A 72,089-nucleotide genomic window follows, 5' to 3' on the forward strand; every position below is an offset into this window, starting at 1 on the left:
TGTGTGTGGCAAAAAAAAAGAAAGAAAAAGAAAAAGAAAAAGCAAGCAGAAAAAGCCAGTAACCCTTTAAACTAAAAGGCAAGGGTAAAAAGGATCCAAGGCTTTGAGCATTAATGGATAGGAGGGCCCAAAAGAATAAAATTCTGGCCTAAGCGGCTAAATCAAGCTGTCTCTAACCATGTACTTATGGCGTGAAGGTGTCAAGTGAAAAGCTTGAGACTGAGCAGTTAAAGTCGTGGTCCAAAGTAAAAAAAGTGTGCTTAAGAATTCTGGGCACCTCTAACTGGGGACTCTAGCAAAGCTGAGTCACAATCTGAAAAGGTTCACCCAGTTATGTGTCTGTGGCATTTATGTATCCGGTGGTAATACTGGAAAACAAGATGCTTAGGGTCACGGCCAAGACTCATAAAGTAGCTGTGTTCAAGAATCAACATACTAAACTAGGAGAATCAATAACACAATCTGAATTCTGAGTTCCTATGGATGCCAATCATTCTGAACTTCAAAGGATAAAGTGAGATGTCAAAACTGTTCAGAAGCAAAAAGCTACTAGTCCCGCTCATCTAATTGGAACTAAGCTTCATTGATATTTTTGAAATTTATTGTATTTTATCTTCTTTTTATCCTATTTTATTTTTAGTTGATTGGGGACAAGCAACAATTTAAGTTTGGTGTTGTGATGAGCGGATAATTTATACCCTTTTTGGCATTGTTTTTACATAGTTTTTAGTATGTTTCACTTACTTTTTATTATATTTTTATTAGTTTTTATGCAAAAATAACATTTCTGGACTTTACTATGAGTTTGTGTGTTTTTCTGTAATTTCAGGTATTTTCTGGCTGAAATTGAGGGACCTGAGCAAAAGTCTGATTCAGAGGCTGAGAAAGGACTGCAGATGCTGTTGGATTCAGACCCTCCTGCACGTGAAGTGGATTTTCTGGAGCTACAGAAGCCCAATTGGCGTGCTCTCAATTGAGTTGAAAAGTAGACATCTTGGGCTTTCCAGCAATGTATAATAGTCTATACTTTGCTCGAGATTTGATGGCCCAAAATGGCGTCTAAACGCCAGCCAAAGACTATTTTCTGGTGTAAAACGCTAGAACTGGCACCAGAACTGGAGTTAAACGCCCAAACTGGCATCCAAGCTGGTGTTTAACTCTAGAAAAGACCTATGCACGTGTAAAGCTCAATGCTAAGCCCAAACACACACCAAATGGGCCCCGGAAGTGGATTTCTGCACTATCTGCACTTAGTTACTTATTTTCTATAATCCTTAGTAATTAGTTTAGTATAAATAGCACTTTTTACTATTTTATTCGTACTTTTGGACTTTTTTATAGATCTGGGAACACTTTGAATCACTTGAGGGAGGCTGGCCATTCGGCCATGCCTAGACCTTTTTCTCTTATGTATTTTCCAACGGTGGAGTTTCTACACCTCATAGATTAAGGCGCGGAGCTCTGCTGTTCTTCATGAATTAATGCAAGTACTATTGTTTCTCTTTCAATTCACGCTTACTTCTTCTCCAAGATATACTCTCGTACTTAATTCAGTTAAGTCAGAATGAAGGGGTGACCCGTGACAATTACCCACTATCTTCGTTACTCGCTTAGCCAAGATCCGCGTGTCTAACAACCACAAGCGGTCTACATGATGTTCAACGTAGTCATTGGACGACAGCTGGAGTATAATCTCTTCGGTCTCTAATTCACGGACCGAGTCCGTGAGATTAGAACCTTCATGGTATAAGCTAGAACCAATTGGCAGCATTCCTGAGATCTGGAAAGTCTAAACCTTGTCTATGGTATTCCGAGTAGGATCTGGAAATGGATGACTGTGACGAGCTTCAAACTCGCGAATGTTGGGAGCAGTGACAGTGTGCAAAAGGATAGAGAGATCCTATTCTGACACAAGTGAGAACTGACAGATGATTAGCCGTGCGGTAGCTGTACCTGATATTTTTCATCCGAGACGAGAAATTCGATAGTTGATTAGCTGTGCAGAAACCGTACTTGGACTATTTTAACTGAGAGGATCCTACAGCTTTCCATGGAAGGGAGCACGCATGATTGGATGAAGAAAATAGGAAAGCAGAGGTTCAGAAGCAACAAAGCATCTCCAAACGCTTATCTGAAATTCCCACCAATGAATTACATAAGTATCTTTATTTTAATTTATGTTTTATTTATCTTTCAATTATCAAAACTCATAACCAATTGAATCCGCCTGACTAATATTTACAGGATGATCATAGCTTGCTTCAAGCCGACAATCTCCATGGGATCGACCTTTACTCACGTAAGGTATTACTTGGACGACCCAGTGCACTTGCTGGTTAGTTGTACTGGAGTTGTGGAAAGTGTGATCACAATTCTGTGCACCAGGTCCTAATTGAAAACCACATGCCAAGTACTCCTGGTACTGAATATTCCGTCAAATATAAAAGGTTGAAACAGATGGGTAGATCAAACCATGGATGGATGGAGATGCTGTCCAAGACTAAAAGAAAGGCGAAAGATGAAGTGGAGATAGTTTCAGAATCATTAACCGTAAGAGTTATTGGAGATATGGATCAAGAGTCATAATGTGGAATTGTCGGGGTTTGGGAAGACCCCTGACAGTCCATAATCTTGAAGGAATATGTCAATCCCACTCTCCCGAGGTAGTTTTTCTCTGTGAAACTAAAAACCAATCTCGAATAGAGGAACGTAAAGTCAGATCATGCAGATATCAAAGTTTCACATTAGTAGACCCGAATGGAACATCAAGAGGATGAATGACTCTAACATGAAAAGATCATGTGGAGGTACACATTCTGTTTCAAAACTCTTTTTCCATAATTGCTTCGGTTAAAAATGAGGATAAGAATGTGAGTTGGGGGTTGGTTGGAGTTTACTTGAGTACTAATGAGTTGACTCAAATCAATCAATTCGAAGAGCTCTCTTCTCAACTTCAGTGATTTGAAGGTAGCTTTATCATCTTGGGTGACTTCAATGCAATTACAAATTATGGAAAAATGGAGGAAGGGAATATGAGGTTTGATGCCTCCATTAAAAATTTTATTGGTTTCATTGACGATAATCAATTGGTTGATATTGGGATGATAGGACAGTAGTTCACATGGTCAAACAGAAGGGCTGAAGAGGTATTAATTAGGGAAAGACTTGACCGTTTTATGGCTAAAATGGTTTGAAGGGAGACTTATGTAGATGCGGTGGTAAGAAAATTATCAGAAAATGGTTCAGACTACACTCCTCTCTTACTTGATTTGGATCCTCCAAGATAGTCTACGAAAAGAAGATTTAAATTTCACGAGCGGTGGTGTGAGGTGGAGGATATAAGGGAACTGATAGTGTAAGAACCGAGGTTTTTCACATAAAATTGTTTTTATAAAAATAATAATTTAAGTTTTCGAGATAGACTCAAAATTTAGAAGTTTTAATTTGAAAATAAAAAAGTGAAATTTGGTTTCAATGAATTTTTCTGAGTCAATAAATATGTTTTCTACAAAAGACCGAGAACCGACAGCCGAACCGGTCGAACTGGTTTAAGCCTGCCCGGTACTGTGTTTTAAGAAAAAAATAAGATTTAGAAAATTGGTTTATTATTTTGAAAGGACAAAAATAATTTTAGAATTGAAAACCGAACACCAATCTTAAAGATTTTGGCTCAAAGTGGGCCAAACGGGCTAAAAATGCTAACGGATTGGACCGAACCCAAACCGGGCCCAAGGTCCAACATATATAAGCTCACTTAATGAGCTTTTCAGCTCATTCTCCTCCCCAAATGAGAGAGAGCTCGGATTGAGAGAGAAGAGAGGTGAGGGTGGGGTTTTACTATTCACCTCCACCTTTCGGGAGCCATAACTTGAGCTACGGAGCTCCGATTGATGAGCCGTTTGTAGTCACGTGAAGCTCTCGACGAGCTCTTCCTTTCTATCTAAGAAAATCTAGTAAGGGCTTGCATCTCACTCCCCATTTTTGTGCCCTAAGGTTCTGCGCGTTTTTGGGTTTGGTTTCTTAGCAAGTTTTGTGGTTTTGCTTGTTTAGGTGATCTCTAGTAGCGAGTAATTGATGGATTTTATCCCTAATCTCGTTGGATAAGGTAAGGAACCTCTTTATCCTTGTGGTTTGGTATAGTATGAGCTTTATTTGTTGATGTATGGTTATGTTGTATGTATGAAGCTTGTTTTTGGAGTTGATCTTGGCTTTTGGTTTGGCTTGATGGTTTGGAGCTTGGTGGCTTCGTTGTGGTGTTTGGTGCGTTTGGGAATCGGCCAAGGTATGGTTTCAGTTTCCTTTATGTAATATGTAATGTTTATGGACACTTAGGCTAGTGGCCCATAGGATAGGATTGAATTGGATATGTGGTTGTTTGTGGTATATGTATGATGATGGTGATTGTTGAGGATTATTGGTGCTAATGATGTAATATGATGTTGGTTAATGTTAGTTATTGTTTGGTAATAAATTGTTGGAATTGATGAGGATTTGTAGTGGTTGTTGATGTTAGTTGGTTGATGATGCTTGACGAATTGATTTTGTAAATGTTATTAAATAATGATGTTGATATATGATTTATATTGAATTTGAATGAATGCATATTGTTGATTATTGGTATAAAGCATGAAGGAGGTTATTGATGAAGATTGATAGTGAAAGAATGATGATTGGTGAAGGTGTTGGTGGAGGATTAATTATAGTGTTTTATATTTGATGTTTGAATTGATGAGTGCTAAAGGAGTTGATAATTTTGAGATATTAAATGTTGGATGTGGTATAGTTGGATAATGATGGAAATGGTGGAAAGTTATATTGATGTTAATAAGGTTAATGGAAATTTGGAAACTGTAAGAAGGTAATTGAAGAACTAAATCTTAAGTTGGAATATTTGATTACATCGGGTTATTTTGGTGGGCCAATGGTGTTAGAGGTAGAAAAAAAATTAGAAGAGGAGCTATCAAAAGAAGAAAGTTTTTGGAAGGAAAATCAACAAGCAAGTGGCTGAAAGAAAGGGATAGCAATACAAAGTTCTTTCATCAGAAATTTCAAACTAGAAATTGAAAAAATAAAATTTGTGGACTACTTTGGAACGATGGTGAGATGGCTTCAGATCCACAGAATATTGCTCTAGTGGCTGAAAATTATTTCAAAAAAATATTTTCATCTGCTAACCCATTAGAACCTGGTGACATATTCAGCGATTTTAGTCCTCCGGTTATAGCTTTCGTGAATCGGAGACTAATAAGACCAATCTTTATAGAGAAAACCAAGAGATCCACTTTCAACATTTGTCAAAGTACTCCAGGTGAGGATGGCTTCACAGCACGATTTTTTCAATTTTATTGAGACATTGTAGGTGGTGATGTTTTTAAGGTGGTTCGTAGCTTCTTTGATGGAGGTAAAATACTTAAGGCGTTTAACCATACACAGATTTACTTAATCCCTAAGATTCCAAATGCTAGAGACATGTTACAGGTCAGACCTATTAGTTTACCCTAAGTCTTATAAGATTATTTCTAAAATTCTGGTACATAGATTTCAGGAGTTTATGAATAATTTAATAAGTTCAAACTAAAGTGTATTTTTAAAGGGTAGATTAATTTCTGACAATATTCTAATAGCTCATGAATGTATGCATTACCTCAAAACTAAGAGGTGCAGATTGGAATGTGAAATGATTATTAAATTGGATATGAGTAAAGCATATGATAGAGTTGAGTAGAATTTTTTATGGTTCATCATGGAGAGAATGAGTTTTGGAACCAAATAGATTTTTTGGATCAGAGAATTAGTCACTACTGTTTTTTACTCTGTTCTTGTAGAAGGTCAACCTTATGATTTTTTAAGCCAACAAAGGGTATCCGGCAAGGAGATCCCTTGTCGTCTTATCTATTTCTATTCTGTGCGAAAGAATTATCCTATCTCTTATACAAGGCAGAGCAAAACAGATCCATTTAGGGAATTCAGATTCATAGAAGGTCTCTAACAGCCAATCATCTTCTCTTTACTAATGACTCTATCTTATTTGGGAAGGCTAATGAGGAATCATGCAACAATATTCTATCTCTACTCAACGAATATGAGATGCTTGGTGGGCAAAAAGTTAACCTCCACAAACCAACAGTTTTTTTTAGTCAAAATACCCCCACTTGCCAGAAGACAACAACTAGCGGAGTTACTTAACATAGACCATGTGAGAGACCAATATAAATGTCTAGGCTTCCATCCATTATTCAGAGATCTAAAAGGGCAACATTCGGTGCAATAAAGGATAACGTTTAGAAAAGAGTTTAGGCTTGGAAGAGGAATCTGTTATCAGCAGGTGACAGATATGTTTTAATCAGAGTTGTCGGAAAAGCTCTTCCAATATATACGCTTTCATGTTTCAAGCTTCCAAATTCTCTAGTGGAAGAAATACACAGGATTCTAAGACAGTTTTAGTGTGGTTCGAAAGGAATGAAGAAAAAGATGACTTGGGTTAGTTGGGATTGTATGACCAGACCCAAAAAGAAAGGCGGATTAGGATTCAAAGATCTCAGAACCCAGAACCTAGCCTTGTTGGGTAAATAGTTTTGGCGAGTTACTACTAAGTCCAATCTACTAGCACGTATGCTTAAAGAAAAATACTATAGATACACCAACACCCTTTTGGCAGATAAAAGAAACCAACCTTCCTGAGGCTGGCAAAGTCTGTTGGAGGGAAAGAAAGTGGTTGAAAAGGATTTGAGATGGAGTATAGAATTTGACACAAATATTCGTATCTGGGAGGACCCATGGTTACCCCCACCCTACCACTTTAGATTTAGTAACAACAACAATCTAGTAACAAATATCAATTGGGTACATAATTTACTTACAGTGGATGAAAGATGGAATAAAGAGTTAGTTGAAGCAGTTTTTTTCCCTAAGCTCAGTTTGCGAATTCTCTCCCTGCTATTGAATGACGATGGTGAGGACAAGCTTGAATGGGCCTGGAACAAGAGGAAGCAGTACAATGTGGTCTCGAGGTACTGGGTGGCTTATAATTTTTTTCATGTGCTTGAGCACCTTCCAACGGTGATAACGAATTCAATGCTCTGGAAATCAATTTGGAGTTAAAATTACCATCCAAAGTAAAAAATTTTCTGTGGAGATCATCCCATGAAAAATTACCTATACTCAATTTGATTAACCAGAAATTTTCAGATACTTCTGCAATGTCCCCAAGATGCAGAAATAGCAACGAAGCAATCCTTCACGCCTTGGTGCAACGTGGTCCCGCTCCTAAGATGGATAAAAAGTGTTAAAACATTTACTAATATCACAAAAGGATGGATAAACGTTTTAAATTGAAAGAAATTTAAGTAGAGTGATATTCTAATCGAACACAAAGAAGATTAACTTTTTGAGATTTCTTTATTTTAAATGTTTTTAGCAAATGTGGTGAAAGAAGATAAATTAATCTCCATGCCTTAAAGTAACACTTCTAACATTGCTCGACTATTCTTTAGAAGAGTGTAAAAAAAAAAACAAATACTTATAACATGTAATATTAGTTGAAGAGAAATTTAATTTGCTTCATCTTTAATTTAGATGACTTTTTTTTTATATTTTTTTTAATAAAAAATAGAAAGATTTGAATTCTGAGTATGGAGAAATTATATCTTTTAAAAGATTTTTTTTTACACTTTAAATCTAATTAATCTATTTTTATCAATTTAGTTTTCATGTAAACAATACACTCAACTTTCTAAACCTAAAGTATACTTTTGGATTTTCATCTTTTAAACTTAATATCTTTACAAAAAAATTTATTCTTTCTTTTCCTATCATATTTTAAGTCACATATAATTATTATTTCCCACATAATAAAATTATATTATTAGAGTACAATCAACGTGAAACACAAATCACAAATCATATATGCAGTAATTAAATTGTTAAGTAATGTTATTAAATAAATAATATGTCTAATTAGTATAATACAGTTACATATAATAAGTTGAGGTAAACGAAAACACGATATATTCAATTCAATTAATCTTTTGGACCTCTGCGGTGCAAGTGAAAATTTATTCAGTTATTCTTAAAGAAGGGTTGCTGCAACTTGCAAGCATGCCTAAGCAAGGAATAAATGTTCTTTTATCCCCAAATATTACCACTTATATTCTCCTCTCACCAAAGAATAAGAATAAATATGTATAGAGTACTGGAGTATTAAAGTTTGATTGGCTAAAATAAAATAATATATATGGGAATTATGAAAAGACTTCAACTTGACGATAGAATCAATAATCAAACATAAATGAGCAATTATTCGAAAATATAATCTAACTCTTTATGAAAAAATATTCGAAAAAAGTTTGATCCACAAACATAAAAACAATTTTCGCAGTCACATATATAGACACGTAGTTCTGTTTTGTTCTCCTTGGTCCACTTTCAACCAATTGTAACGAATAATTTATCTCTTCTTCATAGATGCCATAAGCATCTATCTAGCAATACTTTATTACCACTAAATTAAAGTGAGAGATGGGAAAGTAGACTAACATATGGATCCATACAAAAATTACTCCATATTCGTACGTACATGAATCATACGATGTTACATCCGTTTGGATTTTCATCACTTAAGAACTCGAAGGAATTATATGACGGTAAGGATGTATAAGTATAATAATATGGTTCTAAATCGTATGGTGAAGGATCCATCTCTGTCACGTGACCGTTCGAATACGGTTGCGTGGAGGTATAATAAGCAGTAGCTGCACCGTGCCTCTTGGCATTAGGATATGCTGTATGATAGCTCACGTTATACATCGAAGGTGTGGGTGCATAGTAATGTGGTGGTGGATGCTGATAACAAGTGTGATGATGACGTGGTGGACTTTCGTTGGATGCCATGTGGTGATGGTTCGAATCATCAAGAACTGTTACACCTTTCATTCTCACCTTTCTGTCTCCACCGCCAAGCTCATTCTCGTCATTTCCATGGACGGCGATAGTAACCTTTTTCTCTGCCATTGGCGGCGGCGGGTAACCGGCTGGGAACATCACCGTCTGCCTTATCTCTGGCTTTGGTTCTGGGTAATGCACACCGATTTTACCGTTGGTGGCGCCACCTTCGAGGACGTTATTTTTTGCTGTGTCTTGAACAACGAGCTTAACAGTTTCTTTTTGATCATTTTCCTCGCCGCTCTGGTTGCTTTCGTCCCCACTTTCTTGGTCACTCTGTTTCTCTTTGTTCTGCTGTGAAGAACTATTAGGATCTTTCTTCTTTTTCTTCTTTTTCTTTTTCTTCTTCTTTTTTGGTTCTACAGTATCTGGCCACAACTCTGCATGTTTTCCTGTCTTGTTCAATTGTTTGATCATAATCTCGCTGTCCACTATCCCCTTTACTGTAACCTTTTGTTGCCTCAAATCGATGTCTATGTTATAAATACCTGAGGTATATACACCAATAAAGAACAAAACCATGGGCTATATTACAAGTAGCAGAGTGTACAAATTATGTGAAGAGGACCAGAAGAGGAGTAGAAATAGAATTTAAAAAAAGGTGGTCAATTATTACCATCTATGTTCTGTAGAACTTTCTTAACTTTCCTTGCACAACCTTGACAGTGAATTGAGACCTTCAATACAACAGTCTGATGATAAACACATAGAAACGTAACAAAGGATTATTGAACAGAATTGCTAATACAAAGGAATCCAAAGAAATTGTTTTGATATATATAAATGTTACCTTGCATATGAGAGATTCGAAACCTGGTTGTGGTTCTTCTGGTGGTGACGGTGGTGGTGGTTCTTTATTAGTTTCGGGTTTTACTATTTCTGTTGGAGGTGGTGCAGTCATTGTAGGGTTAGAGTTTTCCAGAGAGAAAACTATAAAAGTGTTGGGATGTCTATAAAGGCATAACAAAATGAGCTAGTCCAAATATGAACCACAACGCCTTCCTTAATTTTTTTTTCATGCAAACAAAACATTGACTTGCAAGATTCTACGTTTGATGGATTTTTTTTAAATAAATAAATAAAATAATTATTGTCACATATATATATTTTGCAAATTAATTATACTGTTCATTCTATTATTCACAATAAAAACTAGAAGTTATAAATTCATATTATATATCTTATTTATAATGTAAATAAGATATATAAACAAAACATGTATATATTCATTTGGTTCAGATGAAATACATAATAAAAAGAAAAAATATAATTAATTTTAAATAATATATATATAAAAATAATTAATTACGTAAAGAAAACGTAAGAGTACTTTACAAATTTTTATGGTACTCATAATCTTTTGTAACGAATTTTAAAATCTTATAAAAATATTTACAATAATTATAAAAAATATTTACAATAAAAATTGTAAACTTTTATAAAATATTTAATTATAATAGTTATAAAAATTTTAGTAATATATATTATTTTAGTTGTACTCATTATAAAATGAATAAATATAATAAATATTTTTAAAAATTATAAAATTACTTAAAATAGTGGTAAAAAAATACTTACAATCAAAATTTGAGTGTTTATTTTTCTAGTTTATATTATTTTTGTTGATTCTACTTATACAGTCAAGCCTTAAAATATAAACGTCTGCTAACTGATTTAATCAAATAAAGTATATCACAATAAAAATTTTAGTATTTATTTTTTTAGTTTATTATAATATATTTTATCCTATTAAATCAGTTAGCAGTGATATTTAGTAATTTATTTTTATAAAATTATTTTTGTAAAAAAATAATTTAAACATGGTGAAAAATTTTAGATAATTATAAACGGTTTTCTTTAACATATAAATATTCTCGCATTCTAACAAAACAAATTTATCATTTGATGCCTCTCTACCCTTTTATCTCTTGCCCATCACAATCAGTGCCGGATTCCTTTAGAACACCGAATTTTTTTGGTGTAACCATTTTTTTTTATTTAATGTAACCATTTATATATTTAATTATTGAAAAAGATGAAGAAACAATTTTTAAAGTATATAATCTTTCTTTAAATAAATGATATACACTTCAAAAATTGTTTTTGATCAGTTGATTTTGCACCCATGCTTACTTATCTCTATTTTCTTTGTCTTTAATTTGAAGAGCTATATATGTGAAGTATCAAATTTAATATACAGATATCTCTTTGTACATAATTTTTTGGAGTCAAATATTTCTGATGAGGCACATATTAAAGTATTATGGGTAACAAAAATGTTAAGTGAATATTAAAATTAATTATTATATATTTATATACATATATATAATTTAATTATTTTAATATATAATTTTTATTTTAATATATATTTTATATTAATAACTGATTTTAGCTATTAGTTTTAATCTATGTTTAGCATAATTATGTTTGTCATATTACATCATGATAATAAAATGAGAACAAAGGCAAAGTGGGCGGGAATAGAATATATTGCATAATAAGATTTTTCTCTCCCCTTTTCCTATCATCACCTTTGTGCTATGTTTAGCAGGGATGAAAATAGATTCCCGAGATTAGCTTTATCAATACAAATAGTAAATAGACATGGTAACACAAAATGTTCTACTGTTTTGTTGTTTTCATGTACCAAAGAAATACACCATATATGCAGTTGAGGCTTAGCTCAACTGGTTAAATCATGTGTCTCTTAATATGCTACATCCGGGTTCAAATCTTGGTGAGTGCACCAAGTGTTGAATATAAACCCTTAAATATTATGTGAGTGAGTGTGTAGTGTGGGTGTGTTGTGATAGCTAAGATTGGGGGTTGTCCAATCCACTTGACTAAAAAAAAAAAAAAAAAGAAATACACCATATATATATTAGATAAAATGCGCCGCACTACCATAACTCTTAAGTGTCTTCATAATCATTTTACTTTTGTGTGAATTATGTGTTGTTAATCTTAAGTACGGTAAGTTAAGACGTTCATTACACGTATGTTGAATAAATAAAATTTGATAAATTTTTATTTAATTTGATTATATGAAAAAGTGAAAACAACAATGTCATAATTTAATTCCCATCAAGGAGAATACAATTTTTTTATACATGTATATACGAATCACAAATTAATGCACTGCTAGCTTAGCCGCTCATCTATTTCTGCAACAAAAAGTTCATGCAGCAACCTTTTATATATACTACTAATTAGTCTCCCCCGGCCCTGACTATTTATATATATTACAGTTGAGAAAAATATAAAATAAATTAAAAATGAAGAGCTAAGAGATAAAAGAATCTAAAAATTCTCCTTATGAAAATCGAACTTAGTGTTGGTTTTCCTAGAAAAGTCCAGAGAAAGCCTCTTTAATTCTCCAACCAAAGCATGAGCTCCACAGTAAAATACACCTAAAAAAAAAGGAGTAAATAGAGAATGTAAACATAATAATCATATTGACTCATATATTCAATAATATTAAGTGTATATTAAAAATTAATTATAAAAAAAATATTAAAAAATATCAAACTTTAATAATTTTAATTATTATTTAGTTATAAATTTAAATTTTTTAATCAAATTTTTTAGTTTAATAATTTAACAACATATTTTATTTTATATTTTTAAATATTAATGTTTAATTTATAATTAAAAACAATATATTCTAATAATCCTCTAACATCTTTTATATATATAAAATAAATTAAATAAACATGACAATTAATTAATAACTATTTTTTATGTATATATAGTATTTTTTTTCAAAAATACTATTATTTATACGCTAAAATTAACTACTAAAATTAGCTAATGTATTTGTGTATAAATATATGTGTGATTTAATTTATTTTTAATGTATATTTATATTTCATTATATATTTTATATTAGTGACTGAATTTAGTGGCTGATTTTGGTATTTATATAACTCATTTTTTTTATATTTCCTAACAAAGTATAATTTAAATTCCATATAAGGAGAGATATTAAGAAAATGAACTTACCAACTGTTTTGTTAGGGTGTTTGAGAGCAGCTTGCTTAAAGACCTTACGCCAATTAGGCCTAGCAAAGTGGGTCTTGACCCTTGTCCCTGAAACAATATCCACACCACTCTTAGCATGTTGGAGGGACTGAAGCATTGTGATCAAAGCCGATCTGGCATCTCCTTCTTCATACACACTTGTACAATAGTTATGAAGCTCAATCACTCCGTCCTTGTCATTCTCTGCAACCTCATCCATCACACCCCTGAACCACTCGAACGACCCCTGCTCACGTGTCACCCAGTAGAAATAAGCCCTGTTTGTGGCGAATGGTTTTCTCTTGTTGTTCTTAACACCACTTTCCACCATCCCTTCTTCTATGTCTTTCTGTTGCTTTATGTTGTTTAACACATCTTTCAGTATACTAATCAATGGTGTTGCACCAATTCCTAGCCCCACGAGAAGGATCACTTCGTAGTTCTTGTAGTCTTGTGCTGGAGCTCCATATGCCCCATCAATCAAGAGCTTCGGCATCCTTGGTATGTTGTTGCCCTGTAACATATCTGCTCTTAGAAGACCACTTTGGTCCCCACTTGCCGGTTGACACGCCTTCGCGAAAACCGCCTTAAGCTGTGAAGTCCAGTCACCCAAAGTCCGAATATGGACGCTTACGTAATCATCTCCCGGAGCTGATGTAATAGAGAAAGGATGCCTATACATATACATAGATGTCAGTTAGTTATAACTAACTAATACCAATTAATTTAGAGAAACATTTCTCGTTAGATGAATTTTACCATTGAAATGGGGAGACATCTGAACAGTTAACGAAAATATACTGTCCGCTATAGTACTTAAACCCTTGTGGTTTTGACATATGCAAGGCCAAGACATTTCCTGGGTATACTGCAACCTGGAACATTGACAAGTTTATATAGTTTAGTCTTTAGTGCATTATTTATCTTAAACAAAAGCAGTAGTAGACAAGGCAATGTACCTTCAAAATCTTGACGCTTTTGTAGCCAGATCTAAAAGCACGAAGTAGGCGCTCACATGCGTATATGAGCATGGGAATAGCAAGATACATCCAAGTCTGTGCCAATAGTTCAATAAGTTTAGAAAAGAAGAAAAGAATGAATGAATAAGGAAAATAATGTGAATGCATGTAATAAATTGATGCATACCGTTTTCTTATACCAATGCTTGCTGAGGTAAAGGAAGTATCCATGAACGATTAAAAGAGCATAGACAATGACGAAGAGGTGATGAGAGTACCAAAAGGCGTTGAAGCCAGTGAGTTTCTTGAGAGGTTTAGGAAGATTCAACCTGCTTCTTCGGAACCAAGGTTGTGCCAATGTGTATGCTATTGCCATAAGCACCACAATCACTATCCCTGTCCAACCCTCTGTCCCCTTCACAAACCACCAATAATTGTTTGGCCTATGCTCCCCAAAAAATGGCTTCATTGGCTCATATTCCGCGTCCGTCGCGTGTAACAGCCTTGGGAAATCGCACGTTAGATGCGAAATTGCATGCAACCCAACCCCAATCGCAACCCCAAAAGCAATCACCTGAACAAAGACACCACAGTTATAGTTATGTTATGGAAAAGATATTAAGGCTGTTTTTGTTTATAGAATATTGGGATATAAAAATATAAAATTGTATTTAGCAAACAAAACATGTATAAAGACATTGTATTTAGAGATATTAAATTAGTATATTTTGTATTTATGAGACACTAACAACAAAACATAATTTATGTTTTATTTTTTTTATTATTTTTAGTAATTTTTTATATTTTTTATTGTTATATTTTTTTTAAATTTTTTAATTAAAAAATAAATTAAATTTTTATAATTTATTTTAATTTATTATCAAATAAAATATAAAAATACTAATTTTTATATTTATATTTTATCTTCAATGTCTTATTTTATCTTATTATCTAAACCAAACTCTAACTTAAGATATAAAATAAGGACATACATACCTTGTGAAAGTTGATGTTGTCATCAAAGGGAACGGCCATGCCTAGCTTGGTCCTGCTCCTGAGCCAGGTGATGGTGTTTCTGCATACAGGTAAGAGGATTAAGGCCATGTTGAACTTGAGAGTCTCGGCGGCTCCCTTGGCCGTGGTGACACAGTAGCCCATGACGTGGAAGACTGCGCGGTTCTTGTACTGGATGAACTTCCAAGTAAAGAGGCCTGCGCAAATGCAGAGCCAGAGAGCTACAATCCAGAGACGCTTCCAATTGTCCTCGATGAAGTAGGACAGTGACCGCAACCCACGCTTGATTGGGTTGTGCTCTTTTGTTGGGACTAGTTTCTGGCTCAGCATTTGGCTCAGCACCCTGCTATCTGTGTTCATGTGTGTTGATTGCGCTGGTGCTTGCAGAAGCAGCATTTCCAAATTGTAAACCTCAACGAATCCAAGGTTGTCTGGATCCAACTCTTCCATGATAAGAGCTGCATATTCTTCCGCACGCTCTTGTAATTTTGAAAGCTTATTAGCGGAAGCGCTCAAAGCGATAATCTGTAAAAACAATAATCATACAGCAGTTTAGCAACCTTCCTATCTCCACATGTGCTAACAAATTTTATGATTTATAGTCGTTAATTAGTCATTATTAATATATTTAATGATATAAAATTTTATTTTAATATAAAATTATTAATTTTTATTTACTAATTAAGTGGTGACGAAATTTAATAAAAATACTCACTCCTATATTTTTTAAAAAATAATTTCAGCAAGTATAGTCGTATATTATTGCATACCTCTCTGACTTCTTCTTCGGTAATTCGTCCGTCAGCATTCTTGTCCACCCTGGCATGAGTTCAATTTTATCAATAGTCAGTAAAAATGTCGGTGTAAACCCAATTTAAGATATAGCATTGACATTTGGTTCTCCATAATATATGTTTTCATATTTTGACTATGACATTGTCATCATATAGGACTCATTTTCAACGGTACTCTTTTGAATTTTTGAATTTTTGTTTTTTTATATATTTTTTATTTATCTTATATTATTATTTTTTTAATTTTAAAATTTATTAAAAGTTGAATTTAAGATTTTTGAATATAAAACTTTAAAATTATATTAAAATATTATTTATTCTAATAATGTAAACTGATAAGAAGAGAGCTTATAAATAATTATATCTTTATGTGACATTCATGCGTACATATGTTGTTTTCCAAATGATACTCAATAGTCAATAGAGAGACAAATTCCGTGTATGTATATTTTTTTGGTTCAGTTATCAACCCAACACAGCGTTGACTGGTTCTTGTTCCTAAAGCCCTTTGGGTTTGGTGCAGCAAACGCTGATTCATTCTTTTTCTTTTTCTTCTCTTCAATGGGACCAACCATTGATTTCCTATTTAAGTTCAATTTATCTTTTTGGTTCACTTTCCAGCTTAACCCCTAGACCGTTCCACTATCTTAATAATAATAACAATAATAATCTTGTAACAAATTTTCTAAGGTTTGAATGATGGATTAAAATCCCGCGTCATGTATAGTTGTACACAGGAGATCGAAAAATAATTCTTCAAAATGTTTTTAAGTAATTTTTTATAAAAACATAATTCGTATAGAGCAATTCAACCAAAAAATAGTGATCTGATCTTTTAACTACTAATTGGGTGCCATTTGACAGGTTACAATATGTAGGTTTTAAAAATTATTAAATTATAAGCTTATTATGATTGCGTGATTTAGTTAAGTTTTTAGGTTTCAAAAATGATAAGCACCCTTCGGTTAGTTCTACTACATAAACCTAGAAACATTGAGAATACTTTCATACTTATACTTGGAATAATAACTATTTCAAAATTGATAATACTATATTGGTATACTAAAACACTCATAACACCAGAATAAAAATATAATTATTATTAATTAATTATATAATTAAATTATTTTTAATTAATAAAATAAGAAAATATATATAAATTATTAAAAAATACTGATGTCATAAAATGATATCCACTATAAGAAAATATATATGTAACAAGATTATTTTAGAATTATCATTTATTAATTGATGGTTGTTAATACTCTAATTTGCCTAATGACAACTTTCATAACTCCACAAATTTGTGAACAATAATTCTTTAGTATCTTATTGGTGGGTGACAATAATATATAATATATATAATATTATATAAACTCAATCATCATTTCTTCACATGAAAGTTGCATCAAGTGCGGCGTTAGTTTTTCCACGACTGATAGGGGAATACAAATAATTAGAAAGCAAAGTCAAACGATCTCTGACGTGTTGGGTTTTTCTCTCCTTTGTGAGGCCCAAGCCCAACATTTTGAGGGTGTCTCTTGCACCCATTGTGCCACAACCCTAGTTCAGATTTTTGGGGTCATTGAGAGTGAGTGAGAGTAGCCACCAAGTGAGAGAGAAGGGGAAAAACAAAATTCCCGTTTTTGCCCAAAGCAGTAAATTTCAAATATCAGTTTCTCAGTTGTTCACCGTTGGATCGGCTTGAAATTTAAACTGCATGTTCTTATCATCTTGTTCTTCATTCTGGTCGGTGGAGATGTTGATTGGAGATTTGCAGTGAGAGAAATTGGCTTCGCAAGAGAGAAATTAGGTTTCCCGTTTTTACACAGAGCAGCAATTTTGGAACGGCAGTTTCTCATTCTTTCACCGTTGGATCGACGTGAAATTTGAACTGTAGATTCTTCACATCTTGTTCTTCATTCTGGACGGTGGAGATTTTAATTGGAGGTCTACAGAGGGAGAAATTGGCTTCGACAGCAGCTCTGTTTTTTGGGTATATTTCATCTTCTTGCTTTTCATTTGTGAGCTTTGGTGCTTTGATGTTTTGGCTGGTTATATGCACATTTTTGTGCTTTGTTTGAGACTCTCTTGTACCTCATTTGATTATAGTGGAGCTATTTCATTGGTCTGGACGACTCGTGGTTTTTACCTCTCACATTGAGGGGGTTTTCCACGTTAAAATCTCGGTGTGTTCTTATTACTGCTTTACTTGCTATATTTGCTTGTTATAGTTGCTGCCATATTGTGTTGTGAGTGCTTCCATATTGTTCTTGTGTTGGACATTTGTGTCGTTTCCGCTGCTAGGCTCTTTCATACTGGCATCAGAGCTTGTTGGTATTTTTCTGGGCTTGTGAGTTTGTGAACAATGGAAGCTAATACTAATACTAGTAGGATGATCACTCTTAATGGTCCTAATTATGATTTGTGGAAGTCAAAAATGGAAGATTTGCTTTATGTCAAGAATTTTCATCAACCAGTTTTTGGTACAGAGAAGCCTAATGATAAATCTGATGATGATTGGACTTTGTTGCATAGACAAGTCTGTGGATATATTAGGCAGTGGGTTGACGATAATGTGTTGAACCATATTATTGGAGAGACACATGCTCGGACTCTTTGGATTAAGCTTGAACAGTTGTATGCTCGAAAAACTGGGAATAACAAGATGTTTTTGATCAAGCAGTTGTTGGCTTTGAAGTATACAGATGGGACATCAATGACAGATCACTTGAATAATTTCCAAGGAATTATGAATCAGTTATCTTCCATGGGTATCAAGTTTGATGAAGAGGTTCAAGGATTGTTACTTCTTGGCTCCTTACCAGACTCGTGGGAAATTCTCAGAATGTCATTGTCCAATTCTGCTCCTGATGGTGTAATCTCTATGGATCTTGCCAAGAGCAGTGTTTTGAATGAAGAGATGAGAAGAAAGTCACAAGGTACATCGACTACACATTCAGATGTTCTTGTTTCTGAGTCTAGGGGGAGAAGCAAAAGTCGAGGTCCTAAAGGTAGAGATCAAAGCAGAAGCAAGTCTCGAGGAAAGTATAAGAATATTGAGTGTCATCATTGTGGTCAAAAGGGACATGTGAAGAAATTTTGTTGGCAGCTAAAGAAGGAGAAAGCCAAGGCAAGTAAAGACAAGAGCACAAATAAAGATGATGGTAGCAAGGAAGACAAGGTTAATGTAACTCATGATGATTTTCTTGTTGTTGAGGAGTTTGAATCTGTTAACCTTGTTGATAATAGCACTAGTTGGGTGATTGATAGCGGTGCTTCTATTCATGTTACATCTAGGAGGGATTTGTTTACGTCCTATACTCCTGGTGATTTTGGTGATGTAAAAATGGCTCATCAAGGTGTTGCAAAATGTGCCGGTGTTGGACAGGTTTGCTTGGAAACCTCCAACGGTACCAAGTTGACTTTGAAGCGTGTGAAGCATGTTCCAGATATTCGGTTGAACTTACTTTCTGTTGGTAAGTTGTGTGATGAAGACTTGGATAGCTCATTCTCTCGTGATAGTTGGAAGCTCACCAAGGGTTCCATGGTTGTTGCTAGAGGTACTCGACACTCTACTCTTTATTTAACTCAAGCAAAGATTGTGAAAGATGTTGTTAATGCTGCTGAGTTTGTTGATGAAACTGATTTATGGCATAAGAGATTATGTCATATGAGTGAGAAGGGCATGAATATGTTATCCAAGAGGAATCTTTTATCTGGTTGTAAGGTTGCTTTGCAAAAGTGCAACCATTGCTTTGCTGGGAAACAGAACAGGGTTTTTTTTAAGAGCCATCCACCTTCAAGGAAGCCGGAGATACTTGACTTGGTACATTCTGATGTATGTGGGCCGATGAAGACAAGAACACTTGGAGGGTCTATCTATTTTGTAACCTTTATTGATGATCATTCTAGAAAATTATGGGTTTACACTTTGAAGACCAAAGATCAAGTTTTGAATGTGTTCAAGCAATTTCAAGCTTCTGTTGAAAGAGAAACTGGGAAGAAGTTGAAATGCATTCGTACTGACAATGGTGGTGAGTACTCAGGTCCATTTGATGCTTATTGTAAAGAGCATGGTATAAGACATCAGAAGACTCCTCCGAAGACTCCTCAGTTGAATGGCTTGGCTGAAAGAATGAACAGAACACTGGTTGAAAGAGTTAGGTGCTTATTGTCGCAGTCTGGATTGGCAAAATCCTTTTGGGGTGAAGCTTTGAGCACTGTTGTTCATGTCTTGAACCGGACACCATGTGTTCCTTTGCAATTTGAAGTGCCAGAGAAGGTATGGTCAGGTAAAGATGTTTCTTATGATCATTTAAGAGTCTTTGGATGTAAAGCTTTTGTTCATATTCCTAAAGATGAGAGATCTAAGCTTGATGTAAAGACTAGGCAATGTATTTTTATTGGCTATGGCATGGATGAGTTTGGTTACAGGTTTTATGATCCTGTTAACAAGAAGGTGATTCAGAGTAGAGATGTTGTCTTTGTTGAAGACCAAACATTGAAGGATGTTGATAATGCGGAAAAGCCAATGGTTCAGCCTAGTGATGATTTTTCTGACTTGGATATTACTCCCTCTATGCCTATGGTAGAAGATGGTAGAGTTGAAGCTCAAAATAATGAGCATGATACAAGTGCAGGTGAAGATGGAACAGTTGATCCAATACTTGATGAAGTTGGTGATGATGATCAAGATGAAGAACCAGCTTTAGAAATTCCTGCAAATGCACTTAGAAGGTCTACAAGAGAGAGAAAGCCTTCGTCAAGGTATTCTCCACATGAGTTTGTTTTGTTGACTGATGGGGGAGAACCTGAATGCTTTGGAGAGGCTGTTGAAGATGAAAGCAAAGCTCAATGGCTTGAAGCTATGCAAGAAGAAATGAAGTCCTTGCTTGAGAATGATACCTATGAGTTGGTGAAGCTACCGAAGGGTATGCGAGTTTTGAAGAACAAATGGGTATTCAGAATCAAGAATGAAGAACACAATTCTAAGCCTCGGTATAAGGCTAGATTGGTTGTTAGAGGCTTTAGCCAGAGAAAAGGTGTTGATTATGAGGAGATCTTTTCTCCTGTTGTGAGGATGTCATCCATTCGTGCTGTGCTTGGATTAGCAGCGTCTCTTGATTTGGAGATTGAGCAAATAGATGTGAAGACAGCTTTTCTTCATGGTGATTTAGACAAGGAGATCTACATGGAGCAACCGGAGGGCTTTGTTGTTAAAGGAAAGGAAGATTTTGTGTGCAAGCTTAAGAAGAGTCTTTATGGGTTGAAGCAAGCTCCAAGACAGTGGTACAAGAAGTTTGAATCTGTTATGGGGAAGCATGGTTACCGTAAGACAACTTCAGATCATTGTGTATTTGTGCAAAAATTTTCTGATGATGATTTTATCATTCTTTTGCTTTATGTGGATGATATTTTGATTGTGGGCAAGAATGCTTTGAGGATTAATGAGTTGAAGAAACAGTTGAGTAAGTTCTTTGCTATGAAGGACTTGGGTCCTGCCAAACAAATTTTGGGCATGACTATTACTCGTTATAGAGATTCCAAGAAGCTTTATTTGTCACAGGAGAAGTACATAAAGAAGGTGCTTCAAAGGTTTGGCATGAATGATGCCAAATGTGTTGCTAGTTCTTTTGCTCCTCATTTTAAGTTAAGTACCAAGCAGTGTCCAACCACTGATGAGGAGAAACAAGCAATGGATGAAATTCCTTATGCCTCAGCTGTTGGAAGCTTGATGTATGCTATGGTGTGTACTAGACCAGACATTGCTCATGCAGTTGGTACTGTGAGTCGTTTTCTCTCTAATCCAGGTAAAGAACATTGGAATGCTGTTAAATGGATTATGAGATATCTCAAAGGTACAACTAACTTGAGTTTGAGTTTTGGTGGTGAGAAACCTTTGCTAGTTGGCTTTACTGATGCAGACATGGCAGGAGATATTGATTCTCGAAAGTCTACTTCAGGTTATTTGGTCAAGTTTGCAGGGGGAGCTATTTCATGGCAGTCAAGGCTACAAAAGTGTGTTGCACTTTCTACCACAGAGGCAGAGTTTATTGCAGCAACTGAAGCATGTAAAGAGTTGTTGTGGATGAAGAAGTTTCTTGCAGCACTTGGTTTCAAGCAAGACCGTTATGTGTTGTTGTGTGATAGCCAAAGTGCTATTCATCTTGCCAAGAATTCTACTTTTCATCCAAGATCTAAACACATTGATGTTAGGTATCACTGGATACGGGATGTGTTAGATTCAAAGTTGTTGGAACTTGAGAAAGTTCACACTGATGACAATGGTGCTGATATGATGACAAAAGCATTGTCAAGAGAAAAGTTTGAAACATGTTGTTTGATCGCCGGAATGGCGAGAGCCTCCACCTAGTCGAGAAGGGGGAGATTTGTTGGGTTTTTCTCTCCTTTGTGAGGCCCAAGCCCAACATTTTGAGGGTGTCTCTTGCACCCATTGTGCCACAACCCTAGTTCAGATTTTTGGGGTCATTGAGAGTGAGTGAGAGTAGCCACCAAGTGAGAGAGAAGGGGAAAAACAAAATTCCCGTTTTTGCCCAAAGCAGTAAATTTCAAATATCAGTTTCTCAGTTGTTCACCGTTGGATCGGCTTGAAATTTAAACTGCATGTTCTTATCATCTTGTTCTTCATTCTGGTCGGTGGAGATGTTGATTGGAGATTTGCAGTGAGAGAAATTGGCTTCGCAAGAGAGAAATTAGGTTTCCCGTTTTTACACAGAGCAGCAATTTTGGAACGGCAGTTTCTCATTCTTTCACCGTTGGATCGACGTGAAATTTGAACTGTAGATTCTTCACATCTTGTTCTTCATTCTGGACGGTGGAGATTTTAATTGGAGGTCTACAGAGGGAGAAATTGGCTTCGACAGCAGCTCTGTTTTTTGGGTATATTTCATCTTCTTGCTTTTCATTTGTGAGCTTTGGTGCTTTGATGTTTTGGCTGGTTATATGCACATTTTTGTGCTTTGTTTGAGACTCTCTTGTACCTCATTTGATTATAGTGGAGCTATTTCATTGGTCTGGACGACTCGTGGTTTTTACCTCTCACATTGAGGGGGTTTTCCACGTTAAAATCTCGGTGTGTTCTTATTACTGCTTTACTTGCTATATTTGCTTGTTATAGTTGCTGCCATATTGTGTTGTGAGTGCTTCCATATTGTTCTTGTGTTGGACATTTGTGTCGTTTCCGCTGCTAGGCTCTTTCATGACGATCTCTCTATTGTCTATAATCTGTAATTAATCTGTTTGGTCTTTAAAAAATGAATGAGCACCTTAATTAGTCTCCATTAACACCTAGGTCTTATAGCTACCACATTTGATTATAAAAGATGTTAGGTGTTACTCATCAAATTGGTCACAAATATGTTTGTATAAGAACATATTTATTTAATTCATTTTAAAAATATATTTTATATTTTAATATGTATTTTTTTTAATGTGCATGCAATATAATTATACATACTACCTGTGATGATTGATCGCATGCATGTCCTAATTAATGAAGCTATCATAATAATTATCTTACATGTCAAAGAAGGTCTGCAGCCTTGAATCAAAGCTCTGATCAGTAATTTGTTCCCAGAATTCACGCAACTCATCCTTGGTAATGGAAGCCGATGTTATGCCTCGACGACGAGCTAATGCATCAAATAACTCTCCAGCAAACTCCCTCGAGTCGTTCATACCTAGTTTAATTAGTTTTCGTCATTAACTAATTAATTACTTCACCAACAACAGTAACATTGATCGACTAAAAAATTAAGAATAAAAATAAGAGGTACCTATGCACTGGCTAAACCGGGTTTTGGGGAGCTTTCCATCGACAGCCAACTCAAGGAACCGGCTCTCAACCTTAGACCAACCATCAGTTCCGACATTTTTGGTAATAAACTTGAGTCCTTTGAGTGCACGTGCGGCACCGGACTTGCTCCTATCAACTTTGTCGAACTTCTGAGAGGAAGTCATGCGTTTCAGTTCCTGTGACACCTGTCTGAGGCGGACACCGAGCGAGGACGGCCGCTTCTCGAGGCGGCTAGCGAGGAGTGCCGTCTCTGGGTCTCCGCCTCGAATGTTCTGGACGCAAACGGTGTCGTCGCGAACGTCCAAGGTGATCTCGACCAAGTCATCATCGTCGTCCTTGAACCTGGCGCTCAACTTCTTCTTGTTGTTGGACACCAATGGGCCGCTCAGCGGCCCACTGAAGCCCACACGTGTGCTCCGGCTCCCCGTGCTCTCCGTCTCCGACCACGACTCGTGTTCCTCTTGCTGAATCTCCATTGATTCTTGTCTCTAAAAAGACTGAATGAATACTTGTAAAGAATATATTTTGGGAGCGTTTAGAAAAGGAATGCAAGATAAGGGTAATTATATAGAGAGTGAAATGAAGTGTTGATGAAGGGTGGGAGAAAGATAAGTTTGTAGTAGTAGTGTTAGGAATTGTGAGTATATATAAAAAGAATGAAAATAAGGGAGGGGAGTGGTGGGTGGAGGTATGTATGATTGTATGTACGTATGTGGAGAAGTCAAAAATGGGAGGGTGAGTGGGTAACTACATTCAAAGAGAGGCATGTGACCATGTTGCGGCTAATGGCGCGTACGTTGACGCAATAGGCAATAGGCAATATGCCAGAGTTGTTGAGACTTGAGAGGGGATTCAAATTAAAACCTTCTAGTATCCATCTTCTATTATTTCTTATGCATGTTACGAAACACCCTAAGAAGTTGCCTTTGCTCTCTCCTCTGCGTTCACATGCAAAACTCAAAAGGGAACAAAACCATTTTTTTTGTTACCGTGAAAACAAACTCAAGTGAAGTTTCACGCTCAAAGTATTAACTTCACATAAAGTTCAAGTAAAGTTGAATTTTTACCTTTTGTTATCTTGATTTTATTTTAAGAAGAGAGAGAAAAAATGAGAACTAATTTTTATAATTTTCTTTTAATTTTTTATTTTTATTTATCCACAACTTTATTAATTAATTGGATACGTATAGAGAACTATTTTTTAACTAACTAATCAGTTATGGTATGTGTATTAAAAAAATAACTATTAAATTAATTACTTATAAAAAATATAAATTAAAATATAAAATATATATTAAAAATAATATATATATATATATATATATAATGACTGATTTTTTATATGTATATAGTATTTTTTGTTTATTAATATTAGTTAATTTTTTTTGTTGTAAAATTATTTTTTTAACATTTTTTTTTTGAAAAATTGAAAGTTTGAGGTTATAATTTAAAATTTGAAAAAAAAGCCATTTTTTAAAAATCGGATGATATTATCTGAACAAAGTTGGTTTTATGATTGAAATATTAAAATTGTACGTACTCATTACATTATTACATGAATGTCCGTTTTTTGTAACTTACATGTGATTGGTGTGCTTCCACAAATATGACTATATGAATGAAGGAAAAATAATAATTGCTTGTGATTGATTATACGAGAGTGAGTTAGACACCGAAAAAGAAAAATACGAGAGTATGAGTTCATACTATATATCTAAGGAATATCGTTATATATATTTGACGAATAATTATAATTAATTAATACTAACTACTTTGAGAAGTTAATTTTAAATGTATTGTTGCTAATTGTTAATATGCTAAGCATGATAAGGTACATGTTACATAAAAAAAAATATTGTACGTGGTTGTTAAATGTTGAATTTGGCATTGGTTAGTTGTATATATATTAGAACAATAATTAGGTTATGTCTATGTAAAAAATTAATTATTAGTATAAAATATATGTTAAAATATAAAATAATATTAAAGTGAGTTTTATATATATATATATATATATATATATATATATATATATATATATAATAATATTAAGGTGACGAGCTAATGAGATTCGAAAATCTTAATATGTTTGTATTTTTTGTTAAGGTGACGAGCTAATGTGTATTTTTTGTTAAGGTGACGAGCTAATGAGATTCGAAAATCTTAATCTGATAATGTTGGAATTAGGTTAGGAAGACAACCTATAAAACACTATGATGCTTAAGTCAGTAGTATTTTAGGTGTATAGTATATTGAGAAGAAGTTACTTGTCAAGTTTAACTTTTTTTATTATTTGTACCTTATGAGGTAACGACTTAGACATTTGCTGTTTTTAATATACGTATTTAATGCTATGATTTAACAATTTTGTGATTTTGTGATTTTATTAATTAGTTTTAATAACATTCTCGTTAACTAGTAACGTAACATATTCGTTAACTAGTAATGTAACATACAGGTTAACTAGTAACGTAGTATTCTCATTTAATCATAATCTCGAGTATTATTTTTGTCTATAACAGTGTCCCAACTAGCTATGGCAAAAATCTCCGGCGGGCGGGTATTCGCGAAAATTTATCAGTCGGGGGCAAATATGGGGGCTGATTTCTACCCGCGGGGACGGGGGGATGGGGACCCGTATAATAAACTGGGAGATCCGTTAAATCCCTATTTATGTGAAAAGACGAAAATAGCCCTGAGCCCCTCCTTCAGAGACAGAGAGTCTCTTCTCCTCTCCTCTCCACTCCTCGTCAAACCCTCAACCCCTCCTTTCTCCTTCCCGAACACCGCCGACCGCTGACCACCACCTCCCACCCCCTCGGTCCCTCAGCGCCGCCTGCCACCCTCTGAGTGGCTCGGTCGCTCACTGCACCTCTCGAGCTCACCGTCGCGGCCACATCGTCTTCTTCTCCTCGTCGCGTCGTCGCCGGTCGTTGTCTTCTCCTTGTCGCGGTAGAGCAACGTCTTCTCCTCATCGCGTCATCGCCGGTAATTATCTTCTCCTCGTCGCTGGTCTCGCATCTTCGCTGTTCGTCCACCAAATCGTCGGTCTTCGCTGGTCTGCCCCCTTTTCTCCGTCGGGTAAGTTAGCCCTGTGATTTCTGAATTTATATTTCTGAAGTAGGTTGATCTGATTCTGATTTCTGATTTTGGATTCCGATTTATATTTCTATATTAATTTTGGGTTAGATTAATGTGATTCTGAATGAATATTAGGTTGATCTGATTCTGGATTTTTGATTCTGATTTCTAATTTATATTTTTGAGTTAGGTTAATGTGATTATAAATGAATATTCTTGATTTATATTTTTGAGTAATTTTGGGTTAATCTGGAGTTAGGTTAATGAGATCCTGATTTTGAATTTCTGATTTTTAATTTATATTTCTTAGTTAGGTTGATGTGATTCTGATTTCTAATTCTGATTTATATTTCTGAGTCAATTTTGGGTTAATCTGGAGTTAGGTTAAAAAGATTCTGATTCTAAATTTCTAATTTCTAATTTATATTTTTGAGTTAGGTTGATGTGATTCTGATTTCTATTTCTGAGTCACTTTTGAGTTAATCTGGAGTTAGGTTAATGAGATTTTGATTTCTAATTTCTAATTTAATTATAATTTATATTTCTGAGTTAGGTTAACGAGATTCTGATTCTAAATTTCTATTTTCTAATTTATATTTCTGAGTTAGGTTGATGTGATTCTAATTTCTGATTCTGATTTATATTTCTGAGTCAATTTTGAGTTAATCTGAAGTTAGGTTAATGAGATTTTGATTCCCAATTTCTGATTTTTAATTTATATTTCTGAGTTAGGTTGATGTGATTCTGATTTTTTATTTTGATTTATATTTCTGAGTCAATTTTGGGTTAATCTGGAGTTAGGTTAATGAGATTCTGATTTATGATTTATATTTTGGATTAATGTGATTCTGATTCATGATTTATAGAATATCTTCTTCGGATGCATTAAGTAATACTCTTCATGATTTATTTTACGATTTTAACTTTTAATTGTATTCTTCTTTTTGATGTAGGATTCAAACAAATCACAATGTACCATCACTACCATTACATCATGTAAAAAGGCTTGAAAATTCTACAATGTGATGAATTATGCTTTATAGTTTTTGGATATGTTTGATACTTTGGTTGTTTTATGGATATGTTTGATATTATTTGTTGTTGTTAATGTCTTTGGAGACTATGAACATGTTAATGTCTTTGTTGTTATTAATGTTGTTAATGTCTTTGGAGACAAGGAACATGATGATTGATATGGTTTTTTCATTTTTTCCAATTTTTTTTATTTTTTAAAAATCCGCGGATATCCGTGGAGTCCCCGGTCCCTGGCGGATACGGGGTCTCCGTTACCCGTGGCGGGGACGGGGACTAGATATGGAGGCTGACAGATGCACGCGTACGCATCTTGGTCCAAAAACGAGACCTATGCGTACGCATACCATGACATGCATTCACATAGCCCTGTTTTTCAGCAAATGAATATTTTGTGTTTTAAACCCAATTTTGAACCTCTAAACCTCTATTTTCATCCTTTTAACCCAAGATCTTAGTAATAGGCCTAGCAATGAAACAAAGTTAGGAAATAATAGTAACTTGGAGATGAAGAAAGTTTGAGAAGTGATAATTTAGGTATGAGGAGGTAGGGTGCATATATATACTACTTGAATTTATGAAACTGGCTAAAGAAAAGAATGAATGTTGCATCTGAGTACTGTTTCTCGAAAGTATGACCCCAGGAGATGGTGGAAGGTGGGGATCCCCTTCCTTGTTCCTCTTGGCATTGTAAAATCACCCCCAACGAAAAGGTGGGAGGTTAGGATCCCCTTCTTTATTCTTCATGGGCATATGAGAATGTACCCCCTAGGTAGACGCAAGGGTTGTGGTTTCGCCACTTACTCCAGGTTGGTTAGTATATAGAGGCTCTCCAGGTAGACGCACGGGTTGTGGTTTTGCCCCACTTGCGCTAGGTTATGATAAACTATGTATAAAGATGCAAACATATGATGTATAAAGTGACTTTACAGCCATAATGAATGATTATGAAATGTTAATGAATGAATGTGAAATGATTGTCTGAGATACGAGTTTTCTTGGGTAAAGTACCGTGGCTTGCCACCACGTGTTCCAGATTGAGACTCGATACTCTGTTGACCCTACGTCGTAAGAGGTGACCGAGCACTTAGAAATTCTCGGGACGGTTAACCCCCATTAAGTAAAGTTATATACATATATATATATATATATATATATATATATATATATATATATATATATATATATATATGAATTATGAATTATGAATGAAAGAGAAAAAGCTATGCATAGACTAATGGGGATGCGCGACGGCGGACAGTCCAGGATTTAGCAGCTGGACTTATCGGGTTAGCTTGATAATCGACAGATGAGATTCATCAGCCATAAGATAGGCATGCAGCATGTGCATATTGTTTGCTTGCTTTTTTATGCATTAATTGGGAATGCTTAAGTGAACTTACTATGTTAATTGTTATATTTGCTAATTGCAGTACTTGTATACTAGCTGTGTTTGCCCATGCTTGATTGTTTTTGTGTGCGATATCACTGGTGTTGGGGGATCAGAGGAAAGGCGAGAAGATAGGGAGTTTAGTCAAGTTTAAGGTTTGGTTTAGTTAGAATCTTAGAAGACCACCCACTTATGGTTTCTGTTTTAATCCTTTAAGTTTTATAATGTGAGTATCGGCGTTCTATGATTGCCTCTGGCATTCCCAAGACGTTATATCTTATGTACGTGGAACCTTTACCATGTTGAGAACCTCCGGTTCTTATTCCATACGGATATTTGTAGTTTTCAGATGCAGGACAGGCGGCACCTCGTTGAGGCATACCGGAAGCTTCTAATAGCGGAGATCCTTGTCTTTGGGGTTTTATTTTGGATATGTGTGTGTGTGTATGTGTCTATATATATATATATATATATATATAGACTCTTTTATCTCCACTGCTTATGTATTTGATGTACTAACTTTCTCTTAGAGGCTATTTTAGAGAAATAGGTTCTGTAACTTTGTATTTTGGGCTTATTTTGGGTTCTCCTATATATATATATGTGCTCCGGCCGGTTTATCTTCGCGAGCCGAGTCTTGAGCTTCGATATTTGTACCTTGGAACTCTCTTTGGTTATATCTATGTAGGCTTCTTTTACCTTTTCTGTTTATCGTTTATGTGTCGTGAGTGTTGCGCTTTTTCTGTTTAATGCTTTGCTTTAAACTTTCTTTTGAAGGCTCCTAGAATAAATCTTCTTCAACTATATTAATATAAGTTCTTATTTTTAGAAGTCGTAGCGCCTCGCTACCTCTGTTTTACATCCAAGGTGTAAAGCTCTGTGTGGTAGAGTGTTACAAATAGCACCTACTCGATCTTCTCGAATAGTGACTACACGACCTTCAGAGGCCAAAACTTCTTCACATAACTTTAACGGTATAAACAGCAACTACCCTATCTCCTCGGATAGTGATTACACGACCTTTAGAGGTCAAAACTTTTCGAATAATGACTACACGACCTTCAGAGGTCAGGACTCCATAACATAACTTTGTCGGTATAAAAAGCAGCTACCCGATCTCCTCGGATAGTGGCTACACGACCTTCAGATGTCAAGACTTCATCACAGAACTTTGCTGGTATAAATATTCACAAGTCATTTATTGTCTTCCTTTCCATATCACATTGTAAGCTGTTGAATCTTTAGGATCACATTTATTGTCTTCCTTCCCACCTATTGGTGTTTACAATTTTGGGGTTGAGGATTGTCCCGAACTTCCGTCCTCAATAGATGACGAAGCTGAATTTTTTCTTTTAGTCGAAATCACCTTCGATACTTCTTCATCTCACATATATTTCAAGATGATTTGATAGATTTTTTCCATAAACTTCACATCCTTAGAAGTCAAGTGTCTCCTGAAATCACCTTCCAACAAACCAGCGAAATGACAAACTCCAGTGTTCTGAACTTCACTATTTTCGAATCCTGGAGGAACTTGTAATTTCTAATTGGTAAGTGGGGTGATATCAGTTTCATGTCTATCATCTTGATTTCATTGTTCCTTGAAAGGAGTGTTTGGATTGATTACTAATTATATTTTATAAGCAGCCATGGAACCAACAGTGTAAGATCCCCGCAGATGGCGTCAAATGTTCGTACCTTTTGCTAAGGTAACTAGCTAATAAGATTCAAATATCCTAATCTAACAACATGGAACCAGGCTAGGATGACAACTTGCAAAATATTCTGATGCTTAAGTCAGTAGTGTTTTAGGTGATAGTGTATTGAAAAGAAGCTACCTATCAAGTTTCCGTATTCCCCTTATTTGTACCTTATGAGGTAACGGCTTAGACATTTACTATTTTAATGTACGTGTTTAATGCTATGATTTGACAATTTCGTGATTTTGTGACTTTATTAGTCTTAATAACATGCTCGTTAACTAGTAACATAAAGTAGCGTTTGTTTTGAGGTACTGGGACGGAGACTATGAGACTGGAACTCAGTATCATGTTTGTTGGCCCAAAGACTGATACTAAAATTTCAGTCTCTGTCATCAAATTTTCAGTATTTCAGTACCTCCAAAAAGTGGGGACATAGGGGTTTGAAATTTTTGGGGATGAAAACTGAAACTTTAATAATATTTTATACATAAAATACCCCTATTTCAATTAATTAATTTCAACTTTATCTTTTGTGCAAATTAAATTAGAGCTTTATTCTTATTTCAGTCTCTATCTCCTATTTTACATCAAACACAATACTGAGACTTATTTTAGTCTCTGTCTTTTAGTCTCTATCTCTCAATCTCTCAATCCCTGTCTCTCTTCTAAATGCTACCTAACATATCTATTAACTAGTACCGTAACGTACTCGTTAACTAGTAATGTAATAACATACACGTTAACTAGTAATATAGTATTCTCATTTAATTTAATCATAATGTCGAGTATTATTTTTGTCTAAAATAATATAATAATTAATTTAATAGTTAATTTTTAATTTATATATATCATTTTTCATATTCGAAATATAATACTACCTTAGAAGTTATAATTAACTAACTATTTTTTGAGGTGCCCATGGTGGCATGGTGTACGGGAAACGTCACTATAAAGCTATACTAATTTTTTGTCATTCATCATATATTTCTTAAATGTTAAATCGATAGATAACAACAAAGGACATTCTACATATCATCTAATTAATTAATTATATGCAAGTGAAAAAAAAAAAGAAAAGAAAAGACAACTAGTTCCAAAAATGTTAATCTATAATTAAGTCACCCTAATTATTAATATATTCATTTCCATTTGAAAAATTACCATAATATACGCGTCTAGTCGTTAGCTTTGTATGACCCATGACGTCTATATATATCGTTCATGAATTGCGAAAGACGTCACTAATTTCAGTTAACTAATATAGGCACGATCGTTAAAACTTTAAAAAAACAAGCCGGGAAATAAATTAAATTGGCAATTAATTTAAATACTAATTAATTCAAATAGTGTAAATTTTTTATATTGTCATGGAATAATGTATTGGTATGACTTAAGGCAGGAAAAGATATTAATATTGTGTATCCTCATAGCAATTGCACAGTGGGGTAGTCTTTAAAGTTAAAGCAATGTAACTTTAGTAGGAAATTAAAGTAAAAAAGAGGGAAAAAAAAGCAATGTGAGAGGTCTTGATTTTCTTGCTTGAATAGCTAAAGAAGTTATTATGACTGAGAAAAACGAACTTCACTCCGTGCATTCCCTGTAAGGTTCTACATTCACATTGATTTATATTAGTTATTTCTAATCTATTATCTTTGATTCTTTATCATTCATAATTGATCAATAACTTAATACAACAACAACTTTAATTTTGTGGACTATAGATAAAGGTTTGAAAGTCAAGATATATAGTTTTCAACTATATCAAGTTGTATGAATAGTTCTATATAAATTGTTAGAGAGTAATTTATATTGTGCACATAGATTATAATTGGAGTACATAGAATATATATGGTAAGTTGTTTGATAAAGTCCAACCGATTATCTCTCTCTACCAACTAATATATTTGACAAAGATTTTTTTTAATTGTACAATTTCTTAATCCAAGTCTATATATAAACAAAATTGCCAAAATCCTAATGGTAAAATATTTTAATATTTTTATCACATTGAAATTAAAGTTCAAAACTATTGAGAATAGTAATTAATAGAATATAAGATTTATTAGCGCGTTTATGACCGGGTGAAATTGGATTTGTCTTGGTCTAAATTTGGCCTTAAATATATATCGGATTTATTTTTTAGATCATAATTCGACCCTAAATCTGATGAAACCTAAATATTTTCGGGTCACAATTATACCGAGTCTAAACTGGATGAAAATCGGGTCTTTAAAGCTTTAACAATCATTTATAAAAAAATTTATTTATGATGCACTTATTTATAAAGAAAAAATTTGTTACCAAAAAGTTGTTATTCATATTTGGACTTAAATTTATCCATAAATAATTCTTATTTAATGCTTCTTTGATTTATTTTCTAATTCAACAAGTGTGACTAAAAATAAAACAATAAACTTATAATTAATATAACATAATATTAAAATTAATTTAAAACATATATATCTTTTTTTACTTCCTTAAGGTGCATATAGGTTGGGTGAAGTCGAGTTCACTTTGACCCATATCCGATCCAAAATAATGATCAGATCTAATTTTTGATATCCTTACCCGACTTTAGACCTATTAAAATTACACCAAATTAATCCCTAAAATATTTAAAATTGGGTCGGATCTTCAGATCAGACCATCTACACCCCTAAGATTTATTAAGAAATTATAAAAGGGCCTCAATTTATCTTTTTCTCAACTTCTTGGTCAATCTTGTGCTCTGATACTTTACTATCCTCAATTTTTACCTAATACTTTATTAAAACCTTCAAATTTGCTAAAATTTAATTATATAATACCAAATTAATAAAATAAATAAATAAATAAATAAATAAATAACCATATACTACTCAAATATACAGTGCTTAGTACGAATTTTACATTCAATCACGTGGCAAAATTGCGAATACATTATCCGCTGACCTAGATGAAGAAAAAGTCAAGTATTGCTTTGACTTTTCTCTATGTATGGGGTATTAACGAATTTAATTTCTCAATTATGAGATTCCCTTGATCCCTTCCATTATCTCGTGTGATGAAGCCTAAAAATGGAAAGTTGATGACAAAAATAAATAATTTCGAGCTGGAATTTTCCAAGTATGTTTCAACTCTTTGCTTTTAGATCTTTTGTAGTCTCCCGTTTTGTTATTATTTATTAATGGACAATGCTAAGAAGCTAATATAATTTATTATTTTTGATTAACTGTTAATTAATAATATTTAAAAATATAGATTAAAAATATAATGTTAGATTATTATATATTAAGTTAAAAGTATTAGATTGTTGACTAAAAATATTAGCTATTATAAATTAAAATTACTGATCCTCAAATTTTTTTTTTATTATTAAATGAAGTGGAATATTAAGGTAGATTATGAAGTGATTATCTTTCGTGATAAAAGTTATGTATCGATTAGTTACAAGAATTTTCTGGGAAGAACACCTTAATTTACTTTGAGCTTTATTAGTGGATTAATTATATTATATATACTTGAAAAGTGTGCCAAATGTATAAATTTCCATAAAAGGGTACTGCATATCAGTTTGCCTATGGTTGTTTATTTTGTAGTCAAAACATGGAAGGGGGAAGGGGGACCAAAAAGGACGAAATTAAAAGTTAATTAGAAATGGTCGGACATTAATTGTGTCTAAATACAATGGAAGACGACATGTGTTGTATGCAACTATGTATGCATAGGAAAGTTACAAAATCTGGTGATTTTGTTTGTTGTGATTTTGTTTATTTTTGACATATTATCTCATTATTAGCCAAGGGACGACAAGATCTAGTTAGATTAGTTTAATTTCCATCTTTGCTGAGTAATGCATAAAGATGGTTTTGGATTGTTTATTTCTATTTACGGTGATTTATACATCAAGCTAACATACAAATCTTTTTGCATATATAATACATTAGTAAGTTCTATTAGGTATTAGAATTTTTCTCATTCTCTTTAAGATGAGGGTGGTAATTTAATTACCGATAAAAATGTTTTAGAGAGTATTACATTTTTTTTTACTCTAATTTGTATATGAATTTTTTTTTTGGGTGTTTTTTTGTTCTCACTAATAGTTTTTCTATTTTTTGTGAAGGGGACCGAAATAAAATGAAAGGAGATATTTTTAATATGGAGATTAAAGAGACAATTTTTGCTATGGGTAGCTTTAAAGCATCAAGAAAAAATAATTTGTAAGCTATTTTTTATCAGAATAAGTGGAATAAAATTGGATCTGGCCTTTATACCTTTATACATCGTATTTTTTATGAGCATGAAAGAGTCCAAGAAATAAATAAAACCTTTATTATTCTTATTTCTAAGGTGGAACCTGTCACTAGCCTCAAATAAATGAGACCCATCAATTTATGTAATGTCTCCTATAAAATTGTCACTAAAGTTCTTACTAACCGTATCAGAAGCCTCATGAAGAAGTTAGTCAAATCCGCACAGTGCAATTTTGTTTCTGGCAGACATAGCTCAGATAATATCATTATTGTTCAGGAAGTCATTCGTACGATGAGAAGCAAGAAAGGTCTAAAAGGGTGGATGACTATCAAGATTAATTTAGAAAAAGCTTATGATAGAATTAAATAGAGCTTTGTTAGAGATATTCTTATGGATGTTGGTTTCCCAAATCATATTATCAAGCTCATTATGTCTTTGCATTTCCACAGCAAGAATGCGAGTTCTTTGGAATAGTGAGGAATTAGATGAATTCTCTCTATCCAGATGTATTTACCAAGGAGACCCCCTTTCATCCTACATTTTTGTACTATGTATTGAATGCCTCTCTCAATTGGTTAATACTGCTGTTGATCATGGGTTTTGGAAGCCTATCAAATTGAACAGGGATGGTCCTAAGCTCTCCCACCTATGCTTTGCGGATGATTTAATTTTTTTTTTTTTTTGCAAAAACTAATCTCCAACAAGTGGATATTATCAATAAATGCCTCAAAGCCTTTTGTGACAGCTCTGGCTAGAAAGTTAGTAATGAAAAAATTCAGGTTTACTTCTCTAAGAACGTGAAATACCAAGTTAGAACTGAGATCAGTGAAGCTCTCCAATTTGCTAGAATAGATAACCCTGAAAACATATTTGGGTGTTCCTCTTTTACATTCTAAAGTATCCAAGTATACTTTCAATGACATCATCAACAAGCTCAACTCCAGACTAAATTCTTGAAAATTATCCTCTCTTTCATTTGCAGGTAGAACTATCTTAGTGAAATCTGTCTTCTCTTCTATTCCTCTTTATACTATACAAACTCCTTTATTACCTGTCTCTACTTATAATGTTATTGATCGTAAATGCAGAATTTTCTTTGGAACGATACTGATCAATAAAAAAAGATTCATATTATGAATTAGAATAAAATTTGTTAACCCAAGAAAGCAGGAGGTCTTAACATTAGACATGCAAGCAAAATGAACTATACTTTCATGATAAAAGTTGGCTAAGGGCTAGTTGAAAAAATAGATTCTTTATGGGCCACTGTGCTCCGATCCAAATATAAAGTTAGGAAGAATATCATTCCTATTATTGAGCGAAAGCCTAATATCTCTAATATGCAAAAGGGAATATACAAGTCATGGCCAGATGTGAAACAAAACCATATCTGGCGTATTGGTGATGGCTCTATAATTAAGTTTTGGCAATATAACTGGGTTTTCAATTTGGGCAATCTTGATCAGCATGTTTCGCAGGTAAGAATTAATTATGTAGATTATTCTAGTTCATTGATGGACTTCCTTGACATTTCAGGTAATTGGAATTTGAACAAACTCAATAGTTGGTTGCCGGAAGATATGGTGAAGAAGATTGCTACCATCTCTCCACCATCTCCATAGAAGATGCCAGATCATGTGGCATGGAACTTGTCATCGGATGGCTCCTTCGATCTTAAACAATCCTATCAAGCACTTTGCAACACTCCTCCTCCTTATAATAGAATGTTCAATCAGATTTGGCATTGGTGTGGTCCTGAACGTGTTCGATCTTTTCTTTAGTTAGTTGTCGATAATGCAATTCTAACTAATGCAGAAAGACAACGACATCACCTCTCAACTACGTCATCATGTTCCAAATGCAACATTCACAGCAAAACGACCCTCCATGTCCTTAATGACTGTGGGTTTGCATCAACGGTCTGGGATAACTTGCTGCCTTTGGTATGGAAACAAAGCTTCTTCAACTCAAGCGTTTAAGATTGGTTGAGCTCCAACCTCTCTACTTCTAGAAATTGGCATGTTTTTTTGGAGTGGTGACATCTTCTCTTTGGTTCTTCTGAAATAAGCTGATTTTTGAAAGAAACTCCACCACAAATAGGAGTGTGAAAAAAAATTGGTTTGACTGAACTGAACTGAAACTGAATTGAAACTATTTTAAATAAACTAGTTTTTCTAAATAAAAAACTGAACTGAAATCATAGTTTTTTTTATAAAACCAGTTTTTATGGTTCAGTTTAGTTTTAAACCAAATAAAAACTGGTTTATTCACATCAGTAACTTCAATCTTCCAAATCAAAACTGGTTTGAAAAATGTGAAAACTCAAAAACCCTAATCGCCGTTTCAACCTCTTCTCTCGTCTCTCCCCTTCTGCCGCCGCAACCAACCCATTGCTGCTACCGTCAGAGTCGGTGTCGTCGAACTATTCGCCGCCGTTGAACTAGTCGCCGCTATCGCTCACTGTCGTCACTCGTCAACTTCTATAACTTCAAGTTCTAACAGTATCATCTCTCCCTTGCTGGTTGCTGCCGTCGCTACCATTCCTCTCTCGTCTCTCCCTTGCTGCCGCCGCTAGCCCGCTACCAACCCACCACCGCCATCATCACCGTCGCTACCAACCCTTGCTGCTGCCATCTAACACAGTAGGTAATCACCGTCGTTACCCATTTCTATTTTAATTTAATTATTACAGCTTTTTTGTTTTTTTGGATTCTGGCATTTTGATTTTATTTTGGTATGTTTAGGTTCATGGCATTTTAGTATTTTATGATATATATTTATCTCGATTGATTCAAGAATTTCGTGTTTGGGAATTGGGAGTTGGAGGAAACGGAAGCAAAATGGATAGCTTTTAGTAAAAGATTATAGTAAGATTCTGAGCTTGTTCACCAAAACCCAACTCACAAAAGACTTGCATATAAACAAAACTGCTATTAAAATCAAGACTAGGTATTGAATTGAGTAGGTAACTAATTGCATACCTCGTATTCTTGGTGCAAGGATCTATCAGAATAAACATAGACATCCTAATGATTTGAAGTTGCAGAATCCTAGAAGTGTTGCCCCTGCCACCAATTCAAGGCTCAAACCCCACTTAATCTTGAACCTGCTCAATTGATGATTATACCCTAATGCCCCTTTGTTGTTGCTTTTTTTAGCAGAATATATTCACTATTTTGTAGAACTGAATGTATTGCTTGTGAGTTAGATTTCTCAATTTAATTTTAGCATCTTGGTTTAATGAACTTGGTATTTTCTTAGTAGTAACTAAGAATTTTTATTACATAGAGATGTACTAACACTAGCAACAATTTAAAAAGAGTCTGAAATGTTTATTATTGGAATGATTAACATGACACATTGCCGGTTTGATATTCTACTACAGTAAATTACATTTCATAACTTTCACGTCATTTCTTAGCATAAATGCAACATTTAATCTTGTCTCTTCTGGTAGTTTTATCTTATGTGATTGGTAGATGACGTCTTCTATGCATGTATATATGTATGTTGTCTAATTGTAAACATTGTAGTTTTTTTTTTGGGGGGGGGGGAGATAAGTTTCCTTGTCCTTGTATCTGATTGTTGCAATGTTGCCACTTCAGAATTCTATGAAGCTTAAACTCATGTTTCTTGCTTGGGAAATAATCTTCCATTACATTTTGTTTTGCAGCTGAAATTGTAATTGAGGAGAAGAATTGGCCACCATTTTTTCCAATCATACATCATGATATTACAAACGAAATTCCAGTTCATCTTCAACGAATTGAATATGTTGCATTTTGCTCATTGTTAGGTATGTTTGCCTATCTTTTGACGGTATTGCTTTAATTTGCATTATCATGTTGTTTTCAGGCTAGCAACTCTTGAGGCTTTTTTTCTTTTCATTTCTTTTATGGCAGCATTGCTTTGTTACATTTTGACCTTAAATAAAATGTATCTATAATGTGTATTCTGCATGTTATGTTTTTGGAGGTGACATATGTTGATCATATTCAAGTATTTCTCCTAATGTGTGTGATGAGTTGCTTATGAGTTATGGTTAGTGTAACACTTTCTAGTGCTGTATTATTTCGTGTGTTCCTGAGGCAAATATAATTGCCGTGTTAGATAGTTAGATGCAGGGTATCATTAACTTTAGCATTTCAGACACTTGCAGCTTTAGTTAGATACATGGTTCTTTTGTTTCTGATATGCAACTATCCTATATGCTTTGTTTAAAAATAAAGGACCAGCCATAGTTTGTTTCACTTCGCTTTTGTAGCAATTTTCAGGAAGTAAAGAAAGGAATTTCCTGTCTCTGTATTTTTGCCTAAGGTACCATGGTAAAACTATATGCTAGATGTAGTTATTGTAAAACAAAAATATATATAGGGTATGTAGTAACTACAAAATGAAAATAAATTTTATTATTAAATTGAGAATCTTAATTATGTTCAACAGACAGGAATACATACAACAAATTTATTATTCAACACATTGGGCTGCCAAAGATGTCTGAGAGAGAGGAGCATTCAAATCCTGCTGTTCCTCCTGCTCATCCCTCATTACCTCCTCAACCTAGTGGATCTTCTGGGCGTAAGAATCGATCAGAGATATGAAAATATTTCATTCCAATCGAAGGGATAGAGAAGTATGTGAGATGTAAAAACTGCAACGGTCAAATAAAATATGCGGGGGAAACAAGTGCTATGCGGCAACATTGGAAGCGATGTTTTGACTCGAACAATGAACAGAGCAAGAGACAAAGGATAGAAGGGGAAACAAGTGGTCCTATATCTTCACCAAGTGTTACAAAGTTTGACCAAGCAGTATCTCGAAGTATCCTCACTGAGATGTTTGTGACTGAAGAGCTAGCTTTTTGATTTGTAGAAAGAAATGTGTTTCGAAGGCTCTTGCATAGCTTGCAACCTAAGTTTAAAATCCCTTCGCGTACTACATTGTCCCGTGATATACTTTCTTTTTATGAAATAGAGAAAATGAAGTTACAAAGTTATCTCTCTCATCATTGTCAAAAAGTGTGCCTTATAACTGACACTTGGACGACATCGAGTCAAAATTTGACTTATATGTCTCTAACGGCACACTTTATTGACAATGATTGGAAGTTGCAAAAGAGGATATGGAATTTTTGTCGGGTTGAGGGTCATTCAGGAGAGGTACTTGGTAGAGTTATTGAAGGTTGTTTGGATACTTGGAAATTGCATCAAGTTTTTACTGTAACGGTTGATAACGCCACTTCTAATGATGGTGCAATTTTATACTTGAAAAAGAGATTAAATGCATGGAATAGTCTTGTTTTAAAGAGGGACTATCTTCATATGCGTTGTTGTGCTCATATCCTAAATTTGATAGTGAAAGATGGCTTGAAAGAGATTGATGATTCAATTACAAGAATTCGCAATGCAGTAAAATATGTCAAGTCATCTCCTATGAGATGTGAAAGCTTCAAAGCGTGCATTGAGTGGGAGAGAATCAATTATAAAGGGCTTGTTTCTTTGGATGTCGAAACTCGGTGGAATTCGACATATTTAATGTTGGAGGCAGCATTGAAGCTTCGAGCAGCGTTTGATTTGCTTGAGTTGCAAGATGATAAATATATTAATGAGCTAAGCAAATCTTATGGTGTGCCTACAGATGATGATTGGACTTATGCGGAGTCAATTTTACCATTCTTAAAAATATTCTATGATGCTACATTGCGCATTTCTGGGAGTTTGTATGTCACTAGTAATAAATACATGAAAGAAGTCTTTAGCATCGAAAGAAAAATCAAGTTGCATTGTGAAAATACTGATTTGAGCATAAGATTAATGGCGTTCAAGATGCAAAGGAAATATGATAAGTATTGGAAAACTCCAAATGTCATTAACATGTTGTTGTTGATTGCAATTGTGCTTGATCCATGTCACAAGTTGGATTTTGTAAATTGGATTTTGGATGAGTCATTTCGTGTTAAAAAGGGAGGAGAACTCAAGTCAAAATTGTCTACTTGCTTGAATTTCCTTTATAATCACTACCAAGGCAAAGAAGATGAATCTCAAAGCAATCAAGATGTAATGATCAATGAAGAGGATGAAGATGATATCCTGAATATTTATTTGTAGTCAACTGGACGTGATTCAGATGCTAAATCTGAACTTGACAGATATCTGAAAGAAGATTGTGAGCCTAGAAACAAGTCGACAGAGTTGGATATTTTAGGTTGGTGGAAGAAAAATTCAACCCGATTTCCTATTCTTGTACGTATGGCTCGAGAAGTTTTAGCCATACCGATTTCTACAGTTGCTTCTGAGAGTGCGTTTAGTACAGGAGGAAGGATTATTGACCCTTATCGGAGCTCTTTGACACCATATATGGTGGAAGCTCTTGTATGCACTCAAGATTGGGTAATAGATGACCCTTTTGGACCAATTGAAAATTTTGAAGAGATCGAAAAAGCTGAACAAGGTAATATATTTTTTTTTCTTATTGCTTGTTTGTTACTAATTGTTAGTTTTCTATAATTAATGAGATATTTTTTTTATATAGGGAGAAATTCTTCAACAAATGTTGGCACGCTTATTTCTCTTGAAAATGATTAGAATATTGTAATAGGCCAAAATTGTGTTAGATTTGAATTAGTTTATTTTAACTTCATTTAGGTTAGTGTCATATTATATCATATTTTGAATGTTGTCATTGAACAAAAAGGAAGACCATGCTTTAGTTTATTAGTATGTGAATATTTTATGATTCTTTCAACTTTTGATTTAGAGAGAGGGGAGAGAGAAAGTAGAAGGGAGAGAGAGAAAGAGAGAGAGGAGAGAGAAAGTGGAAGGGAGAGAGAGAAAGGGGAGAGAGAGAGAGGAAGAGAGAGGGAGATAGAAAGTGAAAGGGGGAGAGAGAGAGAGAAAAGAAGGGGGAAGAGATAGAGAGAGAGAGAGGAGAAGGGAGAGACAGTGGGAAAGGGGGGGAGAGAGAGAGAGGAAGGGGGAGAGAGAGGGGAAGGGGAGAGAAAGAGAAGGGAGAAAGGGAGAGAGAGATGGGGTAGGGGAGAGAGAGGAGAGAGAGAGAGAGAGAGAATAAGGGAGAGAGAGAGAGAGAGGAGAAGGGAGAGAGAGTGGAAAAGGGGGGAGAGAGAGTGGAAAAGGGGGGAGAGAGAGAGGAAGAGGGAGAGAGAGAGAAGGGAGAGAAGGGGTAGGGGAGAGAGAGGAGAGAGAGAGAGAGAGGGAGGGTAGGAGAGAGAGAGAGAGGGGGGGAAGGGAGAGAAAAAGGGAGAGAAAGGAAGGAGAGAGAGAGAGAAAAAGAGAGAGAGGAAGGGAAGAAAGGGAGAGAGAGGGTGTGAAAACTAGTTTTAGCCTATAAACCAGTTTAAACTGATTTTTTTAATTAACTGATGCACTGTATTATAAACTGGTTTAAAACCAGCTTCTTATATGACAAAGCAGTTTGGTTCAGTTTCTAAACCATTTAAAATGGTTTAGTGCAGTTTCAGTTCAGTTTATGAAAAAACTGAACCATGCACACCCCTAACCACAACGGCCTCGGTTATAGCTCAAATTAGAGTAAAGTTCAATGAATTCAACCGTCCTTCAAAATCTAAAGTGCACCAGAATGTTTCTTATGCCAATCATGGTCGATTAATAAGTTGGAAGTCTCCTAGTGAAGATGCTGTTAAATTGAATGTAGATGTCTCCTATATGGCACCAATTAATAATGCTGCATGTGGCGGGATCCTTAGGAACTATCTTGGAGGATTATCAAAGGCTTCTCTTGCAATCTCGGGAGCTGCTCCATCATGCATGCGGAACTTTGGAGGATTGTCCATAGTCTTCGGATTACTACTTCTCTAAATCTTTCTTGTGTAGTTGTGGAATCGGACTCTGCTACAGCGTTAAAGTTCATTACCCAAAGTTATCTAGCTACTCATTCCTGTTCTTCCCTTATTGAGGAAATCAAGCTCCAAGCAAACTGCATCCCTCATGTGTATTGGAATAATGTGCCTTGCGAAGCTAACTTTGTCGTGGATTATTAACTAGCAAAGAAAAGGTAACATCAATCTCTTGACCTCCATATTTTTGATTCAGTCCCTACGAGATTTCTCACATTCTAACTTCTGATATAGCTTCTGTCCCTCTTTTTAGTGGTGTTTAGTTTCTTATTTCTATTTTTGAATCTTTAGCTTCTACTGTTACCAAATAAATCTCTTGTTTTGTCATTTAATTTGGACAATTAATTTTATGATTTTTTGTATTTATTTGACACTTATAAATAAGTGATAATTTTTATTACAGGATAGATAATAATACGATTTTTTTTGTAATTTCTTGATTTCTAATATATTTTATTTGTAATTATTTTTGTCTTATTGATATTTTAAAATTTAAATTAAAAATAATAATAAACCGATAATATTGATATAAAAGATAAGGATAAAGTATATTTTTTGTCCTTAAAGTTTGATAAAAATTTTAAAAATATCCCTAAATTTTATTTTGTTTTAATTTTGTCCCAAAAGTTTTCGATTTGCATCAAATATACCTCTGACGGTTAATTTTTCAAAAAATTTAAGATCGATTTAACAACAATTTCATAAAAACAACCCCTCAACACAAGCAAATTAAGCATAATTTTCATGTATTATTGTTCTATTGGTCTTAAATTTTTTGAAAATTTAGCCTCTGAAGATATATTTAATGCAAATCGAAAACTTTTGGAATAAAATTGAAACAAAATAAAATTTTGGGATATTTTTAAAATTTTTGCCAAACTTCGAAGACAAAAAATATACTTTACCCAAAAGATAATTAATTGATCATATCAAGAATACTGATTTTCTCTCACAGTACCTTAAAATTTCTGTAGATATTATGTATGGGTGATATATTTATAATCAATCAATAAAAAAAATTAATTTATGATGGATTATAATTAAAAAAAATTCTTCTCATATTAAATATGAATATATTTACAAAATACTTTTATGTCTTTATCAGTACTTAATGGTCATTCTGATAAAAGCGCAAACAGGAATACGTTGATGGAAGCCTAGGCGGATTCCTGTAACATGTAACGGCGGATAAACAAATAATAAAATATAGAATGGGATTATGACTAAGAATAATATATACACAGCTGTAGCGGCGGCGCAACAAAACAAAGATATTCATCAAAATTGAAGTAATACACGTGCTAATAATGTTGAGCGCAATATTTTCAGAAATTATTTTTAATATAAAAATAAAAATGGTATTTTATTTTAATATTGATATTTAAAATATATTATAATATTATAGATGTGTAAAAAAAAATGTTTAACACATATTTTATATGTTACCATAAGATATTGATACATGTTCAATACACAATTTACCTACAAAATTTATCCACTTATAATTACATCAAATAATTTTATTTTTAACAAACACTAATATTTTTTCCGTATAAACAAAAAATTAGCCCAATATTTTGTACACACAGTGTCCATGTAATAATAAAATTCCACTGAGAACATATAACAAATTCATGGATATTCATTCATGCGTGTTCTAGTATAAAGTGTATAGTACGTGTTGGTTTGTTACAACAAATTAAGTGGACTTGTGCCTAATCCGAAGACCCTATTGTCGAAATTCTATTGGTTTGAAATGTGATTGAATCGTACGTAACAAATATTTATTAGATCATGATAGATTCAATTGTTCACACTTGCTTTCATTGAAGTTCTTGGTTAGTTTCAAATAGTAGTTAAACGGACCAAAGGTATATCACGTATAAGTATAATGATGAGTTAAACTGTAAATATTTCAATTGTTAATATTTGCTTGTTTTTGCAGGAGATAAATTACACAAAATAGCAGCATAGAATTTAAAGAACTTAATCAAGGCTACGAACATTTTAGTCAGCGATAAGGCCTACCCATCTTATTGTAATGAAGAAAATATATATCATCTATCTATTTCACTATTCGTATGGAAGAAAGTATCAAAGTTGTGTATTCTTGTTGACTTTAGTTAATCATAATTAAGATTGGTTTAATTGTGGTCAGATTTATTGGTAATTAAGGATATAAATGAACATTGTGTTGACAAAAAGGATGACAAAGGAAAGTAGATTAATCAACGTTATCATTGATGAATCTCCAGTTGATAAGACATATAGATTGACATAATCATAACAGGTGGCTTGAAGTGTTAAATTCTAATACCACATGATAACACAATTGTGCATGACAAAATCAATGGCAGGATGAAAGAAGCGTGTTTTCTGGGTTGGTTTTTGGACTAGGAGTCTATGACAAGATAGAGACAATTAATATTTTAAGTGAAATTTAAAAAAAAAATTAAGTAAAATATGAAATTATAACGAAATCTAAATTTTAAAATTTCCGTACTTAGATCAAATTTTATAAAATTGGTAAATTTATTTAAATTTATAATATTAAAAAATTTTAAGAGTTAAATCGAAATTATAAATTTATAACTATTAATAAGTGGGGTTAAGTCAGATTAATTGCCAGAAAACATTTTCACATACATGCCAGCTTGCAACAAACAACCCACATCAATGGCATGTTTTATTAATGGGCTTCTAGCCCAGTATCTGATACTGAACCACAAGCCCAATAACATTGCCCATCTTGTAGGACCTAAAAGAAAACGGAAGACAAGTCGAAAAAAAAGACAACGAAAAAGGAAGAGAGAAAATCTAAACTCTAAAGCCATGAGAGGTCAAGAACTTTCGGGATGACCCTGGCAACTCTTAATTTAGGTGACGTGTCAGAAAGCCATTGGTTGTTGTGCGTGTAGATGAGTCAATATATTTGGCGCGCATCATCAAAATATGGACTTGGGCGTTCCTTACTGGACAGAACACTCTAGCAAGTAGCAACAGCAATTACACTTCTAAGTTCTAATTATCATTATATATAGAATCCCTGTTACCTCTATTTTCATTCCAAATTCGATCACAATGATGTCAAAGACCAAAGCAATGGCGTTTCTACTTCTCTTTGCTTTAGGTAAGCTAGCATTACATTGTTATAAATCAATGTATCTGAAATTTTGAAGTAACTGAGAGTATTTATTTTGCTATCGTTTTTGTGGCAGAATTTATGATAGGAATGGTTGTGGCAGCGGATGAATCAGCTAATAACGTGGGCACAGTGATTGGTATTGATCTTGGAACAACGTACTCGTGTGTTGGTGTTTATAAGAAGGATCACGTTGAGATCATCGCCAACGACCAAGGCAACAGGATCACTCCTTCATGGGTCGCATTCACCGACTCCGAGCGTCTCATCGGAGAAGCGGCCAAGAATCAAGCTCCTCTTAACCCTAAACGCACTATCTTCGATGTCAAGCGCCTCATTGGGAGGAAGTATGTCAAATTCAATTTTTCTAATTACTTTTTTCTTTTCGAAGTAGTTACTAAATCAGTCATTATACATTTATGTATAAAAATATGTGTTGTTTCTTATGATTAATTTGGTAGCTGATTTTGTCTAGAAAGATCTAATAGTTTGTTGAATTTGGTTTTTAACGTGAAAAGGTTTGATGACCCTGAGGTTCAGAGAGACGTAAGGTACTTACCATATAAGATTGTGAACAAGGATGGAAAGCCTTATATTCAGGTCCAAGTCAAAGGTGAAGACAAGGTGTTTAGCCCCGAAGAGATAAGCGCCATGGTATTAACTAAGATGAAGGAAACCGCTGAATCTTTCTTGGGGAAGAAGATAAAATCCGCTGTCATCACTGTTCCAGGTACTAGTTGCTCAATTACTATTACTTTATTATTTCATAATGATTTTGATTAGAATGTGGCTGTGGTTACGGGAGTAGGATCTAATTAATTAATTTGGTTGATTAACGTAACTCAGCATATTTCAATGATGCACAAAGACAAGCCACCAAGGATGCTGGCACCATTGCCGGTCTTAACGTGGCGAGGATAATCAATGAACCAACAGCGGCTGCTATAGCATATGGTTTGGACAAGAAAGGAGGAGAGAAGAACATTCTTGTCTATGATCTTGGTGGTGGTACTTTTGATGTTAGCATCTTGACCATTGATAATGGTGTGTTTGAGGTTTTGGCTACAAGTGGAGATACACATTTAGGAGGAGAGGATTTCGACCACCGCCTCATGGATTATTTCATCAAATTGATAAAGAAGAAGTACAACAAAGACATCAGCAATGATAATAGGGCAATTGGGAAGCTCAGAAGGGAGTGTGAGAGAGCCAAGCGAGCTTTGAGTAGCCAGCACCAAGTCCGGGTTGAGATCGAGTCTCTTTTCGATGGCAACGACTTCTCTGAGCCGTTGACAAGGGCCAGGTTCGAGGAACTCAACATGGACTTGTTCAAGAAGACAATGGGGCCTGTCAAGAGAGCTATTGAAGATGCAGGGCTCAAGAAAACAGATATTGATGACATTGTGTTGGTTGGAGGTAGCACTAGGATTCCCAAAGTTCAACAGCTATTAATGGATTTCTTTGAGGGCAAGGAACTCAACAAAGGTATCAATCCTGATGAGGCTGTTGCTTATGGTGCTGCAATCCAAGGTGGAATTCTTAGTGGTGAAGGCGGCGAAGAAACCAAAGACCTTCTCCTTCTTGATGTTGCTCCTTTAAGTTTGGGATTAGAGACAGTTGGTGGTGTCATGACAAAAATAATACCAAGGAACACCGTTATTCCAACTAAGAAGTCTCAGATTTTCACTACTTACCAAGATCAACAAACCACTGTGTCCATTAAGGTAAGCACATACATTGCATTACTGATCATATTCTTATAATGTTGCATATTTTGGTGCCATATATAATAGCTAGTGCCCATGATTTTTTCAGGTTTATGAAGGCGAAAGAGCCCTAACAAAGGATTGTCGCGAGCTCGGGAAGTTTGATCTCTCTGGCATTCCACCTGCCCCAAGGTATACAACAATAGAGACCATTGTGTTTTTTAACATTATACTATAGATTATAGTAGAATAAAATTTGCATTATTCTCACTCACTGTTATTGGGGTTGCAGGGGTGTGCCACAAATTGAGGTTACTTTTGAGGTTGACGCCAATGGAATCCTGCATGTGAAAGCAGAGGACAAGGCAGGGAAGAAATCGGAATCGATCACCATCACCAATGACAAAGGACGTTTAAGCCAAGAAGAGATTGAAAGGATGGTTAAGGAGGCTGAAGAACTGGCTGAAGAGGACAAGAAGGTTAGGGAAAGAATCGATGCCCGGAACAAGTTGGAGACTTACATCTTCAATATGAGGAGCACCATCAATGATAAAGACAAGCTCTCTGATAAGATTGATTCGGATGATAAGGAGAAGATAGAGGGCACGCTGAAGGATGTTCTTGAATGGTTGGATGATAACCAAAACGCAGAAAAACAAGAGTTTGAAGAGAAGCTGAAGGAGGTTGAGGCAGTGTGTAATCCTGTTATCAAGGAGGTGTATGAAAAGAGTGGTGGTAGTAGCTCCTCTGGCTTCGATGATGAAGAATCAGCTGATGAACTATAGAGACTAACAGCTAAACAGCCACGTTATTTTTTGTTGTCATTAATTCTTTGTTTACTTAGTTACTATAGAATATATCATAGGTGAAGTCTCTGGTGGTTTGAATATTAATGGCTAAAAATGGCTAAGAGTTGACCTTCAAATAAAATAATGACACCGTAGATTTGGTTTCACAATTTTTCAATAGTCTAAAGGGTGGTTAAGAGTGTGCAATAATTACTAGGAAATTATCATGTGGATAGAATCGTCATTTGAAGTTACTTTATGTATTGTTGGATCTTGGACAAAAATATTATTGGGTCATTATACAAAATAAAATCAAAACTGCACAAGCATGAGGTCTAATAATTTTTTTTGGCACAATTATAAAATAAAGTTTATTTCTTCAATAATTTATTCCTTAGTTTATTTGTATTTCTCTAAAAAGTAACCGTAAAAAATATTATAATGCCCTAAAAATTTTATTAAGGGAACAAAATTAATATTTTTTTACAAGATATATTTGTAAGATTTATTTTTTATATTTGTTTAAAAAATTGTTGGATTGTAGAGTGTTCGGTTTTTTTTAATAATTATACAAAAAAATAATAATGAATTAATATAAATATATTAATATTTGTAAAATACATATTATAAACATTAAAGTCAGTCACCAGTATAAAATATATGTTAGAATATAAATACATATTTATTATCTATTATATACTACTGATTTTACAACTAAAATATGCCACATGTTATTTTTTCATTGCAATTAAAATCAAATTTTTCTCTCGAAAATTAAAGAGTTCTCTCTTCCTCTCTCTATCCCTTTCTTTATCTCTCTCATTCATTCACTCACTCTATCTCTCTTATATATCATTATCAATTACTAATTATAAATTTGACAATCAAAATATACAACATGTCATTCTCTAATTACATTCAAACAAAATTAAAATTTTGAAATTGAATATAGCTATATTATATATTATATTTATATATTACTAACTAATTTAATAACTAAAAAGTGTCACATGACACTCTCTTATTAAAATTTAAAGAAAATATTTTCTTCTAAAATTACTAAATTTCCTTCTTACATTCTCTTATCTACCTCTTTTTTTCTTCTATTTCTCTCTATCATTCGCACTCTATATATAATTTATATTTTATATTAGAAATTTGACAAATAAAAAATATGCCACCAAATATTCTTTTATTGTAATTAAAATAAAAAAATTGTTAACTTCAAAAATTAACAAACTCCTATTCCCATTCTTCTTTTTTATCTTTCTCTCTCTTTTCTCTCATTGTCTATCTTTCTCTACCATTTTGTTCTATAAAAAATAAAATTAACAACATAATATAATTTAATTAAAAATTTTTATTATATACATATTTTTTATTTAACTTTAAATTTTTTCTACTTATTATCTTTCTAATTTATGTTTTCACTTTTTTTTTCAAATATTTATTGTATATAATTTAAAAAAATACTAATACTGTGATTAAAAGTTAGAATTGATATAAATTTTTTTATGCTAATATCTAATTATATTTTTATATATATATATAGAGTAACAAATATTATTTTTAAATAACAAGTATAAAATTAATTATTTTTATTTGTACAACAAACTTAACACCTAATTAAATTTAAGAATATACAAGTTATAAATTCTTTCAAATTTTAGATAAGGAATGTTAAAATTAATTATTATTAAAAAGTTAAACTCTTTCATATGAAATACTAAAAAACTTATTGTTAATTTTGGAAGCTAAAGAAAAATTTTATTTGATTACAATAAAAGAATATTGGGCGGCATATTTTGATTTGTCAAATTACTAATATAAAATATAAATTATATATAGAATGCGAATGATAGAGAGAAACAGAAAGAAAGAGAGATAGATAAGAGAATGTAAGAAGAAGGTTTAGTAATTTTGGAAGAAAATATTTTTCTCTAAATTTTAATAAGAGAGTGTCATATGACACATTTTAGTTATTAAATTAATTAGTAATATATAAATACAATATATAATATAACTATATTCAATTTTAAAATTTTAATTTTATTTGAATGTAATTAGAGAATGTCATGTTGTATATTTTGATTGTCAAATTTATAATTAATAATTAATAATGATATATAAGAGAGATAGAGTGAGTGAAAGAATGAGAGAGATAGAGAAAGGGTGAGAGATGAGGGAAGAATTCGTTAATTTTAGAAAAAAAATTTATTTTAATTGCAATAAAAAATTGACATGTGACACATTTTGGTTGTAAAATTAATAGTATATAATAGATATAATACATGTGTATTTATATTTTAATATATATTTTATATTGGTGGCTGACTTTAGTGACTAATTTTAATGTACATATAGCATAACCCTTTATTTAGTGAAGTTTTAGTCTTGCATGGAATGGTTAATTTCATTAAAAAAAATTTACTGTAAATTTTATACAGAATCAATTATGCAATCAAATCACAAAAATTTATTGAATAATTAATTTACAAAGAGAAAGAGATTTCATTATTTGAACCTAAATTTAAAAAAAAAAATTGTGATTGTTTAGTTTGAATTTTAGTCTTTTTTAAATTTATGTTTTTTTATCTCTCTTACACAATTATATATTGACATGTACTTTTTTTTATATTATACAAAAGATAACCAATAAAATATAATGACACAAAATATTTACGAAGACACTATTATTAAACGTATTATAAACAATATTGTCAACATATTAAAATAGCAAGAAGATACTTTTTAATTATTAAATTTTTTGATATGTTAATTAAGTTATTAAAATTTTATTAATATACTTAATTTTAGAAATGTTTATATATTTATATTAATTCATTATTATTTTCTTGTATCATTATTAAAAAAAAAAACGAACACTCCCACAATCCAACATTTTTTTAAACAAATATAAAAAATAAAGCTTACAAATATATCTCGTAAAAAATACTAATTTTGTTCTCTTAATAAAATTTTTAGGGTATCATAATGTTTTTTACGGTTATTTTTTTGTAGAGAAATACAAATAAATTAAGGAACAAATTATTAAAGAAATAAACTTTATTTTACAATCTAACCAAAAAAATTATTGGACCTTATATTTGAGGAGTTTTGATTTTATTTTGTATAATGGCCCAATAATATTTTTGTCTAAGATCCAACAACACATGAGATAATCTCAAATGACAATTATATCCACAAGGTAATTTTTTAGTAATTATTGCACACTCACTTAACCTTTTAGAATATTGAAAAGTTATAAAACCAAACCCACCAAGTATCACTATTTTATTTGAAAGTCAACTTTTAGCCATCTTTAGCCATTAGTATTTTGGCCACCAGAGACTTCACCTATATCATAATGTAATTGCAGCATAGTGCTCTTTTTATTTTATTTACTTTCTCATTGTTGCTCCTTCTTTTTAAGTTTCTTGCATGAAATTAAAGTTTCTTCCAGTGTGTTTTTCGCCCCTTCAATCATTGAGTTTTACTACTGGGTGATTCAATGAACCTCTTTAAAGCTTAAACATACAATTAAATTTATGTGATAGATTCAATATATGGGAGATTAACTTGTCTATAAACATTAACCTACTACTGTGTATATTAAGTGTCTCCAACGCGAAACAATCTAAGAATGCACACTTGGTGTATCTTCAGTGTCCTACTTAATAAAAAATAAAAAACATTTTTTAAGATGTATAAATCTATTAAAGTGATCATGTATTTAATCTTATTTTTAGTTTATATTCTTATAATAATTTTTAAAGAATATATATTATTATTTATTAGTATAAAAATAATAGTAAATATTTTATATAATTAAAAATTATATTTTATATTAATAAAATATTAAAATATTATTATATTATATCTAAAAATATTTTATATATAAAGTATTTTTTAGATAAATTATAATAATATAAAATATAAAATATTTTTTTATTATTTTTATGTCTTCTTTTAATTATATAAAGTATTTAAAATATTTTTTATTTTAATAAATAATAAACAAATAAGAATATATTATTTTTGAGCTCCTTTGTTTCAAAAAAATATATATATTATTTCTAAACTCATTTAAAAAATACATATTAAGAATAGGAAAACACTCAAATAAAGATGCATATTTCATCTTTTGCTAAAGATGTTTTTGTGTTGCATATTAATATTATTAAATTCCTTAAAAGATTTTCTTTTCAAAAACAATAAAAAATATTTAAATTGGACTAAAACAAAAAAAATAATAGATTAACTATTAGATTTTTTTTAAAATTGTTTATATAAAAAAATATGCCACACTCATCATTCAATATTATATATATATATATATATATATATATATATAATTTTTATAAAGTAAAATTTATCTACAAGTTATACCGATAAAAAGCTCAAATCTCTTAAAATTTTTACAAATAAAAAATAAATAATTTATATTCGAGCGATATATAAAATAATTATATTATTATTATTATTATTATTATTATTATTATTATTATTATTATTATTATTATTGATTAAAATTCACTAATTTAAATTTATTTTTATTTTTAATATAAGCATTAGAAATAAATAAAATTTTTATAACTAAATGTAGTGTAGCAAAATATATATCATATTAATTAGTTTTTAAAAAATTTTGGAAAAATAGTTTCTTTCTAATAAAGTGTTATTAGAAAATTAACATTATAAAAGCTAATTTTAACCAATACGATATAATAGGTTATTAAATATATTTAATATAAAACACATTGAATATAAACTTTTGTTGAGTTTAAATTTTAAATAATTTTTAATTAAATTTTGAATATTCTTATTTTAAAGAGTTAGAATATTTTAATATTATTTTTTCGTATCTTTTTAATTGAGTTTTTGATATTTTAAATTATAAACCTTATTTATAATTAAGGATAATATTTCAACACCATCAATTAGCCACACATACAAAAATACGAAAACAATTCTATAATCATAATTATAATCTAACTTTATAAGCAATACAATAAAACTATATATAAGTAATATAACTAAACTTTATCAATATCTATAGTCACATTTCATAAATAATATAATCAAATTATATTTATGTTTATAATTAAAATATGAATAAAAATACAAAACATTATCATGATGGTTAATTTTTTCGTTCATAATTTTATTATTTTTTTTGTGAAAAGTTTAATTATTTTCTAAAAAAAATAATCGAATAACACAAAAAAATTTTTATTAAGAGTAATTTATTTAGATGTAATTAAAAAATAATTAAATAATTATATACGGTAATAAAAAGTTAATATTATTAAAAGATAAAATTAAAATTTATTTTAAAATTAAAAATCATGCCTTTTTTTTCTTTTTTTTTTCTAAAATTTATCTACGAGTAATTCTATAAATATTTTATGATGAATAAAAATATTAAACTTGTACTTAAATTTATTTTAGTAAAATTCATTTTTATTCTATTAAACGTTAAATAAACTATTAAAAGGAATTTTGTTTTCTCCATTAGAGGAGAATGATAAACTTCCATACTTCCATTATGTTATAGCAATAATTTGACCTTGTTATTTTTAAAGTCATGATTGCACTTCATGATTTTTTTATTTTTATCTATGAATTTTTGAATGTGCAAAATAATAATAATAATAATAATAATAATAATAATAATAATAATAATAAATATGTCACAGTAAAAATAAAAGTACATCACTAAATAATTTATGATCTGAATTATATATGAATCAAATTGATAATAGAAGATTTAATACTAAAAAATCAATAACAAAATTAAAGACTTATAAAATTTTTTTTAAATTCACAAAGAAATATTTATATTCATGTAACATATAAAATAATTATCATATTATTATTATTACATTATATATATATATATATATATATATATATATATATATGGACAAAAAAAAGTCCAATTGATTAAGGATATAAATGAACATTGTGTTGACAAAAAAATGACAAAGGAAAGTAGATTAATCAACATTATCATTGATGAATCTCCATTTGATACGACATATAGATTGACATAATCATAACAGGGGCTTGAATTGTTAAATTCTAATACCATTAATAACACAATTGCGCATGACAAAATTCTACTATGCTGAAGGCTTCTTCTTTCTTTAGGTGCTGAAGACACATGTGCACGCTGCAGCACGCGATGAGTGAGAAAATATGGCGAAAGTGAGTCTCTGTTTTGTAATAAATCATGAGTTTTATAGAATAGCATCTATGGATTGTTTACATACCTGTTTATTATTATAACATTGGATTTATTTTTGCAGTAACTAAAGTGTGTAGTATTTTTGTAACTATTGTTGAAATTTATTTTAAAAATTGTGATGGGTTATTTTAAAAAAGAGTAACTCGAGAGTTAGAGGACTAATATGTTTGGACTTAGCCAAAAAATCTTATTCTTATTAAAATGTTGTTTGTAGTACATAATTTAAGAGTAGATTGCAAAACCCAAAAAAAAAAGGACTGGATTAAATTGGATTGACCAAAATAAAGAAAAATGAGTTATGCTTATCATGTTAGAAAATTTCTTGTTTTCTTGAAAAGTCTTAAATAAAAATGTCATAAAAAAAAGTTTATAAAGATATGTAATTTAATAATTAAAGTTGTGACCACATTTTTTGACAGGATAAAAGATAGTGATAATATAATTTTTGGATTGAAAATTAAGTGTTAATTTTTTTATGAAACTAAACACTATTTCTTAAAAATTATTTGTTAATAGCAATCACCTTTATTTACTTATAACGTAAAGAGTACGGTACCCTCAGTTATTTTGTTATTCAGTTTTTTTATCGTTATATTTATAATTTTTATTTTTTCTAAATTGTTAATAATTTCAATTAACACGAATAAGTGAATGAAAATACAAATAAAAATAAGGAACATGAATATGAGAAAAAAAAGTAGAAATAGAAAGGTTATAAAAATAAATTAAAATAAAAATATGAAGACTATGAAGATAAATAATCATAAAATTAAATAATTAGTAAAGATTATTAATATACATATTGTTCATACCCTGACCCAATATTAAGGCCCAAGTCCAAATAAGTCAAAAAGGCCCAATCCAAAGATTGGCCTTTGCTACTTACCGACCTCCTCAGAAGAGGTCAGATTCGACACGCCCTTCACTCTAAAGAAGTTGGGATCGAAAGTTAGCTGGCAGATAACCCTTATTCAAATAAGTAACTGCCCCTAAAATATCTCAACCCACTTCCAGGAGCTATATCTCAACTTCCCTAAAATAAAGGGACGGTTATCCACCTAAAAAGGTGGAACTACTCCAACGGTGGTTATTGGTTCACCACTATAAATACACTAACACCCCTCAAGTATCTCTAAGTTTCAATACTCTCTAAACCTGCTAAAACCCTTTGCTAACTTAGGCATCGAAGTGTCTTTGCAGGTACCACCGCCATTCTTTCACATACACAAGTCGGATGGTAGCTCCCAGACACAAGCCTAGTCCGAGATTACCTCCACTCAATGCGTGGGCCAATTTCACAAACCCAACCCACTAACTTCAGGTTACCCACGTAACATTGGCGTCATTGCTGGGGACTTGGAGATCAACCAATGATGGCGGACGAATTCAACGAGAATGGAAACACAACATCTGATTCTGAGCAAGAGAATCAGGACGCTGGTAATAACAACAGAGTAATAGTCACTCACCAAGGGGTGACTAACCAGAACAAAGACGGCACCTCAGGGGTAAAGGACCCAAAAGGGAACTCCTCTGAGGAACATGAATCAGGCAAAGAAAGGCAACCCCATGCAACTGATTTCATGGGAATGTTTCATGGCCACCAGGGACGGCTAGAACAGTTGGAGCAAGAGCTGGAACGACAACGAGAGGTAGCGAAAAATTTGAGAAACGAGATTGAGCGATGAAAGGAGCTTGAGAAAAAGCTCCTAAGACTAGAGTCCGCTCTCAAAGGTCAAAACTCTCGTAGTGACCGAGAAGACTCTCTCTTGGGTGGAGAAGATCCGTTCAGTGAGGACATAATGAGGGCAAAAGTGCCAAGGAACTTTAAAAGCCCTTATATGGACTTCCACGACGGAACTACGGATCCAAAGCATCATTTAAGCAATTTTAAAAGTCGGATGTACCTAGCCGACGCTTCTGATGCTACTCACTGCAAGGCTTTCCCGACAACCCTGACTAAAGCAGCGATGAAATGGTTCGATAGACTCCCCCCGAGGTCAGTCAGTAGTTTCGACGATCTCTCGCGGAAGTTCCTCATGCGATTCTCAATCCAAAAGGATAAGGTAAAGCACGCACCTAGCCTCCTGGGAGTAAAACAAGAGGTCGAAGAACCTTTAAGGGACTACATGGAAAGGTTCAACAAAGCGTGCTTGGAGATTCAAGACCTGCCCACAGAGGCAGTAATTATGGGCCTAGTAAATGGACTCCGAGAAGGTCCCTTCTCCCAGTCCATCTCGAAAAGGCACCCTACCTCCCTGGGTGATGTACAGGAGAGAGCTGAGAAGTACATCAATATGGAAGAAAACGCCAGGTTTCGAGAGACAAGTTGGTGACCTGGGCACTCTCACTCATCAAAAGAGAAAGAGAGAGCCCAAGAAAAAAGAGGAAGTTGGTCATGAAAGGCCTAGGAGATATCACTCCTATACTCCTCTACGAATTTCTCTAGTTGACGTCTACAGGAAAATTTGTCATATTAAAAGACTACCTTTCCCTAGGCCCATCAAAAATAAAAGATTGGGGGGGGGGAATCGTGGCGACTACTGTGAGTACCATAAGCTATATGGTCACTCGACAAATGATTGTTACGACCTTAAAAATGTGATAGAAAAGTTGGCCAGAGAAGGCTGGGTGGATAGATATCTCAGGAAAAGGTCGGACCATCATGGCAAGAGAAAGCGAGATGACGAGGACCGAAGAGACCCACCGCCATAGACCCCGGAAAGACATATTCACATGATCTCAGGAGGGTTTGCTAGAGGCGGTCTCACAAAATCATCTCAAAAAAGGCATTTGAAGGAAGTCTATTAAGTCGGAAATGAAGTTCCCGACCTCCCCACCATTTCCTTTACTAAAGAAGATGGGCAGGGCATAGTTCCCGGACATGACGATCCAATGGTGATAACCATGATCCTTGCCAATGCTCATCTATACAGAACCCTGGTAGATCAGGGGAGCTCGGCCGATATCATGTTCAAATCGGTATTTGATAAGCTGGGGCTGGATGAAAAGGAGTTAAGAGCTTACCCTGATACCCTATATGGGTTGGGGGATACACCAATAAAATTACTGGGATTCATACCCCCTCCACACAACTTTTGGAAAATGGGCAAAATCCAAAACTCTGAGTATCGACTTCATAGTCGTCGATGTGGGTTCAGCCTACAACGCCCTAATAGGCAAAACTATCTTAAATCGGCTCGGAGCAGTGGTGTCCACCCCCCACCTTTGCATGAAATTCCCAACACCAGAGGGAATAGCAACGATTAGGAGAGACCAGAAATTGGCAAGAAAATGCTACAACAAAAGCCTGAACTTGAGAGGAAAGGGTAAGGAGGTGCACACAATTGAGCTCGGAGTGATCAGAGCTAAAGAAGAGTTGCGACCACAACCCGAGAGAAAAACTGAGGAGGTACAGGTTGGAAAAGAGGAAGTAAAAAACACCAACATAGGAACCAACCTGAAAGAAGATTTGAAGCAAAAGCTTATAAGGCTCCTACAAGAGAATTCCGACCTCTTCGCCTGGAAAGCCTCCGACATGCCAGGGATAGATCCCGAACTCATGTCGTACAAACTGTCAGTATACCCTGGATCACGACCTGTTCAGCAAAGAAGACGAAAGCTCGGACCTGAACGAGCTTGAGTGGTGGAAGAGCAAGTAAAATCCCTCCTAGAAGCTGGCTTCATAAAAAAGGTCAAGTATCCAGCTCGACTGGCAAATGTGGTGCTGGTCAAAAAGCAAAACGGCAAGTGGAGGATGTGCGTCGATTACACTAACCTGAACAAGGCGTGTCTTAAAAACCCATATCCACTTCCTAACATTGATACCTTAGTAGACTCCAGCTCGGGGTATCAATACTTGTCGTTCATGGACGCGTACTCAGGATACAATAAATCCTTATGTACAAGCCGGATCAAGAAAAGACATATTTCATCACGCCAAAAACAAACTATTGCTATGTGGTCACGCCTTTCGGGTTAAAAAATGCATGAGCCACATATCAAAAGCTGATTAATAAGGTGTTTGCCCATCACCTTGGGAGTTTAATGGAAGTCTATGTAGATGACATGCTAGTAAAAACCAAGGTTGAGGCCGACCTCTCGCAAGTCTTCAACACCATTAGGATGCATGGGATGAGATTAAATCCCACGAAATACACCTTCGCGGTGGAGGCAGGAAAATTTCTAGGATTTATGCTTACACAAAGGGGGATTTGAAGCCAACCCCGACAAGTGCAAAGCAGTCTTAGAAATGAAAAGCTCGACTTGCTTAAGGGAAGTCCAGCAGTTGAATGGCCAACTCGCAGCTCTCTCCAGGTTCTTGGCAAGATCAGCATTAAGATCCCTACCACTCTTCTCTCTACTAAAAAAAGGATGCCAGTTCGAATGGACTCCTGAATGCAAAGAAGCATTCCAGGAGTTCAAAAGGTTTTTAAGCCAGCCTCCCATTCTGACCCGACCTAAAATTGGGGAAGAACTCGTCTTATATTTGTCCGTAGCCGACAAAGCTGTAGCATCAGCTCTAATACGGGAAGACAAGGTCAGGCAGCATCTTGTATACTTCACCAGCAAAGTTTTACAAGGCCCTGAATTAAGGTATAAAAAACTTGAGAAGTTTGCATATGCCTTAATAGTAGCCTCTCAAAGGTTACGACCTTACTTTCAAGCACACACGATAAGAGTTCGAACGAACTAGCACATGAAGCAAATCCTTCAGAAAACAGACATTGCGGGCAAAATGGTTCAATGGGCCATAGAACTATCCGAGTTCGACCTCAAGTACGAAACAAGGATGCCAATCAAAGTCTAATGCCTCACCGACTTCGTAGCCGAATATGCAGGGGATCAAGAGGAAGCTTCCACTACATGGGAGCTATACGTGGATGGATCCTCCAACAAAGTCGGAAGCGGTGCAGGCATAATACTAGTCAACCAAGAGGGAACGCAAGTAGAGATCTCCCTCAAATTTGATTTCCAGCTTCTAACAATCAGGCAGAATATGAAGCCTTAATTGCAGGATTAAAGCTGGCAGAAGAAGTCGGTGCAACCAAAGTAGTTGTATTCAGCGACTCTCAGGTGGTGATCTCCCAAATAAATGGAGAGTATCAGGCTAAAGACTCCAACATGAAGAGGTACTTAGACAAAATCTTGGAGCATCTTAGGCGTTTTGCAGAAACCGAGGTTAAATACATAACTCGGGATCTCAACAGCAGAGCAGACGCACTCTCCAAACTAGCAAGTACCAAGCTAGGAGGGAATAATAGAAGCCTGATTCAAGAAACTCTCCAAGAACCCTCAGTTACAAAAAACAGAGGGCAGACAAGACGTTGTTGAAGTATCCGGATTGGACCTCAGATAGATGAACCCACTAATCGAATACATGAAATTCGACATCCTACCCAAAGAAGAAAAAGAGGCCACGAAAATCCAGAGGGAAGCACAAAACTACACTTTGGTAAAAAATATCCTCTATAAAAGAGGAATATCCACACCACTATTGAAGTGCGTCCCGACTTCAAGGACGACAAAAGTCTTGGAGGAAGTCCACAATGGTATCTGTGGGAATCATCTCGGAGCAAGGTCGTTAACTAGGAAAGTCATTCGAGCCGGGTTCTACTGGCCAACTTTGCAGAAAGACGTGACCGAGTTTGTAAAGAGGTGTCAACCATGCCAAATCCATGCAAACTTCCACGTCGCTCCCCCCCGAGGAGCTCATTAGTATAACTTCTCCATGGCCTTTCGTGAAGTGGGGATTGGACCTATTAGGACCCTTTCCCCAAGTGCCTGAACAAGTAAAGTACCTAATAGTGGGAGTAGATTACTTCACGAAATGGATCGAAGCAGAACCATTGGCCACCATCACCGCTCAGAGAAGTCGAAAGTTTCTCTACAAGAATATTATCACAAGGTATGGAATCCCCCACTCCATTACCATTGATAATGGCACTTAGTTCACCGACTCTACCTTCAGAAACCTGGTAGCCAGTATGAAGATCAAGCATCAGTTCACCTCGGTAGAGCACCTACAAGCAAATGGGCAAGCCGAGGCAGCCAACAAAGTTATACTGGGAGGATTGAAGAAAAGGTTGCAAGATGCAAAGGGAGCATGGGCTGAGGAACTCCCTCGAGTACTATGGGCTTATCGGACTACACCTCAGTCTGCTACAGGAGAAACACCCTTCCGACTTGCTAATGGCATAGAAGCCATGATACCCGTTGAGATTAACGAGCAAAGCCCAAGGGTGAGCTTCTACGACGAGGTTGGCAACGTACAGGGGCACAAAGAAGAACTCGAGCTACTCTCTGAAGTCCGAGAACAAGCCCAGATAAGAGAAGCAGCGCTAAAGCAAAGGATGACAAACAAATACAACAAGAAAGTCATTCTATGATGCTTCGCCCCAGACGACTTGGTCTTGATCAGGAATGACATCGGAGTCAACAAATCGGGGGAAGGAAAGCTTGCTGCCAATTGGAAAAGGCCATATAAGATAAGTGAAGTCTTAGGAAAGGGATACTACAAGGTAACCGACTTGAGCAGTACCGAACTACCTAGGTCGTGGCATGCTTGTAATGTGAAAAGGTACTATAGTTAAAAGCGAACTCCACTCTTTGATGTACTATTTTTTCCGATGATAAACCACTATTTTATGGTTTATCTTGTGCTCAATTGAGCGGTTTTTATCAAATCTTTGCACACTTATTCATACTAATTGCATGGTTTTACATTTTCCTTCCGATTTTGTGCTATGATTGAAAACATGCTTCTTTGACCTTAATTTTGCTATGTTTAATCCCCTCTTATTATCATTCGATGCCTTGATATGTGTGTTAAGTGATTTCAGGGTTTATAGGGTAGGAATGGCTTAGAGGATGGAAAGGAAGCATGCAAAAGTAGAAAGAATACAAGAAACTGAAGGAACTGCTAAAGTTGTCCAGCCTGACCTCTTGGTACTAAATCAACCATAACTTGAGCTACAAAAATCCAAATGAGGTGGTTCCAGTTGCGTTGGAAAGCTAACATCCGGAGCTTCACAACAATATATAATTTACCATAGTTTCCACGTTTCTAGGCAACGCGTACGCGTGGATCACGCGCACGCGTGGATCACGCGCACGCGTGACCTGGAGAAAATTCAATCCACGCGTACGCGTGGACGACGCGTACGCGTGACTTTGCCACGTGCTGGACATATCAGAAATTGCTGGGGGTGATTTTGAGCTGTTTTTGACCCAGTTTTTGGCCCAGAAAACACAGATTAGAGGCTACAGAGTGGGGGAATGCATGAATTCATTCAGGACATTCATTATTCAAAATTTTAGATTTTTAGATGTAGTTTTGGAGAGAGAGAGAGGCTCTCTCCTCTCTCTTAGGTTTTAGGATTAGGATTTCTTCTTCTTCTCAATTCCAGGTTCAATGTTCCTTTAAATTATTAATGCAAAGATTACTTTTTCATTTAATTTTATTGTTTATTTAATTGTTTCCAATTTTATTTCAATTATCATGTCTCTTTTCTACTCCCTTCTCCCAACAACGAAGATGGTATGCATGTTGACAGAGTAGACTCCCAACTTGACTTGGAAGTTGATTAAAAGGAGACACTTGAATTGGAATGCTCAAGTGATTAGTTAAATTGGAAGTTATTGGCTAATTCTCTATTTACTAACGCTAGTCCTTCCCAAGGGAGAGGATTAGGATTTGCGAATAAGAGTTAGCTCAATCACTTGACTTTCCTTTATTTAGTAAGTGTTAACTAAGTGAAAATAACAACCTTTTGATACTACACTTGAGAAAACCCAACAAGGATAGAACTTCCAATTAATCATTCTTCTAGTCAAGGCTTTTTATTTTAATTACATAAAACCTCTTGTTAATTTTCATTACTTTAATTTATAATTATTTATTTTCCAATTCCTCATTCCAAAATTTCTCAAAAAATTCATAACCAATAATAACTACACCTCCCTGCAATTCCTTGAGAGACGACCCGAGGTTTAAATACTTCGGTTATTACCTTTTTGGGGTTTTGTTACTTGTGACAACCAAACTTTTGTACGAAAGGATTCTTTGTTGGTTTAGAAACTATACTTGCAATGAGAATTTATTTGCAAATTTCTTTACTAACAGAAAATCCGATCGTTCAAAATGACTTCAAGATTTTTTCCCAAAAAGAAAGGTTTTCCTGAAGGAGGTTTTAATGAGGTATCAAAATAGAGGCTAAGGGGGAACAATTTTCAACCCCTTAGTAGCAAAAAGTACCTTCATCAATAAATAAAGATCTTTTTCTACATCTCTTTGTACATCCCATTAAGTTACTATCCTTTCTCTACGAAACATCCTGACTTATGCTCGACAAAACGTGAAAATTCCATGCCCGACCTACGTGGCCGGCAGTAAAATGACGAGGTACAAGTCGGTGTAAAGAGGTTATAAAAGCAGATCATGATAGCTCGGAAGTGTTACGACTAACAAGTCAGAAAAACTGAGAAAACTTGAAATGCATCGCGAAAATAACCTAAGTTATGAACAATTTAGATAGAGAAATTTGAATTCATAAGGAATACAAAAAGAGAAAAAGAAAAATCATCAAAAATCAAAAGCAGAAGCTGGCTCAAGTCTTTGGAAAGCCTAAGACAGATTAGACAAAGCACAGCCTACCCAGATAAAAGGTTTTTTTCCAAAACAAAAAGATCTATCAAAAGGGTTTTTTTATAAAGGAAAAATTGTAGAAAGCATGCACACGACAATGAGGCTTAAACCCCTTATCCAAAAAAGGGGCAGGAATTAAAATATTTTTTGTTTACGGCCATAAAAGACCAGAAAGAGTTAAGAATAACCATTACAGAAACAATAAAAAAGATAAAATTGTTCAAAGATGGGGCCCACAGGCCGGGCCCCAAAATAGCCAGAAATCAATTAATGGAAGGAAGGTCAGCAGCAGGGGAGGACGGAGCAGTCTCTTCAGCGGCAAGAGTCGGAACGCCTGAAGACGTCGGCTGAGATCCCTCTCGTTGATCCTCACGAGGAGGAGATTCTACAATCCTTTGACCACGGGTCTTCAGCTCATAATCCGTCTCAGGTCGGGGAGGAGAAACGATAGCCCTATTTACAACGATCTTATCAGGATCAAGAGGAGAAAGGTCCAGGCCAGGAGCAATAACTCCGACCTGTTCCTTAAAGATCCTCTAGGCCTCCTCCGAGCTCTCCGCTACGGAGTCCTCCAGATCCTGATAAGCCTCCCAACCTTTCTCCAACTCCCGCTGAAGGTCAATGTTATCGGTAAAAACCATGATGTAATTCTGCTCCGCCTTTTTCTTCAGGCCCTCCGCCATAGCGCACTGGGCCATCAATTTCTTCTTCCTCTCTCAAAGTCGGGACCTCTCCTCCTTCAAACCAGCAACTTCCTCCAAAAGCCTTTTCTCTTCCTCCTGATAAAGGAGAATCCTCCCCTCTAGCTCTTCAACTTTTTGGGTAGAACCTATAACACCCTCACTACCAGAATGCCACGCTTTCGGCTGCGCCACTCTGATAGCAAGGAGTATTACGACTACTTTATATACTAAATATTAACATAGGAGCCTATGACTCAACACCGTATCGCTGAATTCTTTGAAAAACCGGAAATAAATACTTTATCTCAAGAAAAATACAAGCAGGCATATATTCATATACAAGACTCCTTACATAATATCTTATAATATAATATACATATAAAACATACAACTCCTATCCCTCTTACAAACTTGTAATAACAAAGACGAGGGACAAAAATAATCTAAATAATACAACAACATATAAACCAAATGCAGTATAGCTCTTCATAATGCTTCATCCGGTTCCTGAAAAGGTAAAGCTGTAGGGGGTGAGAACCTAACCACACGGTCTCACCACGGAGTTTCAAAGTTGTCATAAGAAGATATTTAATAAGAAAACTATTTTCAAGCTCAGTGATTATCATTGCCTTATGAATCTTTTAAAAACCAATAGGTAATCGTTCAAAATCTTTTCAAAGAAACAATGTTTAATCTTTCAGAAATCTAAAACCTTTCCTTTCTTATAAGAAGGTCTTAATCAGAAACCAACCACACAATCAAACAACACAATCATTATTTCAGCACCAAAATTCATTCTCAAATGTAGCACGCCAGGGCAAACACAGGCAAGGCAGACAAGGAAAGCACAAGTTTAGGTAGCAGTTACAGCAAATAGTTCAAGTAGCAGTTAAGAACAGTTTAGCAATTAGGCAAAACAAAACAAGTTCAAACCCAAGCAAAACATACAAATGCATATGATGCATGCCTGTCCTATGGCTGATGAGGCTCATCTGTCGGTTATCCAGCCAACCCGACAAGTCTGAATTGTCCTTAGACTGTCCCCCGACGTGCATCCCCAAGAGTCTATGCATAGATTTTTCTCAAATAATCAATATTGCTCAATGGGGGTAACATTCTCGGGAATTTATATAGTGCCCGGTCACACTTACGTCGTAGGGTCAACAGAGTATCGAGTTTTCAACCTGGTACACGTGGTGGCAAGCCATGGTACTTTATCCAGGGAACCTCGTATCTCAGATAATTCAAATTCATAAGCCATGTGATTAATTCAAAGTTCATATCTCAACATTCTCAATGTCATAATCATTTATCAATCCAAATCTCATTTCCAAATTCATTCCAAAACCATATTTCAAAAAAAATCCCCATTATCCTTCTTTCCATTCCATCCATTAACAAATCCCCATTATCCTTCTTTCCATTCCATCCATTAACAAATTCCCATTCAAAGCATAATCCTTTCTCTGATAAATAAATCAATCTTAAAAACATACAATGTTTAAGAACAAATCTTTTTAATTAAATACTCCAAATAAAACTTTCAATTTTATAAAATTTCAGCAGCATCTCCTCTAAAACTCAGACACTGCCACCCTTTTCGGGTCCCAACAAAACCATTTCTCAAACTCCTTTCAACTCAATTTCAAAATCAGAACAATTTCAATATCTCAAACCATTTTCAATTCAAATTCATTTTTCTACAAATTAAGCTCATTTCCAATATTATAACCCTTTCCAAATTCCAATTCATTTCCAACAAAGTCAACTAACATTTTCTCAAACACTTTCCAACATTTTCAAACCCAAGTCATTCACAAATCTCAAATCATTTTCCGAATTCAAACTAAATCTAACATCAAATCACTTTCCAATTCTCAAATTATACTTGGTAAACATTCGAATTAGATTTTCAAATTAATCTTTCATTCACTACTTCAATATCAACTCAATATTCAGAACTAGCCACAGGCAAGTAAGCAATCACATTCATTCAAGGCAGTTCAGTTCAACTCATAAGACTCCATAATCACCAAAAATATTTACTCGCCTAAATATCAATTTATAACAACTCTTAAGAACAAAAATGATTTTTAATAAAAATGCCCCTACCTCAAAGTCGAAACTCGCAAAACCAAAACGCGTCAAAAACCCCCTTTTTCCTCGGCCAGCGACAGCAGCAACCGTAATCTCAGCTTTATCCACTTCCGCAACAACCGAAACAGCTTGAATTGTAACATACAATAACCGGAACTCGATCCTAAGGCATTCACGTCGCAAGAATCTTAGTAACATATAACAAAATAGTGACTAACAGAGTTCGGAACAAGGGACAGCTTACCGGACTTACGATTGACCGAGAACATGGAGCAGCAACAGCTCCGGTGATGACACAGCAGCTTGATGTCGCAGTCAACAACCATTGAATTCAACATGCAAGACTCGAAATTCGAACCTACGTTACCAACGTCTCAGAACCTTCAATAACTCATAACAGAATTCTGACTTTCAAAGATTCCAGAATGAAATGCTTACCGAGAAGATGGGGTTCCACCGGTGGTTACTGGCGGTCAGAACGACAACGCGAAGCTTCAATGGCGATAAGGCAGCAACGAACGGCGGCGCAACAGCTACCCAAACGCGACGACGGCAAGCCCAGCCACTCGACGACCACGGCAACACCGCGACGCTCCCTTTCGCGCCTCTTCTCCCTCCTCCGTTCGCGACTCCAATGGCGGCGGCAAGCACGAGTTCGATGACAGAGATCCGACAAAGCTGGCAGCAATGGGCTTCCTCCATACTTGCGAGCACGACGGCAGCGATGGGGTTGACGGGCTTCCTCTCGACGCTGCTCTCTGCCTCGGTTCTGGTGAGCGCGACAACGATGACGACCAAACAGCGGCTGCGTGGCTATGGCGGCAGCGGCGAGGACCCTTCCAGCGGCGCCTCCTCTGGATCTCCCTCTCTTCCGTTCAACTCTCTCTCTCTCTCTCTCTCGGGTCTCACTCTCTCTCTCCCCTCTTCCCCGATCAACTTCCCCCCTTTCTCTCTTCCCTTTCTTTTCTTTTCTGTTCTTGAAGTGGGTATGTGAATGGCGGTGGTAAGGAGGGCAAAAGTGATGGTTAGGATAAAAATTGGGGTTTTGTTTGTTTAGAATTAGGATTAGATTTGAGAATTTTGAATAAAATTAGAGTTTAGTAATTTTAATAAAATTAGGGTATGTTGTATTAATTTGAAATCTAATTTAATCCTTTAAAATTATTTTAAAAATATTATTTATTATATCAAATTAATAATTGGCCTTCAATTAAGTACTCTAATTTAGAATATACAATAATATAATTAATTTTCTTTATTAACAAGATTTAAAATTTAAAATATTAAATTTCAAAATCTCAATTACCTAAATCAAATCATATAAAATTCTTACTATTTTACAACTACTAAGCTTTATAGTTTAAATATAGAAAATTATCCAGTAATGATAAAATTAAATAAAATTTTTAATTTAATTCTCGAAACTTGGTTTAATTATTTTTAATAAAATAATTTCTTAAAATAAAGTCTTTAATGAATAAATAAATTAAAATTGACTCATAATAAGAATTTTAAAAAAATCATGGGTCTTACAGAACCCAAAGAGCTAAGGGGAGTCTTCTCAAAAATATCAAGATGTTTTGTGCACACCCCAGCAGCCCGAACACTCCCATGAACCAGGATATTAAGATGGTTTCGAACGGAAGCATCATCCATATTAATATGAGTGTGGGAAAAGATGTGATTCCGAACGAATTGGGGACCATCAAAATCCCTAGAAGAAGAGCTTGACCCCAAGGTCTTGCGCTTCTTCTTCTCTTGGTCAGGGGAAGCTCGGGCAGGAAGGATGGGAGGAGGAAGAGAAGAGGTCCCCAGATCAGGAGGAGGAGGAGGAGGAGGAGGAGGAGGAGTGCCAGCAGCCCTCGCGGCATCAACCCGAGCCCGAGACCTCCTTTTAGCATTTTGGACCTTCTGGTAGGAGGTACTGGAACCTTTCTTCACCATCTCTAAAAAGAAGAAAACAAAAGAGTTAGACTACTACAAGTCGGAAACAACTAATTGAAAGATTACAAGTCGATAATTATCAAAAGCAACAATAAAGCTACCTAATTGGGTCCGCACAAAACTCGAAGACCCCTGAAGAAACCTTTTTGTATCCAAATAAGGGGCTCTCCCCCAAGCTTCACGGAAGAACCCCACTATGGCCTCCTCAACTTTGTCCAAGTCATCAAGGCCGTACTTCTCTACAGGAGAAACCTTCAGCCAGTAAAGGGGAAAGAGGGGATTAGAATCTTCATCAAGAAAGAAGGGATGGTGACCCTCTACTGCTAAGACTTTAAAAAAGAAATTTTTGAAATCATGAAAAGACTCATCAAAGATAGAAAAAACTTTTCGACCTTGAATGGCCCGAAAAGAGATCCACTATTGCTTATTATTTTACCCACTGAAGGGCTTGGTCATATGGAAGAGATAGAAAAAGATCTTCAAAGATGTTGGAAAATCCAGCTCTCGACTAACAAGCTGGTAAATCTTCATAAAACCCCAAGAATTGGGGTGGAGTTGGGTGGGAGCAACTTGGCAGTGGTTCAAAACATCCATTTCAAAAGGAGAAAAAGGCAAAGAAACCCTGAGGCGGGTGAAAAAGCAATCATACATGAAAAGAAAATGGGGATCAGAATCAGTAACCCTGCCACAACAGACCCGGTCATCAAGACCCGGGGCCAACAACTCGTACTTGGGCTCATCCTCCTCTAAGAGGCAAATCCTATGATGAACGCGAAGTTTGGAGAGATAATTGGTATCCACTAAGGGTTCCTCCCCGAGAACGGTATCATCTACCCACTCAAAAACATGAGAAGACATCTTTTTCGGTAAAAAATAGATAAAAAGGCAACGAGACCTACAAAGAAAAATGGAAAAGGGTCATACTCAAGAACTCTAAAAAGACTAAACAGCCTCTCTCAAGGGCAAGAAAACAACGATGGCTAGACCAATGCACTCACTAACAGCATGCAAAACCTCCTCTAAACACGCAAAAGGTATCAAGCATAAATAATAAAAGGAGAATGATAGAGAACTAACCTTTGTTGATGAGTGCGAAGAGAAGCAGAGGCAACAGCAGTCACAGCAAGGAGGAGGGCTAAAAAGCTTTCTCTTTGAGAAAATAAGGAGTCGAAGTAAGAGATTTCAGAAAACGAAAGAAACAGAAGAAAGAGAGGAAAAAGTATTTATAAATACACCAGGAGCAAAATAGTAAAATGAGGCTATCATTAAAGATACGCGCCGTTACCAATGTAACTGCTCCCCACGTGTAAATACAAAACTCCTAACGGACGCGACATTTGATTAGACACGACTGTTGGAAATCTTTAAATCATGTCGGTTCCTGCATCATGTCGGCTACAAGCCCGAGTTCAAATACTCGAATCCAACTCATAATTAAAAGAGATTAGACTCGAGTAGGGACACTATTTATACCCTGACCCAACATTAAGGCCCAGATCTAAATAAGCCAAAAAGACCCAATCCAAGGATTGGCCTTTGCTACTTACCGACCTCCTTAGAAGAGGTCAGATTCGACACGCCCTCCACTCTAAAGAAGTCGGGATCGAAGGTTAGCTGGCAGATAACCCTTATTCAAATAAATAACTGCCCCTAAAATCTCTCAACCCGCTTCCATGAGCCATATCTCAACTTCTCTAAGATAAAAGGGACGGTTATCCACCTAAAAAGGTGGAACTACTCCAACGGTGGTTATTGGTTCACCACTATAAATACACTGACACCTCTCAGGTATCTCTAAGTTCCAATACTCTCTAAACCTGCTAAAACCCTTTGCTAACTTAGGCATCGGAGTGTCTTTGCAGGTACCACCCCCCATTCTTTCATGTACACAAGCCTAGTCGGAGATTACCTCCACTCAATGCGTGGGCCAATTTCACAAGCCCAACCCACTAACTTTAGGTTACCCACGTAACACATACTATGTATATTAATAATCTTTACTAATTATTTAATTTTATGATTATTTAATAGTCTTTATGACTATGTATATTTATAAGCATAACTCTTTTTTTTTTATTTTGGTCAATCCAATCCAGTCCTATCTTTTTTTTGGTCTTACAATCCACTCTTAAATCATGTACTACAAATAGCATTTTAATAAGACGAAAGTTTTTTGGCTAAGCCCAGACATATTAATCTTCTAACTCCGAATTACTCTTTTTTAAAATAACCTAACACAGTTTTTGCAATAAATTCCAATAGCAGTTATAAAAATACTACACACTTTAGTTACTACAAGAATTAACCCATTATAATTATAAACAGGTGTGTAAGTAACCGACAGATGCTACTCTATGGGATTCATGATCTACTATAAAGCAGAGACTCGATTTTTCCATGCTTTCTCACTCACCGCGTGTCATTCCTGCAGCCTGCGCACCTAAAGAAAGGAAAAGCCTTCAGCATAGTAAAATTTTCCTTTCTCATTCTGTGTTGGTTTGTGTTGGTTTTTAAACTAGGAATCTATGACAAGATAGAAACAATCAATATTTTAAGTAAAATTAAAAAAAATAAATTAAGTAAAATATGAAATTATAACGAGATTTAAATTTTAAAATGATCGTACTTAGATAAATTTTTATAAAATTAGTAAATTTATTTAAATTTATAATATCAAAAAATTTTAAAAATTAAATCGAGAGTATAAAATTATAACTATTAATAAGTGGGGTTAGGTCAGATTAATTGCCAGAAAACATTTTCATATCCATGCCAGCTTGTAACAAACAACCCACATCAATCCCATGTTTTATTAATGGGCTTTTAGCCCATAATCTGATACTGAACCACAAGCCCAATAACATTGCTCATCTTGCAAGACCTAAAAGAAAACGGAAGAGTATTCAAAAAAAAAAAAAGAAAGAAAGGAAAAAGAAGAGAGAAAGGTAATTTTAAGTGAAAAGTGAAAAGTGAAAACTAATTCAATGACGAAAAAAAAAAGTGAAAACTAATCCAATCTAGATGCTCCAGTTTATGGCTCTATGATCACTTAGATAAGTTTGTAAACCGAAAAGAAAAGGTGTAAAATGAAAAAAGATTATCACCAAAAAAAATTAAAAAAGATTAGATTAGATTTGATTAAATTTAAAATTGAGCGCGATTCAATTCAGTTTTTATTCGACTAAAATAAATAATTCTAACAATCAACGCATTAAAAAAAGGTCGTTTATTTTCAACCCAAAAAAAGAGTTAGATTAAAATCCTATCAAATCATTGGTTTAAGGAAATTAAAAATGATCCATAGATAAATAAAAACAGTTAAAATAAGAAGTAGAAAGGAACAATATTTTTTTAAATATTCTGTTATTCGTACGTGATTAAGCATTTCACAATATTTTTTTAAGAAATAATATTTTTTATTAAAATTTGATATGTTATTTATCTTTGTATGTTGAATTTATTTCATTCGAAATTTGATTTGCAAGATTTATGTTTATATTAAGACTTCTTTTTTGTTGTTAAAATTATTATTTAAAATTGAATTGGATTGTTATAAAAAAAAATTTAAATTTATTGATAGATTTACCATGGATTAAATCTGTCAATAGTTATTAATTTAATTATTAGTGAATAATATATTATTGTTTGAGATAAATGACTCCCTTCAATCATTGAGTTTAACTATTGGGTGATTCGATGAACCTTTTAAACGTACAATTAAATTTATGTGATAGATTAAATATATGGGATATTAATTTTAAGGTCCGTTTGGATAGGTTTATAAGTGATTTTTTTTTTAATTTTTAATTTATGAAAAGGTATAGTATTAATGTCTGATATAATTTTTAAAATAAAATTGTAACTTTCTAAAAAGTTATTTTGGTGTTTAAGGAGAAATTAAAAAAAATGACTTCTCTCATAATAAATTTTTTTTATCACTTTTCTCTTAAAATAAGTACTTTTAAAATTAAAAA

General features: G+C 34.2%; 3 protein-coding genes across 3 annotated transcripts; 1 reads left to right on the forward strand and 2 right to left on the reverse strand.

The window, feature by feature from the left end:
• Positions 1-8,525: 8,525 nt before the first annotated feature.
• LOC107648012 (uncharacterized) lies at positions 8,526-9,935 on the reverse strand. Its single transcript, XM_016352043.3, has 3 exons — positions 9,731-9,935; positions 9,557-9,632; positions 8,526-9,428 (listed from the first exon to the last, which is right to left on the reverse strand). Exons 1-3 carry the CDS (start codon positions 9,839-9,841, stop codon positions 8,581-8,583), a joined length of 1,035 nt encoding a protein of 344 aa, XP_016207529.1. The 5' UTR covers positions 9,842-9,935; the 3' UTR covers positions 8,526-8,580.
• A 2,020-nt stretch (positions 9,936-11,955) lies between these two features.
• On the reverse strand, positions 11,956-24,167 carry RBOHB (respiratory burst oxidase-like protein). The gene is made up of 9 exons (XM_016350058.3): positions 23,527-24,167; positions 23,271-23,430; positions 15,704-15,752; positions 14,916-15,458; positions 14,107-14,493; positions 13,920-14,015; positions 13,720-13,835; positions 12,943-13,634; positions 11,956-12,350 (listed from the first exon to the last, which is right to left on the reverse strand). Exons 1-9 carry the CDS (start codon positions 24,020-24,022, stop codon positions 12,241-12,243), a joined length of 2,649 nt encoding a protein of 882 aa, XP_016205544.1. The 5' UTR covers positions 24,023-24,167; the 3' UTR covers positions 11,956-12,240.
• A 21,625-nt stretch (positions 24,168-45,792) lies between these two features.
• On the forward strand, positions 45,793-48,833 carry LOC107646505 (luminal-binding protein 4). The gene is made up of 6 exons (XM_088492225.1): positions 45,793-45,988; positions 46,077-46,347; positions 46,519-46,730; positions 46,847-47,724; positions 47,816-47,898; positions 47,999-48,833. Exons 1-6 carry the CDS (start codon positions 45,940-45,942, stop codon positions 48,489-48,491), a joined length of 1,986 nt encoding a protein of 661 aa, XP_088348351.1. The 5' UTR covers positions 45,793-45,939; the 3' UTR covers positions 48,492-48,833.
• The last annotated feature ends 23,256 nt before the right edge of the window (positions 48,834-72,089 follow it).

Source organism: Arachis ipaensis, chromosome B6 (assembly GCF_059453495.1).
Source record: "Arachis ipaensis isolate K30076 ecotype BB chromosome B6, ASM5945349v1, whole genome shotgun sequence".
NCBI lineage: Eukaryota > Viridiplantae > Streptophyta > Magnoliopsida > Fabales > Fabaceae > Arachis > Arachis ipaensis.

Coding starts and splice junctions, on each gene's coding strand:
- LOC107648012 (XM_016352043.3), bottom strand. CDS start 9,841: ATGACTGCACCACCTCCAACAGAAATAGTAAAACCCGAAACTAATAAA. Junction 9,633..9,730: donor TCGAATCTCTCATATGCAAG/GTAACATTTATA, acceptor GTTTATCATCAG/ACTGTTGTATTGAAGGTCTC. Junction 9,429..9,556: donor AGTTCTACAGAACATAGATG/GTAATAATTGAC, acceptor TATATACCTCAG/GTATTTATAACATAGACATC.
- RBOHB (XM_016350058.3), bottom strand. CDS start 24,022: ATGGAGATTCAGCAAGAGGAACACGAGTCGTGGTCGGAGACGGAGAGC. Junction 14,016..14,106: donor AGCATTGGTATAAGAAAACG/GTATGCATCAAT, acceptor CTATTGGCACAG/ACTTGGATGTATCTTGCTAT. Junction 12,351..12,942: donor ACACCCTAACAAAACAGTTG/GTAAGTTCATTT, acceptor CTTTTTTTTTAG/GTGTATTTTACTGTGGAGCT.
- LOC107646505 (XM_088492225.1), top strand. CDS start 45,940: ATGATGTCAAAGACCAAAGCAATGGCGTTTCTACTTCTCTTTGCTTTA. Junction 45,989..46,076: donor TCTACTTCTCTTTGCTTTAG/GTAAGCTAGCAT, acceptor TTTTTGTGGCAG/AATTTATGATAGGAATGGTT. Junction 47,725..47,815: donor AAACCACTGTGTCCATTAAG/GTAAGCACATAC, acceptor TGATTTTTTCAG/GTTTATGAAGGCGAAAGAGC.